The sequence below is a fragment of the Maylandia zebra genome, unplaced genomic scaffold (assembly GCF_041146795.1).
Source record: "Maylandia zebra isolate NMK-2024a unplaced genomic scaffold, Mzebra_GT3a scaffold01, whole genome shotgun sequence".
NCBI lineage: Eukaryota > Metazoa > Chordata > Actinopteri > Cichliformes > Cichlidae > Maylandia > Maylandia zebra.
In genome coordinates, this window is record NW_027490031.1 from 469,737 (window position 1) to 535,000 (window position 65,264).

Sequence of the window (65,264 nt, forward strand, 5' to 3'; positions counted from 1 at the left end):
TAGAGTCAGAGTTTCTGTTTAGATTACATCAACTTAGAACAAGAAGCTTTGGTATTTATTCTATTGATTAATAAAGTATAATAAAGTGTATAATGTGTCAGATGGAAGGAAGGAAATATGAACTTTAATGATAACTGTATTTTTATAGCATCCTTATTTCACTTTACCCCTGAATAGCTGCAAGTTTCTACTCCTGTTCTATACACTGTGTGCATAAAAACATTCTTGTGCACACTATATTTTAACATATTTGAACCATTTCAGCATTTAACATTGACAGATATGTATCAAATATTGAAATCTTTAGTTATTACAAAGTATTTATAAATAAATAATCCATCTCTCCATTCTCTTCCTCTTATTCTCTTCAGGGTTGCGGTTGGAGCCCATCCCAGCTGTCTTAGGGCGAGAGGCAGGGTACATCCTGGACAGGTCGCAGGGATAACACATAGACACAAACAACCATTCGCACTCACATTCATACCTATGGGCAATTTAGAGTGCCACCCTAAATAAATAATATTTCATTTAACTGTTTGTGATATTTTTCATTTTCACCTCATGTCAGCTCAAACTCTCTGTAGTGAATGTTTACCCCGGTTTATCCCAGCTGTCATTATTCAGTAAGCTCCTGTTGGCTATTGTTAACCTGTGAAAATTTTTGTTAGCTGTGGTTACACATCATTAACCTCTGTCAGCTTTTATGAATAACCATGAGGTCTGTTAGCTCCTGCTACCTGCTACTAGCCACCAATATCCACTGTTCACCTCTGTTAGCTGCTGTTAGCCAGCGTTAGCTGCATTAGCCAGTGTTACTGAAGATTTCTTTGAAGTGGAGGTGGCGTTGTCAGACTCAGTTAGCGAATAAACTCTTATATGATATAATAATTTAATTCAACTGTTAAACAGAGAACGTGTGAGTGAACCAGTTGGTTTGTCTCTTTTATATGGTCTGTGGATTTGAGTGTGGATGCACTTTAAAGGGATCTGAGGTTGTTATGGGCTGTAAAAGTGTTCACTAAAGACTCCAAATCAAATGTGAAAGGCAGAGGAAGCCAGTGCAGAAACCAATAAGGAGACCGAGTGAAGTTTGATTTATGATAATGACACAGAAAGAGTGTTTAATTTAAGAGATTTTCAGATTTTGTGTGTTTAGTTGAAAAGTGCATGCCATGTGACACCAGTGAGAGCGACAATGAGGCCTTTTTAGGGTCCTGAGGTCATGTTTGAAGCAAAGGACACTGAAGGACACTTGTGAGGTTCGGGAATGAGAACGACCCGGATGGCCTGTGAGATAAACGAGGATCCAGTTTGAAAGTGTGAGTCACGGACAGCTCCTCGAGTGGACTCCCAGAATGAAAATGTTTCCCTGAACAAACACACACAGCGATTCGGTTTCTTCTACTGACAACACGCAGAATGGTCTCAGGGCTGATTTCTATCAGTGTGTTATTGTGAGGTCTATTTGAAGTGGTGGTTTCACTTCGGCTCTCTATAACAGAGACAGGAATGCGACAGGGAGACGAAACTGAAGGACGGATCAGAACAACAGAGCCTCCGGCTGCCACAAAACCTCAGCGACCACCTTTATTTAGACAGGAAACAAAGACTCTGTGAGTGTCGGTGTGTTTGTGCGCGGTTTCCTGACTCGCTCTTCCTCCGAGCCACAGACAGACAGACAGACAGACAGGACCGACTCTCTCAGGAAACAAACCGCCATACGTCAGGCAGGGTAAACACTCTGGCTCCACTCGGCTGAGCCTAAAAACAGAAACATGTGTCATCAGAATCACGCTAAAGATGCTCGAAACCCTCCAACAGTGGGAGTGGACGTGTTTCAGCCGTGAACACAAAGTAACACCGATCAGACTAAACTCAGTGCTCAGCTCTGTCGATGTTTCTCACCACATCCTCTCAGCTGTTGTTCTATGAAACCACACATTTCTTTGTCCTGCACCTTTGTTTGTCTCCGCTGGGCTCTCTGTGAAGTCCCCAGTAGACGCCAGCCAGCGTCAGGCTTGAAAACCACAACTATTTAGAGGCAGACGCTCAGGCTGAAGCTGCAGGAATTCACCTTCACTGATGTGAGAGTGAAAAAGCATAAAGATATCACGTTTACTGTGTGAGAGCTCATGAACAGACGCCAGCGCCGGCTGTTGAACCATCAACCCTTCAGTTAGTGGGAAACCCACAATGCCACCTGAGCCACAGCTGCAGGTACAGTGTGGATCGTGATGTCAGTGTTTGTCCTTTTAAAGCATTGTTGCCATGTTAAAGCACCATGTTTGCAGAGCAGGGTGGAGCGCTCACTGCATCCACAGACTCCATCGCACAGCTACATGCACGTCAGGGATATTTAAATATCCACATAAAATCCTGCAGGTTTTCCCATCAAGCAGAGCCTTCAGCAGCCAGTCATCTGCTTTTTCTGCTCCACAAGGACTCAGTGAAACTCCCGACCTTCTCTAAACTTCTCCATCATCTCATCAAACATCCCTGAGTAGAGCTGTTTGTCAGCATGAAGGCACACTGTTTCTCTCTGATCTTCTCCTCTTCTTCACTGAGCTTCAACAGCTCTTTCTCAGATCTTCATCATCAGCTTTCCCCTTTGTTGTTCCCACAGCTCTCACTGTTCTTTAACATCAGTCCTCCCGCTCTCTATGATGTGTTTAATAGAGTGGTTAGAAAGTGCACCGTCCTCTCTCCTGCACCGCTCTGAACCTGCACAGGTTCGTTATGTGGACCACCATTCCCCTCTTCATCCTCCGCACAGCTGCCCTCACCTCCCCCTTACTCTCCTCCATCCTCCTCTCATTAACATCATTGATCAGCTCCTCACAGTCACTCTTCAACATTAGTAAGGTATTAACACTTAATTCATCCTTTATAAACCATTACGTAACATGTCATTTATAAACGTAGACATAAATAGTTATTTTGTTTAATAAGCTCACATGTAACATGTTTACTGACACAATGTTTTATACTTTATGACTGATTAACTATTTGTAAATAAAGTTTTACACCAAGTACAAACAGGTTGTTTAGGAGCTGTTTGTGGTTCTGAATTATTAACAGAGTTGAATCTGTTTCTTTAACACAGCTCATAATGTGTTGTCAGTGAGTGTGTTAATAAAGGTTTTATAAGTACTTGCTTCATGGTGTAGTTCATGGTTAATTCAGGCAGTTTTTAGTGTTTTGTGTGAGCTCGTCTAAACTGAGGACTGTCTATACGTGACAGTAGCGTCATAGCTAACCTGCTTCAGACTAAGTCTTGGAGGCTAGTACTGCTAGTGGATCAGTATTATTAGTAAACATACATTTAAAAAGTGAACATTTTAAATGATTTTATTTCTAAAATTTAATAAGAGAAAAAAACTTGGATGAAACCGAATTTCCTGGAATAATAATAATGTTCTGTCTAAAACTGCAGTCGTGCGCTTCAGATTAAGTTTTACTACTAAAAGTATAAATAATTTTAAACCTGTGAGTAATCCGATTACTGCTGTAAGGTCGTATTATTTTCAGACTGTTTCTTGTATGTTGAGCTGATGTTAGACGTTCTCCGGTTTTCTGAGTTATTACTGTCATTTGTAACTGTTCATCAGTGAGTGTAAAACAAACACTCTCAGTGCGTCGACACATGGAGCACCGACTGCTGTCCGGTGTGTCGGCCAGCAGCAGCTTGGATTTAGAGTCGCACACAATTAAACTTTAAACAACAGAAGAAAAATTCAGTTGTTCAGGTCAAACTTCAGATGATCCTGTTGCAGGAGTCGTACTGAGCACGTGCAGAGGAAGTTCAGCTCTTGTTTCTGATTGGAGGAGTGGAAACTACATGTAGGTGGATTTAACTGTAAATAATGAAATAAGTGAAATGCTGTGGAGTCTGAAGGAGCTGCGATGGCGTGATGGAGTTTCCAGAGCTCGGGCTCGGACCCTCAGTGGGCTGGAAATGAGCTCCCCCGCGTCCGCTCGGTAATTGGGGCGTTATTGAGCCTCCGTATGTTTCTTCCATCCAGCAGATCGTCTAATTGATCGTCTCTGCACAGTGTCTGTGACGTTTGCCTCTCCTGGTGGTCTCAGCGAGGAGGGGCGGGAGGCCCCAGAGGACTTTGTGTGTGTGTGTGGGAGGGGGTGTTTACAGCGTTGACTTATTTCCACGTCCAGATGAACTCAAACTCACAGCATTGGCAGAAAGACAAACTCGCTCTCGCAGCTGGAAGCACTTTGGGCTCCGTGTGGTCTCCATGGTAACGCCTGAAAGGTGAGCCCCTGATACCAGCGTGCGACCTCTGACCCCTCCCTGCCGCTGCGGGAGGAGGCTCCTCTTCCTGTTCCTGTGCTCCTCCCTGCTGCCACATTCCTGCCGTTGTTCAAAGAGGAAGTGATGTCGCTGTGCTGTCTGCTGACCTGCTCCGGGTCCAGGTTGGGGCTTCCTACGTCTCCCATCATGCCTTTCAGCACGCCGACACAGAGTCCAGTGTTTGCTGATTCGTCGCTCTTAGTTATGAATCAGTGTTTACACTCTGACCTGAGATCAGCCGAGGTGTCGACTGAAGCCCGAGTTTCACCTCAGAGGCCACAGCAAGCTGATGGCATCGAAACGAGCTTCCTGAAGGTTTACTGAATATTTTAATGGCAAATCTGGGATTCATCCAGAGCTTCTTACCCAAGTTTGTTCAAACGCTGGAAATGTGAAACACTAAAATAAAACATTAGTGTTTCACTAATGTTCGCTATTTTTATTTTTATATGAACTTTAATGTTTAACTGTGCAGTTTGTGCTTGTAACACATGATTCAGCACAGAGATGCAAACCTGAAACTCAAACTTGGGATCAAACTTGACTCTGGACCTTTAAATATGCTTATTTTTACAACAAAGTAAAAAGTATAAAAAACATTCACCAGCTAAAACATGCAGAGTCGTCACGGCGACGAGCAGAATTACATCCCTGCAGCTGGATCTGAAGCCCGGCCGAGCTACAAACTCCTGGGATCCAACAAATAATGACCAGCAGAGACTTCAGCGCTCACAGGGTCTCCGCTCATGCACCAGCTCACACAAGGGAAAACATTTTCACAGTAAAAGAGGTTGTGAGGTCACTTCCTGTGTGTTGTTTGGACCAGATTTTAATGAGCATGCCTCTTCCTCCTCCCTAGCTGCTGTGTGTGCTGTCATGTGACACATCTGTCTGCATCAAACCTTTGCAGGAGTTTGTATTTTCTGGTCTATAATCCTGCTAACATACATGACACACACTGATGTTGGATATCAGTGTGTGTAGCGTCAGGCTCAACACCTGTGCAGGTGTGCCCCGCCCCTCTGTGACAGCAGGGTGAGGGGCGGGGCACAATGTTAAATGTCATGACATCAGAGGTGATGTGTGGATCTGAACCGAGAAGGTTTACAGTGTTGTTGACCTGATGATGGTTGCCATAGCTGATGATGGTTGCCATAGCAATCATCACATGATTTAAAAGCAGTGAGTGTCCACATGAAATATTGATTTGATCACATGATCAATCACTGATAGGGCTCAGGTTTCAGACACACACACACACACACACACACTGCAGGACTTCACATGCATTTACACGTGTCACCTCCATCTCATGTTCCTTCTCTGCTCCGCCCACATCTGGGACGAGTTACAAAAGGAATGAAGGGAGAGAGAGAGGGGGGGGGGGTTAAAGTTGGAGGTCTGATGGTGACAGACAGCTCCTTGTTTTTCTGTTGTTACAGAAACCAGACTGGCAGCAGGCTGAGGACACACACACACACACACACGCACACACACACACACACACACACACACACACACACACACACACACACACACACACACACACACACACACACACATGTCAGTCGATTAGACCAAGCTGAGTTTCCACACTCAGTGAAGAATCCAGGAATTAACCTGATCCGTCCTGTAGTGTCGCTATTGTTTTGTGTACTTTGGTTTAAATCTCGTTGTTTGTTTGTTTGATGACATTGGAAAGTGATGTCATCAAACAATGACCTCATTCTGAGCTTGTGTATGTTTCAGTCATCAGGCCACTTTGACAACATTTGTTGTGTTCGACTGTGGGCAAACCTGTTTCTGTTTCTGTCATCGTATTTTATATTTTGTGGGTTTTTCTTTTGTTTATTTGTGTTTCTCGTGTATTTGTCATGTATTTGTCTCTTTGTGGTGTTTTTGTCAGCTTGTGGTCATCCTGTGTGTAACTGTGATTGAGTGCATGTCTGACTCTGCAGGTTTTTATCTTTGTTCTTGTTGTTATATCTTTTTAGATCTCCCTGCTCATTTATGGTCATGCTCTGTGTCTGTGTTTGTTTGTCTTTGTGTTCTTTTTCTCCCTTTTCTTCACTGCCTGTGTCAATTTTGTGTGTCTTCAGTTTATCTATTTTAGCATTATTTGCCTGTTTCAGATCATTTCATGCTCTTTGTGTTACTGTGTGTTGATGCTCCCGTGTGATGAGCAGCAGCTCGGTGTGTGTCTGTGTCGACAGACTAACAAATGCTGACTTTAAATAATGAAACCTGACGTGTCAGCTTTGTGTCCATGGAGAACATCATCTATTATTCTATTATTCTATTCTATTCTATTCTATTCTATTCTATTCTATTCTATCGCGTGCAGCTGGTCTTGCTCTCTCAGCATTATTTTTAATCATCCATGAAACAACTCGAGTGTGTGTTTGTCGTTAGCTGCACTAATATTATTTTAAACTGTTCACCGACTGCTGAGAGCTCACACACACACACACACACACACACACACACACACACACACACACACACACACACACACACACACACAGATGTTTGGTGCGTCTCATGAGGTGGGGTGGAGGACTCTGCAGCCAGTTTGAGTCTGGGTGAGTAAAACAAACGCTCCTCTGTAGTTTAAACTTTGATCAAATCTCATCCTAAAGCCTCGGCTTCAGGTGGAATCTGATTGGCTGCAGGTCAGAGGTAAAACACAGTGTGAGGATCAGACAGAGCTCACACCAAGCATGTGCAGTTCATGGGTCCTGAGGAGGAGACATGAACTTTATGAGTTAGGACCTCCATGACTTACGCTCACACGGACGTTTCAACGAGGAACCCTGAATGTTTGACTTCCTGGTTCACCTGTGTGAGACCATGCCCCGCCCCACAGTCACGTGACTGAATCAGACCACCTGTGAGAGGGCTTTGAAGCACCTGTAACTGGATGTCAGGACTGCACTATAGCGGCTGACCACTGGTGTGGGAAACCATGACCTCTGTCCACTGATGGCCTCTTTTACTCTCTACGTCCAAAATGTAAACATTTACATCCTCAGCGAGTGACCTTTGACCTTTAACCACAGGTGTACAGGTGAGCGTGGTGCTGTTGAGGGGACACACCCACTGTTACCACCAGGATCTCTGCAGTTTTCACAGTGAGAACTTCAACTGGGCAAGACGCGAAGAAATCCAGTCGCCTTTGTTTTCAAGCTCTGGAGACCGCTGTGACCTGGATGACTGATGGGAACATGATCTCACCTGTTGCCAGGTGTGTTTTGTGCAGGGAAGCAGCAGAGCAGCAAACTGGAGGATGTTCCTGTCTGGTGTAATCAGACCCCAGCTTAGTGACAGAGGACGGATGTGTGGGAGCTCTGCTGATGCTGAGAGGCAAACAAACTGTGCTACAGGCCCAGAATAGGAGCTCTTTATTTAAAACAGCATTGTTGTTCCACATGGAGACGAGCAGATTTTCAGTGTGGCGGTGTCACTCTGGGAATTTCATTTGTTTTTTACATGGAAAACCAAAAAAGGATAGAGCTTTGACATTAAGTCAGAGCATGAAATGGAGATGATAGGCTGGAGGTGGGTTGCAAAGCAGCTTGCAGGTCAGTGTTTAGTCAGGTCCCCATGGATACAGAATAAATTAATCGCAGGTGCTTTGAATGAACTTGGGTTTGATTTGATGTGTGCAAATCAAAATGAATCAAGAGCCAAGAGCAATAACATGGTCACACTCACGTTTGTCACACCATGATTCAGGTTTTGATCCATAACACCTGAGCAGGAAGTCGGAGCTCTCGTGTGGTCTGAAGTTTGTTTGTTTGTTTTTAGTGTGTGAGGTTTTCAGACCAAAGTAACAAACTGCAGGCATGAAAACATCCTGTGAGCAACAAACTAGGAAAACAAAAGAGGAGCTTTTTGCAGACGAGCAGGTAATCTGAGTTTAACCTCAGCAGCATTTATTAACGCTCACACCAACGTGACTTTAAAAAGAATGACAGGAAATCATCCTTTACTCTCTGACCTGCTGCTCTCAGGAAGTCCAACAGCAGCACGCTCTCACGTTTAAACTTTTATTCTGACAAGGGCTTCCTGTGCAGCACACACACACACACACACACACACACACACACACACACACACACACACTGCTGTGTTTGCGAGGTCGCTCACTGCTGGGACTCTAACCCTGAAACCAGGTCAGCAAACCCGTGAAGGTCTCTGCTGCACAGTGTCCTCACAAACACACACATATGAGGGGCTGTAGTTGATGGGTGATTATCTGAAGCCTGAACCAGACGACCCTGAAAAATGTGTGCATGTGCTTGTCTTCCTATTAGTGTGGGGACATATATCTGTTCAGACACTCATATGTCCTCATAAGAGTTTAAAATGTCAGCTTTGATTTTTGTTTGAGTTTTCTGGAAGTGAGTGTGAAGTCCTCTGAAGTGGTGAAACAGCTGTGTGTGTGTGGTGTAGACACAATGAGCATCCTTCATGGACACGCTCTCTGATATATGAAGTGTGTCGAACCACTTCCTGCTTTCTCTGAATCAAACGCACACACATGAATACCTGTGTGTGTGTGTGTGTGTGTGTGTGTGTGGGGCAGAGAGGAAGTGTTTGTGCTTCACGGTTGAACGAACTAAAGGACTTTAGATGAGGACTGAGTGTGTGTGTGTTCACTTCTGAAACAGATTCAGATGTTTCAGTGAGACGCTTCATGGCCCGGCTGCGATCAGGGTCCCTGTAAACCAACTCTCAGATTTAAATCACATCTCATTACCTTGTTTAACGTTTGTCACCTGTTAAATTATCACAGAGTACCGTGACCCATGACTGACTCACAGGTAGGAGATGCTCCTGGTGTCACATGCTGAACCTGTCCCACGAGCTAATACGAGCTTCAAAGTTTACCCACAATGCACTCTGTCAGGTTTTCTACAGTGAACGATCAGAACCAGGTCAAACATAAACGGACTGACGCTCACATGAAGCTGCTGCTGGTTTGTCTTCAGACGGTGACTCATGGCCGTAAATCTGATCTGAGTTCAGTTTCTAATAAGATTAAATCTGTTCTTCAGCCCAGAAAGTTTCATGTGGAGATCTGCTGAACTGATGATGTCATCAGGATCAAATGAAAAAGGACCTCAGGTCTGATCCCTCACATTACATATGAAAGAATAACGAAGGACTAGAGTGAACGTCCACAGCAGGACAGCCGTTCAGGGAGGACTTCTGTCATAATAATAATAATAATAATGTATACTTAGCTTATTATGAGACAAACAGCACGCTGGCTCGCAACATGTGTAAACACTGAAGGTGACACAGGAAGTATTTTCCTGCTGACGCTGTCTAATCAGGCAGACGTCAGCTTGTTAGAAAAGCCAAAGAAGAAGAAGTCTTCATGTTCACAGGGTTCAAAGATCTGTGGAACGCAGACCAAATGGATTCATGTTTCATAACTTATTCATACATGTTTGTGTGCTGTGGTGCTGGAAGCGGCTGCAGGCATCCAGTTGCTGCCAAGCACAGTTAGAAATCATCCTACTTTTAATCCTGTGAGTTCTCCGGGAGACAAAAAAATACTGATACAATTTAAGTGAGTCAGATTGTACTGTAACAGACCGAAACTTGATGTGACCCACTGTACACAGTGAGGACACTAACAGAGCAGTGTGCGCATCTTTAACATAACCTACAGGACGTCTGTGACAGGAAGTGAGAAGCAGAGCCCGTCCTCTTAAACCTGACGGACCTGAGCGATGGTCCTGCAGAACACATGGGTCCTGATGAAACACAGACCTGACCCGCAGACATAGATTAGGACAAATTACTGTTCACACACACACACACACACACACACACACACACACACACACACACACACACACACACACGCACACACACACACACATCTGCTCACATCTGTTGGAAAAGATCTCGTCAGGCTGGATAAACGAGTGTGTGTCTAATTCAATTAGGCTGCTGTGAATTTTACACTTCATCAACACACACACATTTGCACCAGATGTGTGTGAAGAATCAGTTTGTGTTGAACATGTTTCACCTTCATGCAACCTCACAGACAAGGGAGGAGGAAACGTGGAGGCAGGAATCAAGGAGACACATGGAGGAGACAGAAAAGAAGAGATTAAAGAAGAGTGAAATTATTGAGGAGACAAGGAGAGAGGAGGTAATGAGGCAGGAGTCAAGGGTGAAGGAAGAAAAGGGTAAAAAGAGTAAAGAAGGAAGGAACAACCAGCTCTGTCAGGTGGCCCTGTACATCTTTAACCTGAGCCTGAGCCTGGAGAAGGTTCCTGAACTGTGGAAGACTTCCTGTGTGGTTCCGGTGCCAAAAATGCACAACTTCAGGCCTGTGGCCTTGACTTCTCATCTGATTAAAACCACATACTGTGTATGCTACAATTGTTTATAGTGTATTATCTTTTTTTAATTGATTGTACTTATTTGTATTTTTGTATTTCCTTCTGATATCTGTACCTGAGCTGTCGTGGGATCAATAAAGTCTTATCTTATCTTATCTTATCTTAACAAGGAGACTGGAGACAAGAAGTGAGGATGTGTGAGTGGGGAAGACATGGTGGAAGGAGGAAGGAGAGAATGAGGCATAAAGAGGGAACAGAAATAAGGAACCTAATTTATTAAAAATTAAGGGCGCGAGGAGAGAACAAAAGAGAGGAGGCAAGAAGAGACAACAGGGATGGAGATGAGGAGTCTGTAAGTGTGAATAAAGTGATAGAAGAAGAGTCACGTGATGATGTACGTCCTTCCTTTAGAGGTTTGTGTTAAACATGCTCGGTTTGAGCTCAGCTTTTTAATTCTTTAGACAAACATAGAAAATCACAGCATGACAAAAAACATCACAGCCTTTATTTTCAATCATGTGACTCTGACGCCCTCTGCTGGTCAGTGCTGACATCACATGGCTCAGAGACGAACAGTTTGTTTGGATTCAGGTTTATTTCTGCTGATAATGTCATCGCTCACCTCTGTGTCTGATAGATGGGACAGGTTACTGTTAATGTTTGTCTGACTGAAAGCCTAAACATTTATTCTTTACTGATGTTATAGAATATTCACAACATACTTCATACCGTGTACATTATAACATACCATAATAGACCCATTTCTGTAATATACTTACATATCTATACTATTGCTAATATATATTGTAATATATCTATATCACTAAAGCACTTCTGGATGGATGCAAACTGCATTTCGTTGCCCTGTACCTGTGCAATGACAATAAAGTTGAATTCTAATTCTAATTCTAATTCTAATTCTTTAGTTACTTGATGTCGGTGAAATCTGTAGCTGGAGTGTCTGAGAGTCCATAAATGATTAGAGTATTGATCTGATGATGATCAGCACTCTCAGAGCGATGCCTCTTCATGAAGGAGGAAACAGGAAGTCTTCCTCATGCTCTGCCTCCACGACCCGACTCTGGATACGAGGAAGAGAAGGAAGGAGGAAGCTGCTGTGTGGAGATGTTCCGATGGTGAGGTGTCAGAGTGACACGGGATCCACAGCAGCTCTGACTGCAGTTTCCTGTTTACACATAAAGGCCTCCCACCTGTGGCTGCACATGCTGCAAATTTTTGTTGCCTAACAAAAAGCTTGAGAACCACTGTTGTAGTGTACTTTGCACACCTCTGTTGCTTGTGAAGCTTGCACACAAGAATTTCACTCACATGTGCTGTGCCGGTGTACCTGCACATGTGACGTGACAATAAAAGTGATTTGATTTGAAACAAATGTGGTTGAATTACAACACTGCACGGTGCTTTAAAAACCTACAGCCACTTATGGCAAATCCTTGGTTGCAGTTGTTGCTGCTCAGTTAGCTCAACCAGTTATTATGTTTAGGGATTAATCACTTTTTCACACATGGCCATGAAGGTTTGTATTTTTCCTCTTAATAACAAACACCTTCATTTAGAAACAGAATTTTGTGTTTGCTTGTGTTATCTTTGTCTAATATTAACATTTATGTGATGATCTGAAACATTAAAGTGTGACAAGCACAAAAAAATAGAAAAACAATTTTTACTATTCTCTGTAGTACATCGAGTTCTGCCATGGACACATGACTTCTTGTAAATCAGCTGTGTTTACATATCTAACTGAGGCCCTCATGAAGACTCGCTGATTGGTCGATTCATTGTTATGTTAGATGCAAGGATTTCCTGTGACTAACCACAAAAGCTTAAAGCCAAACTGCAACTTCTCACTTTGTCACTGACTGCAGTGTGCTGCTCTCTTCACTTTCAGCCTCAGCAGAAATTCAGTGTAAGTTATTTTAATTTATCTCATGAATTAAGCTAAAGTCACTTTCTTCCTCTGGTCACCATTTTTATTCTTTAAGATAAGACACAGAAAATGTAGTTATTTTAAATAGATGTGGTAATATAATAAGTATTATTTAATAATTATACAGGTGAGGTTGCTGAATGACTTCCTGTCCCATCTGCTTGATGTGACCTTAGCTTTGGGTGTTACTTCATCATTACACAGTCTGCTGATTATTGAGCCAGTTTCAGTGCATCCGATCATATTATATTTAGATGAATAGAGAATAACTTATATCATTTATATGTATCATGTCTAACATAATTGTTTCAGATAATCTGATCTGCTGAATGCAGGGTTTTAGTTTAAATACATTCAAGTCTGATAATAGGCATTAATAACCAAAAAAAAGTCTGACAGGAGTCACTTTTGGATTTTCACAAAATAAAAACAAATTAGCTTTTTTCAGACTGTTAAGGGACAAGATTTCTACTTTGATTGTAAATCATAATTTTACGTTTTTTTCCTTTTAAATTCATATTCAAATAATATTATTCTTCATGTCTCGGTTAGAATATTATTTAAAGACACATTTGAAACTGCAGTGTGTAAATCAACTTTTATATAAATAAACCCTTTTTACCTTTTCCACTTACAGAGAGGTTGTAACAGCAGGTAACTCCTCATGTTTCCTGTGGCAGAGTTTTACACAAGATGCTCTTCTGAATGTTGCATCCAAATCATAATCCAGTTGTTCACTTTATCATATTGCTACAGGAACAAACGTGATCTTTTACACAGTTTATATCTGAATAATAAACTTTACTGAAACATCATGACAGTGGGTTTTTTTTTGTGTAATCATGAATTTTAGCGCTGCCTGCAGATCAGCTGCTGTGACAGCTAACCTTCAAACATCTTTATCTGAACTTTAAACTTTTTTGTTGATAATTATCTTTTGCATCTTAAGTTTAATTAAGAACAAGCATAAATGCCGTGTGATCACAAGTATGTGTATAAAACATCCTGGGTCTGCACAGAGGCGTCGTGGTGGGACATGTCTGTAACAGCTCACCAAGGAGGTGCCTCCTGATCAGAAATGACCTAAACAGACTGCTGAAACCATAAACATGTTTATGTAACTGCAGCTAAAATTAAATTTATGCTTTGAACAATATTAAAACTGCTGCCTCGTCATTAGTGCCCAGACCTACTGTAGTTTTACAATTATCACTGAGGGGAACTCTGCTGCTTAGTTAAGTTGTTGGGTAACAGTACATCTAACAATGCCCCCTGAGCTCAATCACATGGTTCAATTTGTGAGAATATATTTTATGTAAGTTATGCTGTTGTAATAATCATTTTCTATGATCATGTGACAGTCCTCATCTGTTATTACTCGTAACTTCATTATGTGGGTATATATTGTGGTTCTTCTCTGTCATTTGAGAACTACTCAGTCTATTGTTATTTCATTCTGTTATTTTCGGTCAGTATGTTAACAGAGTTTACACTGATTAAAAAACATCTCTTGGTTTGTGGTTAGGCTGTGAATGTGCACACATCTTACAAATAAAGATGAGAATTTAGCAATTTAAATGGAGGCTAAAAGAGGTGCAGTGCTGTTTCTGTAGAAGAAGATGAATAGGAGAGTCTCACTACAGGTACATCAGCAGGTTTAATGTTTGTGTGATGCTGACTGTAGAGTGCGACGAGTGTTCACTGCCCTCCAGTGGCCACAGTGAGGAACTACAGCACACAATTATCGGCAAATCTCCGTTAACGAGCTACCGCCGATCGCCCCGTGCATGGGGCTAGACGGCCAACACATTAACGAGCTAACTGCGCTAACACACTAGCTCCCACCCATGTAATTGAGCATTGCATGGCACATCCAACATACTGTTTTACTTTAGTCCATGACTCGCTTACCTTCAGGGTCATATGTCACATGAAAACCAAAATAATTCCAAACGCCAGATCTGAATGAGGGTGGGGGAGGTCCACTTCTGTCTCGCTAGCTTGCCCTGCGCTCTTCCTTCTGACGATGCTGTCTGTGTGGAGCGCTCAGTGAATCTGCGTTCGACTACTCCGCCTAGGCTGCACTCTCGAGCCTAGGCGGAGTAGTCGAACGCAGATTCACTGAGCGCTCAACACAGACAGCATCGTCAGAAGGAAAGTTGATAAAATAAATTACAAATTTTGTATTGTTCGATACATATGCGTACCGAACCGAAAGCACTGTATCGAACGGTTCAATATCGATACGAATATCGTTGCACCCCTAATAAACATATATAAATAAAACCCCTTTTTTACGTTAGTAATTCCTTTTGTGCATAATTTTATATTATTGTTAATAATAAATTAATTAAAGCAACAAAACAACCTGAAGATCCGGTTCGGAGCCGAAAGATCCGGATCGTTTTGGTGAGCCGAACCGAAAGAGCCGGAGCTCTAAAAAGAGCCGGAAATCCCATCACTACCTTGTAGTACCATATCACCCTATTAGAACACTTCGCTCTCGCTCTGCAGGCCTACTTGTTGTTCCTAGAGTATTTAAAAGTAGAATGGGAGGCAGAGCCTTCAGTTTTCAGGCCCCTCTTCTGTGGAGCCAGCTTCCAGTTTGGATTCAGGAGACAGACACTATCTCTACTTTCAAGATTAGGCTCTCTATTCGGCACAGTGCTTTTGGAATGGCCAGCTGGTAAACCAGCTGACAGTGCAAGCAGGACACGTGCCCTTGGTGCACAGTCACTCAGATGCCCAGCAAATAAAATCCGGTCATTATTCTCTCCAGAGTTTTATCACATATTAATCATCCTATATGCTTGGAAAATAATTTCCTGGTGGCATTTTGGCACCAACAACCGGGGTGTTGTTCTTCTGTGTGAGTATCATGACTCACTCGATACAGCCTATCTCTGATAATTATGAAATGCAGCTAGGTCAGTGCTTTGTCAGGGTGCCCCATGTGACCTTAAATTTTTATCACCTGCTCACAAAGTGAGTGTTTCATCAGTTTCATGAGACTGCTTTAGTGGGAAATCACCTGTGGAGGCGGGGCCACACAGTAAACCCCTTTTGTGTCCTCCTCTCCTGAGTCAGCATTGGATGAGCTCGGGTCACAGATGAGTGCAGCACAGGCGCTATGTGTCACTAACAGTTTATTAAACCCCGCCCAATCTGCCCCCAAAATTAGGGGATGCATCATGTGCAAACTAATTGGCGAGTATACCCATGGCACCTTACTGGCACGTGGTACGTCCATCCTGGACCGGGGGCTGGTGTCAAGAGGGTCAACAAGACAGGACAACTGCTCCACCTCCGTCAACAGGCACTCCTGATGCTGGTGTCCTGGCCCAGCCCAAATCCAGCACTCCTGTTGCAGCATTTGTGCAGTTCCCTGTGAGATAGGAGCAACTCCCTTAGTTACTAAAGACAGGAGAGAGTTGAAGGCCAGTAGTTGCAGCGGTTGCTTTGCAACTGGCGAAACTATAGTGCAGCGGATCAGACCCAGTAGCTCCCCCTTTGTGTGGCCAGGCTGTAGCCACCTGGCCTCTATACATAGCACCTTTTCCTCCGGTGAAAGTCCTGACACCCCTCCCCCACCCATACACTTTCACTCAAGACCAGGTTAAGAGACAAATGGAGTCTTCCATAAACTGTTCATGCTGAGTCTGAATCTGCAGAGGGTCCCAGTGCTGTGGAAGACATCAGTCCTTGTCCCTGTACCAAAGACACCACGTCCCAGTGGTGCCCAGGATTACAGGCCTGTGGTACTGACCTCCCACATTGAAAGTGATGTGCCAAGGTTAGTGATGTTGCCACAACCATACATGCCAACCCTCCCGATTTTTTCCCGGAGAATCCCGAATTTCAGTGCCCCTCCCGCAAATCTCCCGGAGCCACCATTCTCTCGAATTTCTCCAGATTTTCCACCCGGACAACAAAATTGAAAAACCATATCACAGAATTCATCGCGCAGCCCAGCCAATTCCAGTCTCCAACAATGGCGGCAGCGACTTAGTTTTAATATTACTCTTATTTCTCTTTCTGGGTCACAAAAAAACTTTTAACATATTTTCAGGATGTCTGGAGTTTTGATCTCCTCCATACCTGCTGCATGCCCTGGAGGACGGGGCTGTGACCCCCCCACACCCTCTAGCACAGTGGTTCTTAACCTTGTTGGAGGTACCGAACCCCACCAGTTTCATATGCGCATTCACTGAACCCCTCTTTAGTGAAAAATAAAATGTGATTTTTTTCAAATTCAAGACATAGATATGTTTTTTACTGGTGCACAAAATGAGCCGTGCATGTCATGGCGGAGGCTCTGCCGAACCCCTGAGACTGACTCACCGAACCCCTAGGGTTCGATCGAACCCAGGTTAAGAACCACTGCTCTAGCAGATCATTAGATGAAGGAACCTTTTAATACAAGCGCGTCCATGCTCACAGGTGTACACACGGGTGCTCACACACACAAACTACACCCTTTTTGGCTCCTACCTCAAAGCACACTGTGCGCTGTCGATATTACGTGCTGCACAATAATGTTTGATATTTAGTATTTACTGTTATATTCCCATATATCATCGTAATGTTGTTTATTGTATTGCTCTCTTTTTCTTCTGCTTATTTTCTTTTCTTTCTCAAGAGGTGATCCAGGTGATTGATAGATGTATTTTTTTGTCTGCTTATTTAGTTGGTTTTTGTTTTTTTGCCCTTTATCCCCGTCCCTCTTCTCTGCTGTTTTTCCCCCCTCTTCCTTTCTCCCTTTTCTTTTCCTCATTCAAGTCTGTCCCGTATCTAGCAAGTGAAAATAAAAAAATAAATAAAATAAACAATAAAAGGTGGATCAAATAGACCATTACGGCAAGGCTGGGATGGTCAATTTGGTAAAGTAAATCCGTTGGGCATCTTTCCTCGCCTTTAGACAATAACTCCGATGGCAAAAGAGCCAAACGGGACAGGCAAAAAAAACCAAAACAAAACAAAAAATATTTTCAGGTGAGAATCGATTCTAGAACATAAATGATTGGTATCGGAGGAATCGATATTTCAGGACTGCACATCACTAGTATAACTAGTATAGATTTGCACTTCCCAGCCACTGTGAGTTAAGGATGGTAGTAACGGATTAGCTTAAAAACACATTTAACTTACCGAAAAAGTGCAGCGTGGCCTCAGGTCCTTCTGTCGGCTAGTCCAGTTTACTGAAGAACACCTCAGGCTGTCAGGTTTGGGTTTTTTTTGCCTGTCCCGTTTGGCTCTTTTGCCATCAGAATTATTGTCTAAAGGCAAAGAAAGATGCCCAACGGATTTACTTTACCAAATTGACCATCCCAGCCTTGCCGTAATGGTCTATTTGATTCACCTTTTATTGTTTATTTTATTTTCACTTGCTGAATAGGGGGACAGACTTGTTCAGTCTGTCAGGTTAAAACAGTCGGGCGTGTTTTCGTAGCGTAAACGCTGGCCCTTCTCTCACAGCTAAATTTGCTATTCCCGGACAGAGATACGCAAGTTTCCTCGTAACTGCAGCTGTCAGTCAAAGCTGTTATGATGACGTTTCACCCCAATTTAACATCACCGCGGTAGGAATTAGAATCAAACTTATGGGAGAGGAGACCCCTTGGACATAAATCAGCGTGATGAGAACTATTGATAACAAAAGAAAGAATCTTTGGAAAAAAATTATCTGAGAATTAATTTATTTTAGTCTGACCCCAGTCCCATCCACTAACATGGAGGAGGCGGGGTTTATGACCTATACTGCAGCCAGACACCAGGGGGCGATAGAGACGTTTTGGCTTCATTTTTGGGGAGCTGTCGGTCGTCCATGTTTTCTACAGTCATTGGTCTAAACTCATTTACTAATAAACTAGGGCACCACTTTTTTCTTCTCCACCCTGTGCTACCTTCACAGACCCATATCTCCGTAGGAAATTACATTTCTCACAGCAATTCACAATAAAAGAAAGATTTTTTTTTTAAACAATGCAAACATGTTTTCAATCACTGAACTTTGATATTTTTAAACTCTTCTTATCTATCTCAAAACAAATGAATTTATCTAAGGACAGTTTCTGAGCTTAATACTTAAAAAGTCTGACAGTTTTACTCTCCCCCAAAAAATAAAAACAAAAACATGTGATCTATGATTTTAAGCGATAACATTGAATAGAAGTAGATACTCTATATACATATTCTTTAGTTGAAGATAAAAGTGACATTTTCTCAGGTTTTCTTCTTCTGTTTAAGGATCAGCATGGAGGATCTAAATGATTTGAATCCAGAAGAAATTCCTGGAGTTAGAGAAGACCTGGAAAACGACACTGCTGCAGCAGCCGCAAGGATTCAAGAATACTTAGAAACACTAAATAATATTCCACTAAATATCGCCATCACAGGAGAAACTGGATCTGGTAAATCCACCTTTGTTAATGCCCTCAGAGGGCTGTCCAATGATGATGAGAAAGCTGCGCCTACTGGTATTACAGAAGCAACCTTAGAGTGTACGCCATATCCCCATCCAAACTATCTCAATGTTACTTTATGGGATATTCCTGGAATCGGCACCACCAAGTTTCCAGCTGATAAGTACCTGAAGCTTGTTGGATTTGAGAAGTTTGACTTCTTCATCATTATCTCAGGCATTCGCTTTACAGAAAATGACGTGAAACTTGTAAAAGAGATTGAGAGGATGGAGAAAAAGTTCTACTTTGTTCTCTCAAAAATTGACAATGATATACGAGCTGAGAGAAGAGAGACAGACTTCAGTGAAGAGGAGACTCTTAAAGTAATCAGAGAAGACTGCGTTCACAGTGAGTGTCTCATCACTGAAATCTCAGTGATATCTGAGATTCACTTTTAAAAAACATTCAGATCCAAGTTTTTAATGATTTGTTGTTGTTTTTATAGGACTTCATATTATATGCATTTTTTTACATTATCTTTATGTGTGTTTCTTCTGTGACACAGGAGTTGCACAGTTAGGCATCGAGTCTCCAAAGGTCTTCCTGGTGTCTAGCTTTGAGCTCCACCTGTATGACTTCCCTCTCTTGCAGCAGACCTTAGAGAGAGACCTTCCTAAGAACAAGAGGGACACTCTGCTGTTTGTCATGCCCAACATCAACCCAGAGATCATCATCAAGAAGAAGGAAGCTTTTCAGAACAAAGTATATTACTACGCTACTCTGTCTGCAATTGGATCAGCTGTTCCACTTCCTGGGCTTTCCATGGTTGTTGATCTTGCTGTGCTGGTTAGTGCTGTCACAGAATATGTTTTCGCGTTTGGTCTCAATGTGTCATCTCTGAAGAGACTTTCTGCCAGAACAGGTGTGCCATACGCTGATCTGTGTGCTGTCATCAATTCACCACTGGCTGCAGCAGAAATAACTAAAGAGCGCGTCCAGCAGGCACTGACCGAACTTAAACACAGAGCTACAAGAACTGCAGCATCCAGATATATTCCAATTTTTGGAATCCCATTAGCATTGATTTTCTCTTTCAACGAAAACTGCAAAACTCTGGAATTGATCCTTGATGAGCTTGCTGATGATGCTCAGAGGGTGTTCGAAAGAGCTTTAGTCTGAATACATCAGCGTGAATTTGAAAGTAAAAGATGAGTAATGAATCATCAAATATAAATATACTGAAACCCGTAGCCTGTACATAGCTTGTACACTCGCTACAGCTATACCCTGTACATACTTATAGTATACTCATAACATACCATGTATATTGTAACATACCTATAATAGAGCTATATTCTGTATTATATCTATATTATCGCTAAAGAACTTTCTGAATGGATGCAAACTGCATTTCGTTGCCTTGTACTTGTGACATGTGCAATGACAGTAAAGTTGAATTCTATTCCATTCTATTCTAAACCAAATCACGTTGCACTTGTACGTTTGAGCCATAATCATGCTATAGTTAATAAGTGTATAAAAGGCCTCAGCAAGTCTCATTTCTTCTCATTAAATCAATACAGGAACAAATGTGATTTTATTAATCAGATAAAAACTGTTAGGAAGAGCTACTAACTTTTTTTTCTAATCTTTTGGTGATTTGATTTGGTGATGTCATTACTTTTTACAGATCAGGTCATGTGTTAGTTACTCCTGAAACATCATCATCTGAACTTCTTTTATTTGATTTACTTTGTGATGAAACTCTTTTTTGTTATCATATCATAGCTTACAGCATAATAAATACTTTTACTGCAGCGTGTTTGATGATGAACAGAGATGTGTGGAACAGGAACTAAGCTGTGGTGTTTTTGTCCTGTTGTTTTTTTTTCTTTGGGTTTTTTTTATGTTTACTTATAAGATTTTAAATTCAAAATTACACCACACCAAATCACACCAGACGAAAGAAACAAATTTTAAAACAAAACAAAACATCCAAACACAGAGAAAGGAAATCAAAAAAACCCACACTAGTTGGTGAGTCCAAATCAAAAGTAAAGACAAACCCTAGAGTCTGAAGAAGATGATCTTATGTGTGAAGTTAGACAAGGCAACAAAGAGTTCACTGAGTCGAAAAGATGTGGGGAACAAGTCCAGGATGGAATCAGGGTCCGGCAGAAGTGCGGTTTCATATAAACGTAAAGTGCAGTCAAATAGGTTGAAGATTATGTTGAATCCCCGTTAATATGATTGAAGAAAGGGCCCCAGTTTTTGACAAATTTAATGTGAGTGTCATCCAGACAATAAAGCACCTCTTCAACATACAAACATGCAATCATCTCAACCAAACCCAAAAAAGGGACATTTCCAGGAACTAAGAATAAACCTTTTAGCTACAATCATGCCAAACATAAAGGTTTTCTAAAGAGGATGTCTAAGTGCCAGTGAGATTAGGGACCAGCTTAGCACGGCAACTATACCATCTGCCTTTAATCTTAAGCCATAAATCATTTATCGGTTATTTATTTATATAGCACATTTAATTATGACAGCAATGTTGACCAAAGTGCTGTACAATGTCTAGGGCGTGCATGTAACTATTTACACTGACCACAGCAGCCTCAAGTGGTTGATGTCTTGACCAAATCCCCGCAGGCTTGCTCGGTGGTCTCTTTGCCTTCATGACTTTGACTTCAGCATTATCCACAAACCTGGAGAACGTAATCAGGCGCCCAATACCCCTTCACGTAATCCCCTCCCAGATGTGGATGCCCCTATCGATCTTCTCCCTCCCTATGCTGTGATTGGAAGCATGGACCTTCGTGCTCTATCTTCTGTAATTGTTTTGGACCGCCCGCATGTTCGTCAATTGCAGCTTGAGGACCCAGCCACAGGCTCATTGCTCCATCAGCTGGAAAGTGACCAACAAACTGAGGAGGATAATCATCTGAAGAAGTACGTGGCCTCCACCCACTCAAGCAGATTAAACTGTTTGCTCTGTATAGGAATTTCTTTCACTTATGTATTAATCACATTATTGTATGATGCCTTGGTGCCACTGGATTTTAACATGTCTGACACTCATACGTTAATAGGGGGTGCAGTAAGGATGTTGGGGGAAACAGGAACTCCACAGGAAGAGTCTTTTGTGTCTTCGAGGACTCTGGGAGGTAGCAAGGGAGTGTGAACCTTAAGGTGTGAAACAGCTGTGCCTTTTGTTCCTGGAGAAGGTATTTAACTGAGAGCCATGCTAGGCTCGAGAGACTCTGCTGACCGTCTGTCCCGCGGACATGCAGGGACTTCATCAAGCTTGGTTGTCTGTTCTTTGTGTGTTTAATTAAAGAATGTTAGCTACCGCTCATCGCTCGTGTGCAGGCTTTATTTAAGTGGAAAACTTCCACAACAGCTCCTACTGCACTCCTTGGTTATCTGCTCAAGTATTACCACGATCATCCTACAGCCGGACATCTGGGCATTGCAATAACGCTGGCATGCTTGCTTCTCACATTCTTCTGGCAAAAACATGAACTATGATGTGAAAAAGTATGTGGTCTCATGCTTTTTGTGTCAAGCCACAAAGCCAACTCAAAGAAAAACAGCAGACCTTATAGTCCCTATCCAACCACAAAGACCATGGGAGTACACGTGTGTAGACTATGTTGGCCCACTGCCCTGCACACAAAGAGGGAATGCTTATATCCTTGTTTTTGTGGACTATTTCTCCAAATGGATCAAAGTGAGTGCTGTAAGAGAAGCTACTGCTCAGGTTGCTGCTAACAAGTTCATTACTGACATTTTTGCTCGATCTTACCTTGTTTCTGATAGGGGAACACCTTTCATCAACTATTTGAGCATGTTGTGCTAACATTTGGAACTGAACACAGACTAACAACTGCGTACCATCCTCAAACTTATGCAACTGATCGTGTAACTCACACTTTGAAGACAGCCATTCGAGCATATGTTGGGGATAAGCATGCTTCATGGGACAAATATCTTCCCCAGATCTGTTTTGCACTGTGTACTGTGCCTCACAAGAGCACAGGCCTGAGACCATCTATGATGCTCTATGAGCGAGAGTTGGACACGCCCTAGGACCTCATTACTCAGCCCTCCTGGGAAGGACTGAATGACCCTGAAACGTCTTACTCAGATAACCTGAGAGCTTCACTTCAGGATGGTCATGATCAGGGTTAGGGTTAGGGCTAGAGTTAACTAGTACAAGCATGGTGTTTGTAGAGAGTCATAAACGACAAAAGCATTTCTATGATCTGAGATGTCGCCTGGTCTCTTATGAAGTTGGAGACCTAGTCAGAGTAAAGTTGCACCCCAAATCAGATGCATCATCCAACTTTTCTGCGAAGTTGCCCCCCCCCCCTTTACACTGGTCCCTACTCTATCTCCAAGAGGATGTGTGGTGCAAATTACTGTCTCACCACAGTGGACACTGGAGAGAATGTTGCAAACCTGCAACTATTCTACACCTGGGCCATAGCTTTATCTGGCAAATATACAAATCTAAAGGCTTCGTAAGCTTTGGATCTCAGTCTTCCAGATAGCAGCTTGTCTCTTGCTCTTTCAGACCCAGACCGTAGTGACCCTTAAGGAAAAGATATATATAAATCTTATAAAGTTTGTATCTGTCTTGTGTGAAACTTGTATGAAAAGCATATAAGAGTTTTTCAAGATCCCTTGAAAAATTATAGAATGAAACTTGTATGTTTTGGACACTTACTAAAACAATGTATGAAAGTAATGAGAAAGTGGCCACTTTCATGAGTAATCACATATAACTTTTTACTATTTCTTTTCCATATGGGGACTGTGATGCTGTTGATAAAAACACTATTGTCTCTCCTGCTGATACTGTCCCACTTTTCTTGGACTGGAACTCTTCGCAAGAGTCTGCTGACATTGCTCTGCAGACAGCGGTTAACAGCTTACCTCCTGATGACAGTGGGAGTGCTTTTGGAGGTTCTTATAACCTCAGACCGAGATGTGTGCCTAGAGTCACCACTGACTGGTCAGGCAATAGCTGGACCAACCCTTTTCAGAGTGACAGATTTGACCTGAAGTGACCTTATTTGCATTTTTATGTATTTTGTGTAGTTTACTGTTGTAACATGTCTATTGTTTAAGTTTTCAACAGTTCATGTTGGTAATGCTTTCATGTTATGGTAATGTGTTCATGCTGACTGTTACAGTTTTGGGGGGACAAAAGGGAAAAAAAAGAAAAAAGGGAATTTTATTCTCTAATTGTCTTGGCTGTCCTAAGTTTATTTTCTTGCTTGCACGTGAGTGTATGGACAGAGCTTATATCTTTTACCTCTCTAACAATTTGCAACGTTACAGGTCGTGGGAACACTGTGCTTCATGTATGATAAGCAGCAGCCATTCAAGCGGGCCTTGTAAGATTGATGAAGAGAGTATGCATTAAAGGACAACATCTGTGGAATTCCCTGTAACAGGTTTCATTTTTGATTATACCCTCAAGCTGGACTAACAAATACATTCAGTTGTTCGTAGCAGTTTTTTCCAACTGAGAAGCATTGCTAAACTGAAAAATATCTTGTCATCTAAAGATCTGGAAACCGCTATCCATGCCTTCATATCATCACGTCTTGACTACTGTAACTCTCTCTATTTAGGCGTCTGTCACAAAAGCCTGTCCCTCGTGCAACTTGTTCAAAATGCACCCACAATATAATATTTATTGGCTTTTGGTCCCACTAGTAGTCAAGCACATTATGGGGCGCTGCTATAAATATTAGATGCCATCTGAGCGTCCCTGAATTGCTCACCTGTTGTCATTTTGTTGTCATCCGGCTTTTCGGTCACTTAACTTCCCCCGATGTTACAGGTAGGAGTTGCATACATTTTGCTCCTGCCTTAGCCTGAATTGGTAGTACTCATGTTGCTTGTGTTGTTCGTGTTACAGAGATCATCCATGGATTACCTTCCTGAAGCCTAAATCGTGTCTGGTATGTGTTTATTTGGTGCCATGCGTACATTATTTCACTCTGTGGTAAATCAATGTTGTTCATAGGTCATAGCTGTAAAAGCCTCCTGTGAGCAACTCAGTTAGATTAGAGCAGTAGCAGCAGTTCATTTACACAAACAACCAGCCGCTTACATCTATAAATGATGATCAGTCACTGTCACCACTCATGGTTGAAGCATTTCAAATTCAAATTCAAATTCAAATTTTATTTGTCACGTACACAGTCATACACAGTACGATATGTAGTGAAATGCTTGGACAACTGCTCGTGACCTAAAGAAAACAAAAAAGGAAAAGGCTATGAATAAGATAGGAAATAAATATGAAAAATTAAAAAGTGTAAATTTAACTAGGAAGGAATAAAATATAAATTAAGGTTAAAAATGAAATAACTGTACAACACAAATTAGAATGAAGGGTAAATTTAACTGGGAAGAATAAGATAAAATATATAAATTAAAGTTGAAAATAAAATAACTGTACAACAAAATACACAATACACAATATAGAACTATATAAGAATGTATGAAGAAATCTAAATATAAATAAATATATACACAATAACAGTAGCTGTACAAGTATTAACCGGAAATGAAGAATATAGTGACCAGTGTTGTGCAAAACCAAAGTCCAGAAAGTCCAGAGTGTGTGTAAGAACCATATGTGTGGGTCAGTACTGTGTGGTGGTGTGATTGAGAGACCGTATCGCCTGCGGGAAGAAGCTCCTCCTCAGTCTCTCTGTGTTGGTCTTCAGGGAGCGGAATCGCTTTCCTGACCTCAACAGAGAGAACAGTCTGTTGTTGGGATGGCTGAGGTCCTTCACGATCTTCCTGGCCTTGGTCCAGCACCGCCTGCTGTAGATTGAGTGCAGGTCAGGGAGCTCGGAGCGGATGGTGCGCTCAGCTGACCGCACAACCCTCTGTAGAGCTCGTCTGTCCTGCATGGTGCTGTTCCCGAACCAGGTTGAGATGTTTCCCGTCAGGATGCTCTCTATGGTGCACGAGTAAAAGTTCCTGAGCACCTTGGAGGGCAGTTGGAAGTCTCTCAAGCGTCTGAGGTGGTAGACGCTGTCGGGCCTTTTTCACCACGGTGTTGATGTGACAGGACCATGACAGGTCCTGCGTGATGTGAACTCCGAGGTATTTGAAGCTGTCCACTCTCTCCACTGGGCACTCGTTGATGACGGGGGTCTGGTAGTTCCTCTCCTGCTTAGTGCTGAAGTCCACTATCAGCTCCTTTGTCTTACTGACGTTTAGAAGGAGGTTGTTCCTCTGGCACCAGTTCTCCAGATTCCTAATCTCCTTCAGGTAGGCCGTCTCGTTGTTATCAGAGATCAGGCCCACCACGACGGTGTCGTCAGCAAACTTGATGATGGTGGTGGAGCTGGTAGTGGCCACACAGTCATATGTGTACAAAGAGTACAGCAGGGGGCTCAGAACACACCCCTGGGGGGCTCCAGTGCTGAGAGTGGTGGAGGCTGAGACATGTCCGCCCATCCTTACTGCCTGTGGTCTGCCAGTTAGGAAGTTGGAGATCCACTGACACATAGATGAGCTGAGTCCCAGATGCTCCAGCTTGGTGGTGAGTGTGGAGGGAATTATGGTGTTAAATGCAGAGCTGTAGTCTATGAAGAGCATTTTAACATAATTCCCCCTTCTAGTGTCCAAGTGAGTGAGTGATGTGTGGAGGAGATGAGAGATGGCATCTTCTGTGGAACGATTTGGACGGTAAGCGAACTGTAGTGGGTCCAGTGTGTCTGGTAGTGAAGAAATGATGAAGTCTCTGACCAGGCGTTCAAAGCACTTCATCACTACTGAGGTGAGGGCTACAGGGCGATAGTCATTGAGAGAAGCAGGGTGGGGTTTCTTCGGGACAGGAACAATGATGGACTCTTTGAAGCATGTGGGGATCACCGACTGAGATAAAGAGATGTTGAATATCTCAGTGAACACAGGAGCTAGCTGGTATGCGCAGTCTCTTAGGATACGACCTGGGATGCCGTCTGGTCATGCTGCTTTCCTGGTGTTCACTCTCTTGAAGGCTCTCCTTACTTCATGCTCGGAGATGACGAGCACGTTTCCGGTGCTGGCAGTATCTTCCTGTCTGCAGCCGTTAGCGCCGCTAACACTAGCATTGTTGGAGACCTTAGCTGCAGCCTCGAAGCGAGCATAGAAAGTGTTCAGCTCGTCTGCCAGAGTCACGGCCGCGTTCGTCATACCGGTTGTTGGTGCTTTATAGTCCGTTATTGTCCTTAGTCCCCGCCACAGGCTCCTAGAGTCACTCTGTTGGAGTTGTGACTCTAGTTTCCTCCCGTAGCGCTGCTTCGCCTCTTTCACCGCCCTCCGCACGTTATATGACGCGGCTTTGTACGGGTCCATGTCCCCCGTCGTGAGTCCCGTGTTGTAGGCAGCGGTGCGGGATCTCAGAGCGTCGCGGATGGTTTTATCCACCCACGGCTTCTGGTTGGGAAACGTTGTGATAGTCTTTGTCTCCACGGTATCATCCGCTAGTTTCCCGATGAATCCCACAACCGCTTCCGTAAACACGTTGACGTCATCGTCGGAGCTGTTTCTGAACATGCCCCAGTCTGCGTCATCGAGTGCGTCCTGTAACGCGGCCACCGATTGATCCGTCCAGCGCGCGACCTTCCTCTGAACCGGAACTTCCTGTTTCAGCCTTTGTTTGTATTTTGGCATGAGGAAGATGGCGGCGTGATCAGATTTGCCAAACGGAGGGCGGGATTGTGCCTTGTAGCCGTCCTTGACCGTAGTGTAGCAGTGGTCCAGTGTCCTTTCACCCCTGGTGGGGCAGGTGATGTGTTGATAAAAGTTCGGCGCTGCGCGTTTGAGGTTGGCGCTATTAAAGTCCCCCGTCACAATAAGCGCAGCGTCCCGGTGTTGTGTCTGGTGCTGTGTGAGTGCCTCATGCAGCTCGCATAAGGCGGTGACCGTGTCCGCTTGTGGTGGAATATAAACGGCACTTACAATGACCGATGTAAATTCCCGAGGTAGATAAAAAGGACGACACATGATGGACAGTAGTTCCAGATTTGGTGTGCAGGAGCGTGTGAGAGGAACAACGTTCGCACTGTTGCACCAGTTGTTGTTCACCATTAAACACACGCCGCCTCCCCTTGACTTCCCCGAGTCCCGTGTCCTGTCCATGCGGTGAACCGAGAAGAACTCGGCCGGCTGGATGGCGTGGTCCGGCACCGCTGGGTTCAGCCATGTCTCGGTGAAGCAGAGGAGATTGCAGTCCCAAATGTCTCTCTGGAACTTTATCCTGGCCCTGAGGTCGTCAAGCTTGTTCTCCAGTGACTGGACGTTGGCGAGCAGGATGCTAGGCAGAGGTGTGCGGTGTGCACGAGCTCTCAGCCTGTTCCTGACGCCGGCTCGCTTCCCTCTAGGCCGCCGCCGCTTCCCTTTGTTCTCCCTCGAGATCTCACTCGGCCAGCTCGGATTTCTTATGTAGAGCCGGAAAATAAACCACAAGCTTGAACACTATTTTTACTGACCTTTATCTGTGTAGCCTTCCTGTATTGAGCTTGGCAAGGACTAAAATAATTTCACAGCATTATTTTTCTAACTAAATTACTTTTTGCTTTAGTTACACTCCAAATAACAGCTGATATGGCATTTCAGAATTTTGCTGTAATCAAGTTTGCACACCTTTATTTATTTACTTAATTTATTCTGGATTCACTGAGATATTTGAATGCTAATCAATAATCAATAAAAGTTGGTACATAAGCTACATGTGTGCAGAAAGCACTGAAATAGATTCCTTTGTGATAGTAAAGTATTAATATTTACTGATGTTCAATCTTGGTCCCTTTGTGCAAAAGAAAAAAATGTATGTGCATTTTTCCACATGCATTTTGTTAATGTTGTGTCAAAGAGTTACACATTTATAATATTTGATAGAAAGCTGTGTATTTTTGTAGTTCTGTGCACAAGTTTGGATTGAACCCTCTGATTTAATCCAAAATAATACTCTGTGTTATTTTGTTAGGCCAACATGAAAGACAAATAATTATCTTCAAAAAACTTGTTGGAGAACTAAAATTGTTAGAAATGGAAAAAAGACCAATGACGTCTTTCATATCAGATTTCTTAGCTACATCTGTATGAGGTACATGTGTGGCTGTCGACAACAAGATTTTTTGCTGGATGAAACCTAAACAACACACAATAACTTTACAGATGTGATGTGGGCTTGTTAGGATTTGAACCCAAGACCACTCACACTCTAAGTACGAATCATACCCCTAGCCAAAGAGCCACACCAACTTCTTTTCTGAAAGTCACACATTAGAGCAAATAGCTGAAGCTGAATATATGAAACATTGTCTTGAAAGCTGCCAGCCAAATGTTTGGACACACACTGGCTGTATCCCAATTCAGGGTCTGCAGCCTTAAAGTAAGCAGCCTTAACGGTCCCTCAAGTGCCGGGTACTCAAAGACCGCTAAGGCCGGAAGTGCGAGGCTTGTGAAATGGGATGGTCTAGCCTCCGTGGCGCTGCCCAGGTTGCCTAGAAACCATGATACTAACAGCTGGAAACGTTTCATACAGATTACATTTGTTTCTACATGAGCTTTGTGTGGTTTAATAAGTATCTGAGGGCTGAGACCACAGGACTGTAACACATGATTGTTGGACTTCATTTCTGTACTGAACAGTTATTTTAAGATTAGCTAGTAAATAACAATTAGCTCATGTTGTTCATGAGACTGAAGTCCTATAACCCAAATCTTCAGTCAAAGACAAGTATCTTTGACAGTGTATATATAGATGTATTATACATAATAGACAAATATTTTTTGTTTCAGTATGTTGGCAACACTATAGATCAACTTAGCTCAGAATATATAAAGCATATAAACAATTACAGCAATATGATGCAACACACACAGCAGTGCTACTGATCCAAAATCCTCAAAGCTTCATAGAACTGAAACCAACATTTATTTTTAGCTCCATTCTGCTGCTGATACAGACTTTAGGTTTCTGAACATTAAACTTGTTGCTGCCTTTCATAGTGTGTAACTTGAAGGCCCTGAGTACTTTCTCCCACACTGGAAACACTGGGATGATCACATTATTTGAACATTACCTAATAAGACTGATTCAGGACAGACAGTTATGTTAAACTTTCCTAGCAGTGCTTCACAAACAGGGAACAGTCTGTCTATTCTCTCCATCTGTCAGCTGCTGCTGGCTCTTCCTCCTCCTCTTCCTCACACACTGCTGAGTTTGTCCTGGTGGATCATCAGGGCTGCAAAGCCTCATAGATGATATGCAGCAGTGTGTCCCTCAGTCTGTCCTCACTCTGGACACTTGCAGTCGTCACACATGGAAATCAAATGTGTGATAAGCTGCAGGATTCAAACACAAGTGTAACTTATAAACACATGTTCATACTTTTATTCCACAATCAGAGAGAAAGAAACAGAGAGAGAGTGCAGGACAGACAGACAGGTGACAGTCTCAGGTGTACACACTGCTACAAACAGGAGGATTTAGTGTTTGTGTTATTACGAGTGCTAAACAAGAAGAGTTCCAGATGGTGCAGTGGACACATGTGTGACTGCTGTGATTAAAGCATCTTTCTTTCAGCTTAACGAGTGAACCGTCAGCTCGTTCAAACACACGTTAAAGTCCGTTTGGCTCGACACCACCGAACAGAGGCAGCAATATAACATAGCTAACATTAACAGTGCAGTGAATCCTGCTGGTGCCGTGATATTCAGGACTGCAAACAGAGCAGCATCACTGACTTTCAGCTTGTTGTGTTTGTGGATATATGACTGACTTTAATTATACATGAAATCATCACATTCTCTGTAAGATTAAGGTCGACTATCGAACGGCGTATGAAGTAAAGGCTTTAAAACCAAGTTAGTACAAACATCACTGTCACATAACTTTCCCGACATGTGGCCAACAGCAATGTTTTAATGTTCTTCATTATAAAAACATTTGCGCATAAATAAGTGACATAATATTCAGTACTTACTTCTGAAAGTTTACTCTTCGGCTGCTCTGAGTTCCAACTCTGCTCATGGTTTATAGGTGTTCATTCCACCTCAGCTGTGGGATGAACTGCCTGCAGAAGCTGTTTTTATTGCTGTTATTTGCAGGTTTACGTCCTGTGTGAGTCTCTGTCTGCTCATGTTTGAATCATCAAAATAACAAAGCATACGAACTCTCAGAGAAATTAAATTAGATTAAGTGAAGATAACGGACAATTTGTTTACAACAGAGGAAGTGAAGACTGCGTAACAAAGGCTGGTCAGAGAAACATTTAGTACATGCAGCTAGCAGCTGTGGTTTCCTGAGTGAAAGCTGATATCTGATGAAAAGAGGTCGTCTGATATCTATGCAAGTCATCATGTTAAACTGGGCATAAAGCTCCAACTCTCTGAGTCCGTCCAGATTACATGATGGGAGATAAGAATGATGTGTGAGCAGAAAAACAAACAAACTATTAGTGAGGCAATGATAGAAAATCACTTTCATCGTCCTGCTTTACACCTGTGAGTATTCACTTTCTATTCATTCCACAGGTATTCGTACAGTTCAGTTAAAAGTGTGAGCTGACATATAGACTGAAAACATTTCTACTAATTTCCTCTTCACAACTTGAAAAACAAACATCAAATAAAACAAAAACAAACTAAGAGAAGAAGAGTGAACTCTGCCTCTCGCGTAAATGACACATGAAGAGATTTCATTTTAGAAGAATCATCAGCTCAGTCAGTGAGAGCATCCAGCTGCTGAGCAGCTCACACTCTGTTACTGGGTTATAAATCTGTGATAGATGAGTGAAGGACTTCAGTGTTTGACTCACCGAGGAGCAGAGACACAGATGTAATCTTCATGTTGCCAGGACGACGACTGACAGAACACTGACATCCTCAGCTTCACCACTTCCCTGTTACCTTCATCAGCTCGTCACGCTGCTGCTTCTGGACCATGAGGACACTAAATGAACTGCATAAGATGTATTCACAGCAACTCTAAGGTAACAGTTCAGTTCATAAGTGTAAAGTTTCAGAGTTTGTGAGTAATGTGCAGAAAGCTCATTTTGATTTTTGCTCTTTCCCACACTGTAAAAAAAAAATAACGTTGCGAAAACTCAAGGCAACCCACTGCATTTATGTTTTTAGGTTCTGATGGATAACTTATAATTTCAAGTTTAGGAGCAAAGTTGCTTCAGCTAATGTTTTTGTGTTTACAAAATTAATAATTGTGCTTTTTCTTAACTCATATTTTATTGTTTTGGCAACGTATTTCCTAAAGTTTACACAACACATTTTTTGTTTTGTTTTGCCAATTGATTTCCTAAAGTTTAGAAAAAGTATCTTTTATAGTTTCCATGAGGTGCTCCCTGTTTTACCAATGAATGTTTACAGAGTTGATTTTCAAATAACTTTGTGTTCAAACACAACTGCACCACTGACAATGTTGACTTTTGAGATCAGCCATTTTTAACATACTGACAACATTCAGCCACAAATAAAGTCCTTCCAAAAACACAAAAAAGGCAAATTTTTTGTAACAAATGTTACTCATTCAATTTTAAAAGTGTGGTATTGTCAGGCAGAATATCAAACCTATCTTGATATGCTCACCAGACATGTTAAGAAGAGTTTGGTCTCGTCGTCGCGAACAAATATCGGTAACCCTTCCAAACTGATTGTTCGTCGATGCTGGACTATGTTTGAGACCTAAAACAAGGAAATCAAATAAGACTCAGTCTCATTTATAAACCTACCATTTTGTTTTTAAAACACATTAAGTTTTGTTGCTAAAAATACAGCCTTAAGAAATAAGATGTTGAAATTAGTTATTCCAGATAATTGCTCATGGTTTTGTCAGTTTTTTTTAAAAAGTAATTTTGATGTGCAAGAAATGTAGCACACTTATTAGAACATGTGTAACAAAAAGTGCCATGAGTGGGATGAGAGTTCAACTGTCTGTCATGACCTGCCATCTGCCAAACACACAGCCCTGCTTGTTATCTTATAATCCCATTCAGGACACACTTTCTGAAAACTATTAAATATTTACTAAATTGATGTAAAAAATTGTTAAAATATCTTTCGTTACAGTGGGAATTTCAGGTTCCTCATAAACCAGACACCAATACATTTTTATATATATTACCTGTTCATCAAACTCCTGCAACAGGGAATCCATGTCATTGCGGAAAGCAGCTTTTCTAATTCGATACAGCTTAATCAGTAAGTATCGAGGGCAGTCATAAAGGTCCCCTGAGATCCTTGGTGGTTGTTGGATTATGTGTCCACAGGTGTTTGTACTTTGTGTCTCAATAAAATGACGGTAAAAGGCCCCGCCCACATCCAATCTATGTCTTACCATGCAATGACTCTGTGAATGGACTGGAGAGGGGTTGTGGTAGAGTCCTCCGTCAGGTATGAGATGTATGTGTCGACTTTTTATTCTCCCTTAAAAGTATTATGCCATAAATGCTGCACAGGGCAGCTCTGCTAACAGTGGTAATGCGTGAGAATTCCGCACAAATCTACAAAGCAAAAAAAAATATATATATATAGAAGAAAACTTTTAAAAGGTACATTATATAAAAATGACATTGTTTTCAAATTTGGTTAAAACAGCTTAATTTCAAAACATTTAGTTAGTCTCGGTTGATCTATTTGTCAGGTCTTGATTGGATTTAAAAAAAAAAATCCAATTTAAAAAAAAGAAGAAAAATCTGATCGGCAGATTTTACATTAAGTATATAGAATACCTAATCAAATGCTGATTAGACAAAATAATGGTTTCAACTGTTACAGGATGCATTGCAGAAAAGAAATAAATCAGTAAATTGTATTTTAAATTCATTGCAAAAATTTCATTAATTTTATAGTTATGTAAGAATGAAGTAAGAATAACATGCTGTGGTCAAATTTGGATACTTCCATAACACGCAAGTGACTTTCTCAATCCTGTTCTGTGAGTTTCATGGCTGTTGCCTGCTAAGGGTCAGCACCAAAAGATTCTAGATGCCCAGTCAAGACAAGTCATTGCGGCGACCGTGGTTCAGGGGGTTGGGAAGCTCATCTATAAACAGAAGGGTGCTGGTTCTGTCCCCCAGCTCTCTCTGTCCTGGTCGTTGTGTCCTTGGGCAAGACCCTTTACCCTACCACCTATTGGTGTTGGCCAGAGGGGCCAATGGTGCGATATGGCAGCGTCGCTTCTGTCAGTCTACCCCAGGGCAGCTGTGGCTATAACCGTGGTTTCCTGCACTGATGTGTGAATGTGAGAGTGAATGAGTAGTGGAATTGTAAAGTGCTTTGGGTGCCCAGCAAAGAGCAAAATAAATGCAATCCATTATTATACACGGTAAGTTGACAAGTAAATAGATTTCACTTCAATAGAGTTGTTGGTAATACCAAAATTAGCTTCATATTTTTAGAGCCAACTATTTTTTTATATTTTACCATTAGCATTGTTAGTTCAACGGTAGCCTTCAACCTTTTCTACAAGATATTGGAGTGATACAAACAGATGTTTCTCAAGGGCACAAGAAATGGCGCTCACGTTCATTTACTCACCCAGACAAGTTTCGAGACATTTGGAGTTGTTCAAAAGAAATTTTATATCATATAAAATCAACTTTTTGGAGCTTTTAAACACATTTTGGGGTGAGCAGGTCAGCCACTAATCAGAAGATCAGTGGTTCGATCCCAGGCTGCCTCCTGGCTGCATGCCAAATATCCTTGGGCAAGATACTAACCCCGTGTTTGCCTACTGGTGGTGGTCACAGGGCCCGGTGGCGCCAGTGTCCGGCAGCCTCACCTCTGTCAGTGCGCCCCAGGGAAGCTGTGGCTACAATGTAGCTTGCCATTGCCAGTGTGTGAATGTGTGTGAATGTGTGAATGACTGAATGTAGTGTAAGGCGCTTTGGGGTCCTTAGGGACTGAGTAAAAGTGCTATACAAATGCAGGCCATTTACATTTTAATGTTATTTCCTTATATTAAACCCCCCCCCCCCCCCCCCCCCCCCCCCCCCCCCCGAGTGGTTTTTGGCTTAATTCAGGCATTTCTTAGTTGTCTCAGTGAATCCTTTCCCCATAACCGTGGCTCAGCTCTCTCCTGCAAAACGACTGACTCGTAACATTGGGATTAAAATTTCTTTCTAACAACTCCAAATGCCTTGAAATTTGTTTAGAAATAAGACCACACTGAAAAAAAAAATGGAAGTTTTCCTTTAAATATTTAAGAGATTATCTAACCTGTTCTTTCAAGAAGAGTGCTGGCCATCTGAGCTGCATTTCCTTGACCAAGGGCTGCATCTCCACAACTTCTTTCCTCCTGAGAGAGAATGTGATGTCCATCTTTTGGGTGATGAGTGCCATGTTCTTATCCCTCTTCTTCATTTCATCTTCCAAAATGCATCTTTCATTTTCAGGAGACTCATCATTGTAGTTTTCTGGGGCATCAGGGATAAAGTTGACTTCACCTCGCTTTGGTTTCTTTAAGGAAAATCTATTTGTGCCACTGTCATCTTCTTCCCGTCTTCTTTTTCAATTGACTGCAACTTCACTACATCCAGCTTGACTTAGCTTGGAACGGTAGTTGGCAAGCTTGAACTTAATGCTTGTTGCCCAACCATCATATCCTGTGCCATTGCCGGGCTCTTTGAGGCAGGGATGTTTGGAAACTAGCTCCTGGGCAACAAATGTTATTTCATTCTTGTCAGGGTAGGCTTTGATTGCAAACATTTCTTGTGCCAGCTTGTCTAGAACTTCCATCTTGAGTGATTGCCCCTGCTTTCTCATATACCTCGTTGCCCTTGCAAAGTTTTAACTCTACATCATAGGAAAAGGTTGGGATAGGAAATGGATTTGGCCACTGTGAGGTGCTACGCATGTAGGTCTGGGTGGATGAGGATGGGCTGAAAGAAGATGCTGAACTCACACTGGCTGTATCAATAGATGAGATGGCGCTATGATCAGATGGAGTCTGTGGTGGCGAGGCTGATGCATTTTCCTCCCAAATGAGGTGCAACACTGCCCGTCCAGCAGGTAGCTCATTAATATCCATCAGGTTGCAAAGTGCGTTCCCAAAATCTGGGTCTTCATATTGTATTGCAAAGTCACCTTCAAGTCCAAGCTTTGCTTGTAGTTCATCTTGAAGCTGCTTCACAGATTCTGGAACAGTGGACAGTTGGATCTTTCTGATAAGATTTGGACTGACGTGGACTCGCAGTAACAGGGCCTGTGAAGACAAACCAAAAAAGGGCGCAATTCTAAATAATTGACAAATTCAAAGTAATCAACTAAAAACTATTTAAGAATAATACATACCATCACTTTCAATGCAGGAGGCACATAACAGGTGTCACCATCAAAACTGGATTATAGATGGCAGACAGTTGGTGTCGTAAACCACCGCCTCTGTTCAAAGATGGTCGCTCACAGTGGACATAGATGGCTTCTTTCACTCCTCTTTCAAACCATCTGTCCTCTCTGTCCAAAATGTGAACATCGAAAGAGTGTCCTTTATCCTTAAGATGCAGATGGACTGCTGAGTCTTGTCCTGTGGAGGTGGCTCTTCTGTGTTGTGCCATGCGCTTGTGAAGTGGCTGTTTGGTCTCTCCAATGTAGAGGTCTGGGCATTCCTCGCTGCACTGTACAGCATACACCACATTGTTAAGTCTGTGTTTTGGACACCAACTGTCTGCCATCTATAATCCAGTTTTGAGTTCCCTCCCCAGACGCCTTAATGCCCACTCACATCCTGGGCCATCTGACCTCAGGAATTCGTATGATAAGGTGGGGCCAGGTTTCACAAAGAGCTCACCCGAAACTCTGGCTGATTGGGACCCACACCCATCTTCACACCTTGGCTCAGGCGATTAGAGGATCATCAGGGGGTCCTTTTGTCCCTCTTTGGGGGGATACTCCCACTAGGTTTAAATCTGGGACTCCCCACCATTTGACCTTAGAACTGAAGAAGCTTCTCGGATGAGAAGTGAAACGTCTTCAAGTAACTTAAAGAAGTCCAGACGCTTTTCTTTGCAAGCTCCTTTGACTTCATTTTCAATCACTCATCTTAGCAGTAGGATTTACATGAAAATAGAAACAAATTAAGTTTGAGTGAAAATGTACATTTTTTGCACTCTCTGGTCAACTGACTCAGTGACTCAAAAAACCCGATTTATTTTGGTGAGTGACTCATTCAAACTCGATTCAATAAAAAGAATCAAATTTATCATCACTAGAGGATATTGCACAGTTCATATACATCGGGATCACATGGTTTGGTTAGTCGAAAAGCTCTTCCTGAGCTCTTCGTTAAGGCGACCCATTGCTAAAACCTAAATTATAGTATTTACTGCACTGTAAAAAAGGGCAGTGAAATTGACATAAAAACCATGTAAAACCCCTACAGAAATGTATAGTAAACCCCAAAACACAACTTTCCTGTTTCGATCACAGTGAATTATTGTAAACCTTTAAACAGAATGTTCCTGTTATATTTACAACATGAATGTGTGATTATAATCAAATTTATTGGTTAAAACTACAAATACTGTGAATAAAAACAGTGAAACACCGTAATACTCATAACCAAACAATCATGTTAATTTGACATGCAAATACTGTAAAAATCACAGTTTTAGTCAGTTTTTCTTAAAAACACATGACGTATATGTAAGTCACTTTACAACTGCATGGATGTACTGGGCCTACACTGTAAAAAAAAACGTGCTGTTTTTACAGGAAAACCCTGGCAGCTGGGGTTACCAGGGACTTCCTGTAAAAACGCTTTACAGATGCAACTTGTAAATTGATTTACAGTGAATGAATCTCAGATTAAAACTGTTAAATCTACAGGAAAAAGAAGTTAATTTCACACATAGATGTGATATATAAATACACTATTTCCTGTATCTTTTACAAGTAATAAATGCTTTTTGTGGATCCATAAACTGCAAAATTAACAGGGAAATACCGTACAAAGAACTAATTTAAAATGGTAGAACTACGGTGAAACTGTGCATATTAAATGGAGCTGCTCTGTAAATTATACATAAAATCTATGCTGAATATTATATGTTTTAATGTAAAATTTTAACCATAACCCAGCAAATTTCTTACTGCTACGCCTACACCCAAACATGCAAAAATACACATGAGAAAACACAAGAGAGGAAAATATCACTTTTGGGAAATTTATTTTGCAGCCACATTAGCAAAATGACAGCAAATGGATCCATTTTTCCAACTAACACAATATGCAAGGCACACAGCAACTACACAATTCAATCAAAATATAGGCTATAAAAGCTGTGGAACATTCCTGCAAAGCAAGAACCATGTTCATGAAACAAGCATTTGTTAGACCCTCCACCAGAAAAAGTTAACTAACCTGTTAAGACTTTAAAACAAAAAACACATATTGTGCCAAAAATGATCATAATCACCGTGCAACGCAACACGCACCCTGCTGTCACCACAACCATGGCCCTGGTCAGAAAACATCAGCAAAACCACGTGGTGAAACAAACCTACACATGTGGTCTAGAAACACTGCAGTAGCAGCATGTTGTTTTTTTTCTTTTCTTATGTAAATAAAGAACATTCCTACAAAGAAAGAACATCTTCATGAATTGGCTTCATGCATTCGACCAGTAAAAGGTTCCAGTACACATTGTGGAACAAAATTAACAAAGTAAAACTAACAGTCCACAGAGAGTCAAGATTTAGGCTTAGCGCCACTCGTGGTCGGCGAGATCCTAAATCAGGGTGAGGACTCGAGGGTTCACACTGAGACGACGCTTTGAGTTTTTGTTCTCTACTTTGGTTCCTTTTTCTGGGTTTATGGAGAAGAAACACCTGCAGAATAACAATCATATAAAAGTTTATTAAGCATTTTTATAATTGATCAGTTAAAATACACATACAAAGTAAGTAAAAATTAAGTATATACATATATATACAGTCATGGCCATGACCACGTTCAAGACAAAGTATAACCAAAATGCTGTGGGGAAGTGAACAATGCATGGTCAAAAGTATTGGCACCCTTCACGAGTGTCTTCTGCAGTGATATGTCACACTTTAGCATTGTTAAAATCCAAAGCAAAGGTTATAGGTAGTCAGACGTCAGTTGACGCTTGGTCTAGCCCTGAGTCTCGGCCAGGCTTGGACCCGGATTCAGACTGTTAATGTATTTAAAAAAAACAAACAAACAAAAAAAACAACAACAAAAAACAGAAAAAACAACTGAAACCGGCTCCAAAGCCGACCGAGACTCAGAGCCAGACCTGGGGCCCGTTCTTCGTACGTCGCTTACTACATCCAAGATCAAATGACACATCCAAGATCAAATCATCGCGCTAACCGTGAGCTCGCTAATCCGGTTCCCCGAACACACCTGCTGTTGACGATTACTACAGCTGGACGCAGGAATGTGACATCACTGGGTGTCGTAAAAGGGGCTACGCATCGATAGTAGAAACATTGATCGGCAACCCGCTGATTGGTCGGCGAAAATGTCGAAGGGGCGTGCTCGGTATTTTCCGGCAGCAGAGCAAGAACTCTTGATTGAGGGATTTCAGGAGTTTCAGAGTTTAATTAAAACGCAAGAGAACACTGCAAAGGCTGCAAAAGCAAGGAGAGAGGGCTGGCAGAAAGTTGCTGACAAATCAAACTCGTAGGTAATTTAATAATAATAATAATAATGGATTGGATTTATATAGCGCTTTCCAAGGCACCCAAAGCGCTTTACGATACCACTATTCATTCACTCCCACATTCACACACTGGTGGAGGCAGCTACGGTTGTAGCCAGGCTGCCATATCGCGCCATCGGCCCCTCTGGCCAACACCAGTAGGCGGTAGGGTAGATCTATCATATGACACTATATTGTCCAATATCATATGGCATTATATTATATTATAATATGTTATATTATATCCCCTTTCACATTAGAGCCACAACAGGACCCACAAGAACATGGGAACAAGTAAAAGTGGAATACAGGAGTATTCTACAGAATGGTAATATTTATCTCTTATATTGCTTTGCGTCTCTTGGCAAGGTAATACTGGCCTGTAATAATCTGTTTGTTTGTTCATAACAGCAACCAAGAAAAGGGCAGAGGAAAAAAAGACAGGTGGTGGTCCTGCACCCCCTCGTCAACAAGTTGGTTAAGTAAATAATACCCTCACGGGAATATCGATATCTCTCTATGAGCACACTGTCGCGCTGAGCTAAAGGATCCTGTCTGTCCCGCAATATACGCTGAATTCTGAGGACTCTCCTTATCAATCTTGCACCTTCCGCAATGGGCTGCTCGCGTATACGGACAGGACATGGCTGCGACAGGCTTCCCAAATCCACCTTCGCTTTTATAGCCGTGGTCTCTCATCTTGATTACACGAAGTAATTTACAATTACTACTCTGAAATATGAATTACATCTGTAATAATCACATACATGTAATAGAATGTTAATAGTACATTTCCCTTTTTTAGGAAATGACCTGTATGTATCTGTGTGACATCAATAAAAGGATCAAGTGCTGCATTATCTTTAGTTACATTGATAATATTTATTTATGGTGAAACAGTGGAAAAATATCGCTGTTGCTTTCGTATAAATGAAGCGGACATACCTGCGTGGCCGCGATCTAATCCTGTTTACATAAAGTAAACCTGCTCCCGAGCAGGTTTACGCTTACGGCTCTGTTGCTATGACAGCAAGTCCCGGATGAGCTTCGGGGAACCGAACGATCCAGGATCACGCGAAATCGTCAACAATCTAATCCGGCTAACTTACTTAGCGAGGTACGAAGAACGGGCCCCTGGACTCGAACCACATCAAAGCCAGACTCCAGATCCCAGAGTCTCAGTTATAAGAAATAACAAAGCCATATTTGTTCACCTCTGAAGAAACTCTAAAGTGGAAGCCAGCTCAGATGGATAATGGATGTTGAAATTGTAGTAGCTCCCGAACATGAGGCACAGTGCAGAAATGAAGGAGGATATGTTTGTGCTGACGAGGTGCCGATCAACACTCAGCATGTATCTTCTTGAGGAATAGCAGGACTGTCCTGTGAAGAAATTATTTAACAGGTTATATCAATAAACACGGCAGTCACATGACATTCTATAAAAAATGCACTTAAAAAAAAAAAAGAGAGAGAGATATGAAACAGACTTACCACACATGATAATAGTGGGTGTCAGAGGCACTTGCTCCAGTTGTACCTCATCTGCCAGACATGTATCTTCAACACAGAGAAGCATGGACTCCTCCTTCTCTTCAAAGTAGCTGAGTAGCTGTTTAAGGTAAAAGAGACACATGTTTCTGAGATAAGAATGACTATCCTTCTCTGGCATATCACTGGCTGAACTAGCAGATGCCATGGTTTCATGTGTGTTTTCTGAATATTCTGTACTGTCATTTGGGGGCTGAGGACGAGATTCCTTGTACATGTCATCAATACCATCTGGGGAACAAGCTTTATGCTTCCTACACATGTGAGAAGTAAATGATGACTTTTTTGTAAACATATGCTTACAACCACTTACTGGACATGACACAGACCTGCCCCCTGCAATATGATCATTTAAGTGAGACACTAGCTCTTTCACTGTTTGAAAATGGCGGGCACATAATGAAACTGCACATTTTAAATCTGCAACAAGAGCTTTAGGAGTAGCTTGAAGTGCAGGTGCATTGTGCACACGATAAAAATGCCCCTTGAAAGCAGAGTACGTGGTGAATGTTTGGCTGCAATTGGCGCCAACACATTTAAAAATACAACAAGGCTCATTCTTATGCACTCTGCAATGTAGTACATAGCCTCTTAATGTGACCAATACCTTTTTACAAAAGACGCAGATGATCATTTTTAGTATTTCTAAAGTTTGCCTGTGCTTTTCAGCTGAACTAGCATGCTAGCGCTAGGTTATGAGCCTTGGTCTAAATATCAACTGGTGCTTTTATCTCGAAAAAACGTCGCCAAGATATTGAACTTACCGTGCAGACTTTCTGACGAACAAACACAGATCCTCAAAAAACACTTGAAATCGTATGTTTGTAATTTGTCCTAACAACGTAGTTGCTGAAAGTTCGATGTTTTCTTCTCCCGTCTTCTCTCTCGTGCTGGCTCGTTAGCTATAGTCATGAACTAGGCGCTCTTCTCCTCCCGCCCTCACGTCATTATCCAATCAGAGACGAGCTTCAGATGCACATTCAAAATTAGGCGCGCTCAGTGCAACTGTGAGTGGCCTGAAGTAGCTTACAGCTCTGTGGAGATGAGGCACCATAGAGATCCTATGGGAGGCACTGTAAGTTTGTTTAGCCTTTAATAATGAGACATTGCTGACCTAACCCAAAAAAGTATTCTAGTCTAAGTATCACATTGCAATTAAAAGAAACATAAAGAATACAAGCATTATGACAGAAGCATTACTTAGTCATTAAATAATAATTTCTTATTGGTTACCCTACAATAGGCTGCAAATGATTTAAGAAAAAAACATGATGTAAACAATTTTAATTGTATATTTTTATATAGCCTATAAATGGAGAGGCAACCTCTCAGGTTCACAATGACATCTTCTGTGAAAACATTTTTATTAGTCCAATCCATGACTTTGCATCATTTCATGAATCATGTTAAAAGTCACGATCCTGGGTCTTATGACCCAGTGTTTTGAGTTTTAGTTTATTTCGATGTTTATAGTATATGGTTAAGCTCATTAGTTTTTCTATTTCATTTGTTATTAGATTCCCCTTGTGTCTTCCAACCCCTGTTAAGTCTCCCTTGCCCTTCATGTGTTTCATGTCTGTGTCAAGTTCAGGTTGTCATGTTTGCATCTCGTTATGTTTCCTGTTTTATTTTGAAGGGGTCCTGTGTTCCTATGTTCAATGTTTTTAGTTTTACTCTCCCCTTGTGTCATGTGTGTCAGCTGTTTCCCCATGTGTTTCCGTTTCCCTCATTATCCTCCTGTGTGTATTTAGTCCGCGTGTCTTCAGTCATTCCTTGTCGGGTCGTCTGCTCATCCACGTCACAACTTCAGGTATCCATGTCAGTTCACCATGTTTAAGGTTTTTTCATGTTTAGTTTTAATTCACCCAGTTTAGGTTATTGTTTAGTTTCACTAGTGATGGCCAAATGAAGCTTTCTGAAGCTTGTATTGAAAAACGGTTCATTACTCAAAGCTTTTCAACACAGTCCTCTCTGGTGACATCTGGTGGCCAAAAATATGAAGAGCAGCTTGAATCCACAAAATAAAACCAACCGCTTCATTATGATTGCCCACTCTACAGAGTGGAATCCTGTCTGATATTGGGCCTCCATTGTGTTGCTTTGAACGTGTATTTTTTGGTGGTTAAAAATGTGTTTTATTTGTTTAATACATAATTTTGACCAGTAAACTCTCCTTGTTTAAACATGCACCATGGTGTGGTCTTTCTTTGCTTGTGACTTCTTGATGTTGGTAAATACAATAATTGAAAAATACCACGTTACATATAATATACATATAATAATGTACAACACATTATGGAGTATGCTTCTGCTGTTAGGTCCCACCTCCTTGTACTTATGCAATTAATCGCCGGACGGGTGTATTTATAAATAATATTATATTAGGGACATTTTCCTATACATATTTTTGACCTGGGGGTAGAATTGATTGTGAAATGGAAAGGGAAAATGCTTATGAACTTGCAAATGAAAAACATGATGCATTTAAGGTAACCCTTTTTCATTTTATTTTAAAAAGAGAATTTGTAGTGTGCGATGGCTGAACCTGTTCCTTTTCGTGGAGATAATTTCTCCTGCCTTAAGGAAAATCCCTTCACATGGCACAGAGGAGGCTGGAGTGCAGAGAAACTGGTAGAGATGCAGTTATGCAGTCTACCTGGGCCCCACCAACTATCAGCTAAAGAGAATAAAGAAATTCAATTGCTGCACATTTGGCAGACTAACATTTTCAGATTAATTAAACAATAAAATATATATTTTTACAACATTACATGTAAAGAGTCAAGTGGAAGTTTTTCTAAAGTTATTTAATGATATTTATATTATGGAAGCAGATTTTTGACATTTTACCTTTTTCCCGTTTTCAGATATAATAAACACGCACAAAACAAAAGCAAACGGCCAGAACACAAAGCTGGAAAACCCACCCGATTGACCAAAATCAGCTCAAAATACTCCCACACAACAGAAGCTCCTCTATTCCTCGCTGGCTCCAAATCTTTCAGTAGAAATATCAGTGGTTCGCTATCTGTCACCATCAAAACACTCCACAAATCCCGCGAATGATTCACCTGCTTATAAACCATTGAATCAGACACCAAAGCAGTTAGGTTCTAAATGAAGCTTCGGACGTCACTGATCACGTGACTCTGGCCAAACCAATCAAGCTTCGACACAGTGCTTCTGAAGCAGTGTGTTGATTTTTTTGACACACGCACTGGAGCTTCAGCTTCAAGCGAGCCATCACTAAGTTTCACCTTTGCCCTTTGCTTGCACCTTTTTCCTAGCCTCAATAAACGGCTTGTTTTTTGTTAAATCCACCTCACGTTCAGTTTTTGGTCTGCGTTTGAGTCCTCTCTTGCAAACACATACAGTCTGCCTCAGCCGGACTGTGACATTTACACAATTTTCATTTCAATTACTCCCTGCTCCTCTTAACCTCTTCTCCCTGTCTTGTGTCTTTCTTCCTGCAAGTAGTGATGAGTAGCTGAGGCCTCGTGAAGCGTTTCAGCTCATTCCCCAAACTGTATCGATACTGTGTCGACACAGTGTTGCTGTTTTGCTCCATACTGACACCTGCTGGACCTTAAATATCATTACAGACAACTTACTTGAGACTCACAACAGACACTGATTCAATGACCTAGTCATACTTGTACACTGTAAGGTATTGTACTTTTCATGGAATCATTTTATCTTTTACATTTCAAATATTGTAGAAATCTTTAAAATATATTGTGAATGACATTAAGTGAAAATTAAAATGAAAGTATTGTGAATATAATATTACCCATTTAAATGTAATTGACTCAGAGTTTATTATAAATTTCTATTCAGAAAAATAAGTTTATCCACTGTTTTTGCATTCAGTCTATTGCGTTTTTTTTTTTGTTTTGTTTTTTTGACACCATTTCCCCAGCTTTGGAAAATTCACAGGCACAGATGAAGCTGGGGTACACAAAAACTGTAAAGCCAGGTGGAAAAGGTTCTGATAAGATGTCTTCCTTTCCACCCAGTACGCTAAAGGATCCTCTGATCTTGGAATGTTTCTCTCCGTTTCTCTCTCTCTCTCCACAATACTAAGGGGTTGGCAGTCCTTTATAATAAGATTCAGGACTGCCTGGTCCAGAATAGTCTTCCTAGATGCTTGATTTCAAAACAATAAAACGCATATTAATAAAAAAAAAATATGATAAAGATGTTCAGTGTCTATATAGGTCTACCTGTGTTCATTCTTGGTGTGTTTGTCCCCTCATTTTCATGTTTGTCTCTGTAATGCCGAAACACTGAGGTGGTGCTTGTGCTTGTGTTTGTGTAAGAAAGCTCCACAGAACAGATGCGACATTTAACCTGCATAAAATGAAATAAATAATTTACACTGCAAGTCACATTGCTGTTTTTCCTGTTCTGACAGATTACACTGAAACAAAGACAGACAAACTATTTGCAGTTAAAAGATAAAAATGATCCCACACAGCAGAAACATTTCTGTTTTTCTTTCAAGCTCCATTTTGTTATGGAGAGATGTGTATTTTTTTTTTTTTATCTTTGCGAGAGTAATTTTGTGAGGTTTCTTTGGAGACCTCATTCCGTTGGCAGATGCGGATGCGGTACCTTTTAAACACAGTTTGGCGCGTCGGCAATGAGCGATGCAGCAGCTGTATCGATCACGTGACTTTTTCTTAAAGCGACGCACGCACCGATACAGGCTTCGCTCTGTGAGCTTGATACAAGCATCGGTGCGTCCGTGTTGCTGGACCCATCGCTACCTGCAAGTCTCTCCATCCCCTAAACCTGGCACAGATCTCATCTCTCACAATACTTTGTGTACTACCTCTGTCATGGTCTCCGTGCCTGCCCAGCCGGCCTCACATGGCTACATGTGTTGTTTGGTTTTCTCTCTCTCTCCCTCTCTGCCTGGGCGGAGCTAACTGTCATCAAACCTGACAACAATCAGCTGTCATCACCTAGGAGCACTATTTGAGGCTGGAACACAGATCGCTAGATGATTGTACTACAGACATTAGTGATTCTCCCAGCTCCTGTGCTTGAGTATACCTGTGATTCGTGAGTGACTTCCCTTTCTTTTGCTACAGACTTTCCTCCCCGGACCTGTGACCTCCCTGCCATATGAACGTGTGTGAGTGTGAGAGAGATTCCCCGTGATTCCCTGGAGTTTGGATTTTCCCTTCACTGTATATATCGTGCACTGATGCTGTAAATAAACTGTTTTTGGAGACGTCACACCGCTCTGCTCTTGAGTTCCTACTACCAGATTGTGACAACCTCTCTGTCACTTCCTCAGTTTGCTTTATCTCTCACTCACACACGCATGCATCCATACACACAACCAAATATAATTTATTAACTCACCTGGATGAGTCCCATGCAACAAAACTGAAGGAGGTTTTTGTCCAGAAACCCACCATCAAAGTACCTGTTGTCTCTGATGTCTGAAAAGCATATCCAGAACTCCAGACACTGGCTGCGACGAAAACGCCACCAGTATTCAATCCTTTGATTGGCGGTACTTGCTCCCTCCAAGTAACTCTCAAGGGTGTCATTCGGAGCCACTGGCACAAGGAAACGCTGAAAGCCTCTAACATGGCCATTTTCAGTTCCAAGATCGCCCTTCACAACTCTAGGGCAGCCCTTTTGTACTGGAAATTTCTTTATTTTTATGTATTGATCACATATTTTAATTACATCACTTTAGTATAGCAAAATCACTCCTGACACCTCTTTGTATACATATATGTGGAATGTTCTCACAAGTGGGCCTCAGGTTTTATTACACCTCACAGAGGGTGCACTGTAGACTTGAAGATCTCCAGAACATCCTGTTTTTAGGGAGGTAACGGGTGGTAGTAACTTTTCTTAGAGTGGGAGAGGGGCAAGGATGAGCTGGATTGAAGGTATAGAGATATATGATGTGCTGTGGAATGTTCTTTGTTTTAGAGTGTTCTGGGAAGGTATAAGATGGTTCAGGGCAGTGTCTTTCCTCAGAAAATTGTTTGGTGTTTTCTTTTTTTTCTTAATAAACCTCACTTCAAAGATCCGCTCACCTGGTTGTTGCAGTTTATTCAAGATTTTCCATAACACTTTAAACGCTGCACAGCTTCTATGTAATACCCCCCGATCACTTTCGGATTAATATTTGTTGTGTACGCATTAAGCCAGATTATTTTTCTCGAGAAACCATCAATACTACCATTGAAACAGATGCCATATGGCTTCAGTTTGTCATAGGAGTCCATGTGCCAGATGAAGTTCAGCCCTTTTGAAAAATAGTTCCTTCCGTTCCATTGCCCAACTACTCGTGTAATTGGCGATCACGGGGAGTCTACGCGACCAGCTTTATTAAAGGTAAATGGAAAAAATATGTTGGCCACTCTCTGTGCGGCTCAAAATATAGCTCTCACCCCTTTCTGTTTATCTGCCTGGTCGACTAAAAGATGCGCAGCCACAGTTACGCAGTGCGACAAGTGTAGAATCTAATGGTGGTGGTGCGTGTATGCGCTCAGGTCAGCTGTCTGCGGCCCGTCAGTCACTACATGGTAAAACTTAAAAGAGACATAAATACTAATTGCACTTTCTGTGGGGCTCATCCAGAAACTGTGACACATCTTTTTTGGTACTGTTCTTCTACACAGAGATTCTGGAAGGAATTTAGCAGGTTTGTTATTGTCCATATTTTAAGGAAGTTTTCTTTACGAAAGGAAAATCTTTTATTGTTTCTTTAAGTTTCCCAAGAAGAATGATAAATGCTTTTTTATAATAAATTTGTTAGTACTTTCAGCTACATTTTTTATCTATCAATGTAAGTTTACTAATAAAACACCATATTTCTGTCCTTTTCTTAAGGATGTGGAATTGTACATACAATTAATATCAGACTCCACCAACAACAAGGCTATCAAAACAATACATATATGTGAATTTTTGTGTGTATTCATATATTTTTTTTTACCCCTGGTTTTGTGTGTTCATGTTCTGTTCTTTGTATCATCCATCTGTCTGTATGTTGTATACACATTGTGTGTTGAATAAAGTTAATTGAAAAGAAAAAAACAGGCGCTGCCATAAAAGCTTTAGAAGCGCAAGAAAATTTGACCATGGCTCACAAATGACGGCTCACGGCGGTTTTGCTTGCACCGTTGATACGATGCTTCTAATGTGTTGTTGTAAATTCTGTCTGGGAATGAATGGGAAATTATTGTTTATGTATTTCTTTTGGGTATTTTATTCTATAGTTTAGTACTTGGTTACAGTAAACTCAGAGAACACAAAGTATTGATCCTGTCACACTAGTATCAGTCTAATACCAATACTACTTTTGGTAGCGTTAGCCTCCCTCTACTAAACCCAGAATCACGTATATCTGCGACACACGGAGACTTCCTGTTAAAAAAGTAACCTTTGTGTGTGGGCGTGTTTGGAGCTGCAGGTGTGTCCAGGTGTGGGTTCGTTGGGTCAGCAGAGGATTTAACGGGACTTTGTGTCGGTTTGAGTTGTTTTTAAAGGAGGATGAAGACGCTGGTGGTGTTCCTGCTCCTCGTGAACGGTAAGAAAGTCTCTGTTTAACCTGCAGCAGCTCCGCAGACAGTCCTCTGTGAGCGGAAGTGCTACACTCAGGTGCAGCTCGCGCCTCTGATGTCATGGAAATTCACACAGTGTTGGAAATACAGATTTAATGATGAGGATTTAATAGTAAAAGTATGAGGGAAGGTTAGAAACAGACCAGACTAACAGACTGTGGACTTTGTAGTCACAGATTGGACTCTTCCGGTATGGCAGAGCTAGCTAACCATGCTAAAGTAGCCTCGTGTCTGCGCTGTTTCCGGTCTGAGCCGAGCTCATTCAGCCCTCTGAGCTCCGTTTCTCCGCACTAAACACAGCGCAGGTGTAGCTATTTCTCCATTGAAAAATTAGTCTTTGCTTTCACATTGTCCTCCTTATATTTTTCTGTAGATTATTTATTTTCCAAGATGTACAATATCACCCGATGTATCGAGGACTTGCTTAAAGAAAGCTTAGATTTGAAGCTTAGACCGGATTCAGTGTTTATGAAAATGCCTTTAAGTGTCCAGAGACAGACGGTCTCACTGTTAACGCCTATCTGTTCTTTTGGAAGGAACTAAGGACTTTTTATTTGGTGCATTGAACGAATCCATAGAAAATAAAACGTTAATGTCAAGTATGATCTAAGTGTCAATCATCCTGATCCCAAAATCTGGTAAAGATAAAATACTTTTTGACAAGTTAAAAGCGCTTACTTTTTAAAACACTGATTATAAAACCCTGTTGGGGGCTGAAAAAAGGCATCTTGAACATAATCCATCACACAGTCGGGATTTTTGAAGGGGAGATAAATTCATAATAATATCAGGCTGGTATTGACTCTCCTTGATTATTGTTAATTAATTTTACAAAGATGCTATATTATATTTTCATAAAGCCTTTGATTCTTTTTGACAAAAAGTGAAAATCTTGCAGTTCTTTGGATTTAGAGAGGAATTTATTAGTGTTATAGAGATGTTATATAATAGAATTCATAGTTTTATTTTGCTTGTACTTGGTACTGGTTCAAGATTTGAAGTTAAAAGAATTCATTGTAGTAGCTCACCACTGTTCATTACTGATGCAGAATTGCTATTTTGATCAAAAATAGTCAAATTGTAGGGCTAAATGTGATGCGTAAACAGATAATAATAGGTCAGCTGGCAGATCACATAACCTTCTTTTTGGTATGTGAAGATAAGATCCCGTTAGGCTTAAAAACTATTTGTCATGATTATTGGCAGATGAGAGGAGTGTGGGCTTAAATGCAGACTGAGTAACTGTGAATGGGTTTATTTACAGTGGAAGACAAAACACAAGCAAAGCATGGCAGGGAGCTAAACTGGGAGCAGCTACAAAATAATAAAACAAAGGAACAAAAAACCTGTGACTAGAAACCAGAGGCATTAAACATGAAAATCTCCATCGTGGGAAAATGTCTTTGAATTATGTATGTGATTTGTTTATCCTGTGGTATAATGGTGAACAAATCATAATTGTGGCACAAATTTAAGGACAGAATTATATTGAATAAATTTTGCTTGATATATAAAATAAAATGTTCTTGAAACCAAAAGAAATAGAAAAAACTTATAAAAGACTTGCATAAGATTTGGCTTACTTCATATAGTGAATCATATAGGGCTTACATGATTTACTCATGAAAGTGGCCACTTTCTCATTGCTTTCATATATTGTTTTAGTAAGTATCCAAAACATACAAGTTACAAGTAAAGGTTTTCCATATGAGAAGTCCCGAAAAACTGAATTTTGGAACACAAATTGAATTGTAGAACTGAAATTATCCGAGAGCTACATTTTTAAAGGATAAAATACAGTTTAAAGCAAATGAATTAATTTTCAAAATATAAAATTCAATTTCAATTTAGTGATGATCATTTTGAGACCAAAACTTTGAATTTCAAACTAGGCTAATTCAGATTTTAAAAAGCATTTATTCAAATTACAATTCAGATTCAATTTGAGCAATTCAAATTCAAATTTAACTTATTCAAATTCAGTTTCTGATGGCACAAAGTTCTGCCCATACTGTGCTACGTGATTGCTAGCAACATAGCTATGTTAGCATAATATTAGCACAGTGAAGCTGGAGGATGAACGCCAACCTTTTTCCACTCGATAAAAGATAAAGTGAGGGTTCATGATGGTTAGGAACAAATGTAATCGCATGGCAAGATGCTGTAAATGGACCAAACTTCAGTCAGGAGAACAACTGAGATAATCCATCCAGAATATGAGGTTAGTCATTCATATACTGCAACAACATGGGAATAGAGCAGCTGTGAGAGAATTCAACCGGTCAGGCCGGAGTCCTCAAGCACGTCAGACTGTTTCCAAACAACATTGTGATCTGCAGGGAGGCAGCTGCAAGACAGCAGAATACAAATGAAATAGTATCTGTTGTGACACAAAGATAGCAAAAGTTAAAGGGAAGATTTACAAAAAGTGATACTTACTATGATGGTTTGGAGACAATATCCGTGCACCCACCCCGGCCACCTCCTCCACTTTGTCTGGATTAACATCAAGGCATTCCCAGGCCAGTCACAAGATATAACCTCTCCAGCGTGTCCTGAGTCTGCCCCAGGGCCTCGCCCCAGTGGGTCATGCCCAACACACCTCACCCAGGAGGCACCCATTAGGCATCCTACACTGCAAAAACTCAAAATCTTACAAAGTATGTTTGTCTTATTTCTAGTCAAAATATCTCATTACACTTAAAATAAGACAAAAACAGCTACAAAGCAACATTTCAGTAAGCTATATGAACTTGTTTCAAGACAGTGAATCTTGAAACTATAGAAAAACTAGATAATTTTCACTTGTTTCATTGCAGATTTTTTTTCACTTAATACAAGATATTTTGACTTGAAATAAGTGAAAAATCTGCTGTTGTTTGTATTGACCTATATCGGCATACGAAATTATAAATTATATATTGGAAAATATAAATATCACATTACTTTGCACCTCTACCTCAAGGTCAAATTTTAAAAAATGTATTATCTTTAAAACTGCTTAGAATTCTACTGCCTTTGTTTTGTATTGGCAACATTAAGGGGATTAGACTAATGTATCTGAATTCTTAATTATACAAAATATTCAGCCCAGATGTGACAATCACTTCATGTACATGACTGATATTTTATTAGTAACGGCTAACTGCAAGTTTCAAATATGTTCTCTTTCGATTGGTTCATGTTAGCTGCCATGCTCATTTTAGTTCCAGGTCTGGTACAATTCTGGCTTTACAGTGTCTGGCAGAACATGTAAACTGAACATGTAGAGGTACAAAAAAAAAGTAAAACACAGGAGCTCAGTCACTCCTGCCAGATTAATTATCACTGTCTTTTGCATCACCAAACCTACTGTAAAGATGTTTGATCTCAAATAAGACTTCAAAATCGCCTCGGAATTTTAAGTTTATTTAAATAAAATTTAAAAATTAAATTGTACCCACCATAGTAGGGCTGGGACCATATTATACCGTTCACAGTAATACTGGTATAATGTTAGGCAATGATAAGAAATATATCTTTTATTCGAAGCAAGTATCACAGTTGTTACAAATTAGTAGAACTTATGCCTCCTTTTTCTCTAAACAAAAACAAAAACAAACAAACAAACAAAAAACCCCTCTATCCCCCGACTGCCAAAAATTTATATTTTCCCAAGATACGCAAGTAAAGGGTGCCAAATTAGTTCAAAGTCTTTCACATTTCCAATTCATGGTATATCTTATTTTTTCAAGGTGAAGAGTATTTGTAAGTTCTGCAAGCCACATCTTTAACACAGGAACCTCTTTGCCTTTCCAAAGCTGCAGGATCAATTTCTTTGCGATAATCAATGCATATGATATAAACCTTTTTTGAGAATGTTGTAAACTTTGTGTTCCTTGGAGATCCCAAAGATAATTACTGTTGGATTTGGCTCAATCTTGTTTTTAAGAATATTAGACAGGTAAGTAAAAATGTCACACCAAAAACCGTGAAGCCTTGGACAGAGTGCAAAACTATGTAACAGATTTCCATAATGTATCATACATTTTTCACAGAGGAGAGTAATCTGGGTACATTTTGTGAAGTCTTTCCCTTGAATAATGTAACCTATGTACAATTTTATACTGAATTAAACAGTGACGGAATTAATAAAAAGTGTATTTATATTACGTAACACCTCCTGCCAAAAGTCTTCTGATAGGGGGATCCCAAATTCCTTTTCCCACTCCTCTTTAATTGAGAAAGTTGAAGGTATACTAATCTCCTGTACTGAGTTATAGAATAATGAAATTCTCTGTTCGGACCCCCAGCTATCACTAAGGCATCTATCCAAGGTGTCAGACGACATGCTTTCAAACTGCGGCAGATGTGTGCGGATATAATTTCGTAGTTGAAGATATCTAAAAAAATGGCTGCGCGGTAGTCCAAATCTATCTATCTATTAATTGTTGAAATTACATTTGAATATGTCTTTTAATTTACGAATTCCCAATTCCTGCCACACGTTGAAGGCTCCGTCTGCACATGATGGAAGGAAAGAGGGGTTAGCTGTAACAGGCATACTCATTGATAATGGTTTCAGTTTAAAGTGCTTAACTATTTGTTTCCAAATTCGCAAAGTGGTATGGATCACTGGATTATAATTATAGTATGCATTTGTCAAGGGAGTAGGAGAAAGTAATATTCCACCAACACAGTAAAGAAGGCAGTCCTCCTGCTCCATCTGCAGACCATGGGGGAGTAACGCTGTATCATCCAGTAGAAGGGAAATTACAGGGAGTGCAGAATTATTAGGCAAATGAGTATTTTGTCCACATCATCCTCTTCATGCATGTTGTCTTACTCCAAGCTGTATAGACTCGAAAGCCTACTAACAATTAAGCATATTAGGTGATGTGCATCTCTGTAATGAGAAGGGGTGTGGTCTAATGACATTAACACCCTATATCAGGTGTGCATAATTATTAGGCAACTTCCTTTTCCTTTGGCAAAATGGGTCAAAAGAAGGACTTGACAGGCTCAGAAAAGTCAAAAATAGTGAGATATCTTGCAGAGGGATGCAGCAGTCTCAAAATTGCAAAGCTTCTGAAGCGTGATCATCGAACAATCAAGCGTTTCATTCAAAATAGTCAACAGGGTCGCAAGAAGCGTGTGGAAAAACCAAGGCGCAAAATAACTGCCCATGAACTGAGAAAAGTCAAGCGTGCAGCTGCCAAGATGCCACTTGCCACCAGTTTGGCCATATTTCAGAGCTGCAACATCACTGGAGTGCCCAAAAGCACAAGGTGTGCAATACTCAGAGACATGGCCAAGGTAAGAAAGGCTGAAAGACGACCACCACTGAACAAGACACACAAGCTGAAACGTCAAGACTGGGCCAAGAAATATCTCAAGACTGGTTTTTCTAAGGTTTTATGGACTGATGAAATGAGAGTGAGTCTTGATGGGCCAGATGGATGGGCCCGTGGCTGGATTGGTAAAGGGCAGAGAGCTCCAGTCCGACTCAGACGCCAGCAAGGTGGAGTACTGGTTTGGGCTGGTATCATCAAAGATGAGCTTGTGGGGCCTTTTCGGGTTGAGGATGGAGTCAAGCTCAACTTCCAGTCCTACTGCCAGTTTCTGGAAGACACCTTCAAGCAGTGGTACATCACACGCGTCCAAGTACTCCACAGCGTGGCTGGCAAGAAAGGGTATAAAAGAAGAAAAACTAATGACATGGCCTCCTTGTTCACCTGATCTGAACCCCATTGAGAACCTGTGGTCCATCATCAAATGTGAGATTTACAAGGAGGGAAAACAGTACACCTCTCTGAACAGTGTCTGGGAGGCTGTGGTTGCTGCTGCACGCAATGTTGATGGTGAACAGAACAAAACACTGACAGGATCCATGGATGGCAGGCTTTTGAGTGTCCTTGCAAAGAAAGGTGGCTATATTGGTCGCTGATTTGTTTTTGTTTTGTTTTTGAATGTCAGAAATGTATATTTGTGAATGTGGAGATGTTATATTGGTTTCACTGGTAAAAATAAATAATTGAAATGGGTATATATTTGTTTTTTGTTAAGTTGCCTAATAATTGTGCACAGTAATAGTCACCTGCACACACAGATATCCCCCTAAAATAGCTAAAACTAAAAGCAAACTAAAAACTACTTCCAAAAACATTCAGCTTTGATATTAATGAGTTTTTGGGTTCATTGAGAACATGGTTGTTGTTCAATAATAACATTATTCCTCAAAAATACAACTTGCCTAATAATTCTGCACTCCCTGTATTCTTAAATTTGATGCCCAGTAGTAATGCATAAAATTAGGTAGTGCAAGTCCACCAAGGGATCCGTGTTTACATAAATGTTCTTTTTTTTTTTATTCTATGTGTTTTGTAGTTCCATATAAACGGCATAATAATGGTATCCAGCTTTTTGAAGAAAGATTTGGACAGGAAAATTGGGATATTTTGGACCAAATACAGATATTGCGGGAGAAATACCATTCTTATTGAATTCACTCTTCCTATCAATGTCCTCCAAAACTGGATGTTGTTTTTTAACTTCTCCAGTGGAGGGAGAAAGTTTTCTTTCACTAAGGAACTATATTTTCTTGTTATTATGATGCCCAGATATGTAATTTTTTTCACAAGTTATTTTAAATGGAAGAGATGCAAGCCACACATTGCTTTCCACTTTTTCCCCAGTTGATCTTGTAACCAGCAAAGGTGCCAAATTTGTCAATAACGGAGAGGATTGCTGGGATGGAAGTTTGGGGTTTTGCTATGTATAGTAAAATGTCATCAGCATAGAGTGATATAGTATTAGAGGTATATACTGTGTCGTAGCCATGTCTATCAGGGTGTGTACGAATTGTCTGTGCCAGGGGTTCCAGAGCCAGAGCGAACAGGACTAAGAACACATGCCTGACGTGTCCCTCTGCTGAGCTTAAACTGAGTGGATAATGTTTGGTTTGTGAGGATTCTGGCTGTGGGATTCTTGTAGAGTAATTTAATCCAGGAAATAAAATCTTGTCTCAGTTGAAATTTCTCTATAACAGCAAAGAGATAGGGCCACTGCACATGATCAAATGCCTTTTCGGCATCTAAGCTAAGTACAAGGAGATCCTGTTGCACTTTGGAGAAGTAGATTATATTAAATAGACGCCTAAAATTATTAAAGGAGCTCCTATCTGGTATGAAGCCTGTTTGATCTGAGTGTACCAGTTTATCTATTACCATATTGAGTCTACTCGCTAGTATTTTAGCCAGGATTTTTTGATCCGAATTTAATAAAGAAATAGGTCTATATGATCCCACTTTCTCCAAGTCTTTACCTTTTTTTGGGAGTACTGTAATAATTGCTTCATTCAATGTTGGTGGTAGGGTGCCCACTTTGTATACATGATAGTACAATTTAAATAGATATGGAACAAGTTTAATCTTGAGCTGTTTATAAAATTCAATCCCTAACCCATCTGACCCATCTCTTACCATTTTTTTTTTTTTTTTTTTTTTTTTTTTTTTTTTAAATAAACCAATAGATTTGATAATTTCTTCAGTTGTAATCTTGGCATTCAAAATCTTGCGATCCACCTGATCTAACACAGGGAGGTCACACTTATCTAAAAAGTCCTGAATATCTTTAGGCCCTGCAGTGGAATGAGAAGTATAGAGAGATTCATAAAACTGTCTAAAGTTATCATTAATGTCTTTATGTGATGTAACCAGGTTTCCATTGTGTGATCTAATTTTGTGAATCATTCTGTCATTTTCTAACTTCTTTAGTTGTCTAGGTAACAACTTATGTGGCTTGTCCCCAAATTCGAAGTACTTCTGTCTTACAAAGGTGAACGCTGTATTAATGTTGCTGGTTAGTATTTGATTTAGTTTATATTTTAATGCACAGATAGTGTTGTACTTATCTAAGGAGGGAGCCCTTGCATTATTGGTGTCCAAATTGTGGATCATTTTTTCTAATTTTAACTGTTCTAATTTATTATTTTTATACCGTGAGGCCTGATATGATATTATGCACCATCTAATATAGGCTTTAAACGTTTCCCATAATATAACAGATGAGGTTTCGGCATTATCGTTTATATCGAAAAATAAAGAGGTCTGAGAGTTTATATACTGTTCAAATTTTAAATCGCTCAGTAGTTGTGGGTTAAATCTCCAATTCCTATATGCTTTGGTGAAGTTGTTAAGTGCGAAGGAGCAGGTGACAGGGCAATGATCAGAGATAATAATATTGTGATAGGTTACGTTACGAACAAGGGAGAGCATTTTTCCATCTACCAAAAAATAGTCAATCCTTGAATAAACGTTGTGTGCAGAAGAGTGGAAAGAATACTCTCTACCTGATGGATTTAAAATTCTCCAAACATCACAAATATTCATATTGTTCATATATGTTTTAATAAAGTTGCTACCTTTACACAATGTGTTTTATTTTTTTGGAGAGGGATTTATCTAAGTATGGGTCTAACACTAAATTAAAATCGCCACCAATTATTAAATTACCATTCGGTATGTCCGGAATTACACTGAAAACCTTTCTATAAAACTCTGGGTCATCATGGTTAGGTCCATAAATGTTCAGTAGAATAATCGGAATGGCGTGCAGCTTCCCGGTCACTAATACATATCTACCATTCTTATCAGCTAGTGGAGGTATGCCTGAACGGAGTACCTTTCTTAATTAATATAGCTACCCCTCTAGTTTTAGCAGAAAATGTTGAGTAATACACCTGATTAATCTACACTAGGGATGCAACGATACCAATTTTTTCAAACCGATATGATACCGATACTTGGATCTGAGTACTTGCCGATACAGAGTACAAAAACCGATACTTCTACCACACACACACACACACACACACACACACACACACACACACACACACACACACACACACACACACACACACACACATGCAATGAATTGGAAGACAGGTTTTATTATATTCCCTGCCGATAAAAAAATAAAATCTTAATAAAAATGACCACAAAAAAATTTCAAGTGAAAAATAAGCACTTCTGTTAAATTATTGCAGAGTCTCCACATTTAACAAAATATCACTGAACTATTGGCACTGTCTCGAGCTTTCAGAATAATAAATTAACACTTCTGTTTGGAATAAAATAAATACAAATTAGGTTTGAGAATAAAATAAACGTTTAAATTATTGCAGAGTGTCCATATTGTAAACAAACAAACAAAATAACAAAAGTATTTGGCATTGACGGACAAACTCCTCATCTGCCCGTGGATCATCAGTCCACTGTGCTGTTAAACCAAGGACTGACATCGCGCACACAGTGTTTGTCTTTACCTCTTCAGACAGTTTTGGCACCATTATCTCCCTGATGTATGGGCGGTTGGGAATTTCGTATCGCAGCTCGAGTATGCTGAGAAGACGGTGCTATCCTATGTTTTCCACGGCCAGCATTGGCTGGTCATCCAGAGCGATAAAATGAGTCGGACCCTCTGTTATTTAAACTGCCCGTGGATTTTCTCTTGACATTTTTCATCGCTTTTCCAAAACCTGAGTTAAAGTTGGCTGTTCCGGTCCACACTGCTGACATTTTGTTTAGCCTAGCTACAGCAGCCTCCAGTTTCTCTTTTTTATCTGGAGCCGGCAGTCTCTCTCGTCTAACCCTGTGCCTGTTTAGCGTGGGATGTTCCCCTAGTGGCCAATCTAAAGAACTACAACAGAAATGACAAGCCACCATCTGATTAATGAAATAAGTTGGTATCGGTTCATGGTATCGGTTAACTTTTATGAGTATGAGTACACACACATTTTACAGTATCGGCCCCGATACCAGTATCGGTATCGGTGCATCCCTAATCTACACCTAAGTTTATTATGAGCAGCATTTTTCAGATGAGTTTCTTGTAAAAAGATAATATCTGCTTTAAGAGATTTCAAGTGTGATAACACTTTGCCTCTCTTAACAGGTTCATTTACACCTTTAACATTCCATGTACAAAAGGTCAGGTCCACATTATTTTCATTTCCATTTCCATTGTCTTGCATTTGAATAAATTAAGGCGGCTTAATTCTGGTACTCTCCATACTTATGCGGTCAAGATGTGGGCCCCAACCCTCACCCCCCACCACCCTCCCCATGTGTAACCAAAACAAAACAAACTCGTAAGCAATGCATCCCCGCCCATACAGTCCCAACTGAAAATAAAAAAACAATAAAAACAAATCTGAAGGGATGCGGTAACAAAAACTAAGCTTACCAAAATACTTTATCTCAAAACTTCCTCTATCCATTGTAGCTCCATAACAAGTTATAGTCTCTTTACATCAAAGTAAATAGATGTCACTGGGCCAGAGGCTGAGCTTTAGTTTTTCTACTTTATGTCGTCCCTTTTAAGATCCAAATTTTTCTTGTGCGTAGCGGTGGGCTTCATTGGGACCCGTAAATACCAACTCCATACCGTTGTATGTCACCCTGAGTTTGGCAGGGTATAGAAGTCCATATTTAACTCCAGATTGGTCTCGAAGCAGATTCCTTACTGGAGTAAACGCTGCACGTCGTTTTACCACTGCCTGAGGTAGGTCGCGGAAAATCTGAACACGAATGTCACCAAGCTTCAATTTCTTTCTGATAGAAACTTTTTGTAGTATTTCTTCCATGGTGTGGTAGTAATGTATCCTCGCGAAGTGTCGTGGCGGGGCGTCATCTTCTGGAGTTGCTCGCAGGGCTCTGTGTGCTCGGTCCAGCAACGGAATTTCATCCAGGTCCAATAGATCTCATAACAGCTTTGCCACAAAATCACTGACACGCTGACCATTCTCTCTGCCTTCAGGTACCCCGGCTATCCTTACATTGTTCCTCTTTGAATGCCCTTCCAGATCATTTCCACTGGAAATGCCTTTTGGTTAAACTGTCAGCAAGGAATTTGCATTTGCACTGTTAAATTTTTATAAAGCTTTTAATGCACATAAAAAAATGCTGCTCGTTTAAGTGAAAATATATTGATTGGTTTTTGGTTTTTTGCACTAATAAAGTTGTTGAGTTGTAAAGTATTTTGACTCGTGTCAACTCGCAAATTTTCAATTATATATCGCAATAAATATTTTTTGGCCATATTGCCCTGCCCTACCTACACCATAGGTACCTATTTCTCTCTGTTAAACAAGCCAATTAAAGATTTTTTTTTTTTTTTTTTTTTTTTTTTTTTTTAAATCCTCAGTCTCATTGATTAAATTTAGATTTCATCGACAGATTAGATGTAAAAAGTTCTCTCACTGGTCCCTAAAGATGGCCTGCAGTTCACCATGTGGACACTGACACAAACTCAAAGCATGCAGTTAATCTGTTCTTTTTTGTGTGTGTGCTCAGTTTCCCAGCATGCCCTGGCTGAGGTGGTGGAAGTCTATAAGGAGGCAACGTCAGTCCTGGTGCCCTGTCAGTATTTGGGTATTATTCCTGAGAAAACCCCCACAGTGATGTGGACTCGTAATGATCTCGATCCTAAATGTGTTCACTTACGAGTAGAAGGAGGAGATGATCTCAGAAAGCAAAACCTGCATTTCAGCGGGCGCACATCGATGACATCTGATGCACTGGACACTGGAGACTTCAGTCTGATTCTGAGAAAACCAGAACTGAGCGACAGCGGCCACTACACCTGCTCCATGACTGATGGAAGAGAAGAACTGGTACAGAGAAATGTACAGCTAAAGGTCAAAGGTCAGAAAGTAACTGTAATTAGTACAAAAAAAAAGGAAAAATGTTCATAATATCTAAAAAGGGATGTTGTCAGGGCTCTGTGTGCGGGCAGGCGGAGATGTGGATCCGAATGCAGGACTCTGAGACGAAATGTAACTGAAAACCACAGTTTTTATTGCTGGCAAGAAACAAAAACAGAAACCAAACCATGAAACGAAACGAGAACACACAGGCAGGATCTGAGGGTACGATGCGACACTGAGACAGAGAAACACAGGGCTAATAGACACAGGGAGGTAATCAGGGAATGGGCAACAGGAAGGAGACACAGCTGGGAGAAATTGGACTAATGAGACAGGAGGAGCAAAGCGGACTGGACAGGGAGAGATGGACTAGACACTGAACTAAACCTGCAATAAACATGAGAACACAAAACCTAAGAACTAATCCCTAAACAAGAATAACTAAAACATAGATTCATAATCATCATCACCACCAACAAAAGCACCACAAGAGAATAAGAAAACAATCCATAATGCAAAAACACACCAAAACATAACAACTAAAAACACTGGGTCAAACTGACCCAGAACCGTGACAGATGTATTATGAGCTTCAAAATGATTATTTTTTTTTTTTTTCCAAATTCTGGTTGTGCTTACTCACCTCAAATCAATATTATGTAGTACACGGCGCACAGAAATCTGTCCAAAAATGTTTTAGTACGACTTTGGTAAGCTATAAAGGTGCACTGCTTGATGGATTGTCGGAGCATTACGGCTGCCGTAGTCAGGAGCCTTGCGGAGTAATCTGTGTCCAAAACTCCATCTTCTTCATGTCCCAAAGTCAAACGAACACTGCGACATCACTGAGAGATAAAAACTGTTGAAATTCTTTCATTTTTAATAAAATGATCAGCGTTGCTGCTTTACCAGGTGTAACAACTAAGTTTAACATCCAGGCATCCGTGAAAACAGAATTTATTAAATTCAATGGAGTTAGAAGTTAGCAGGAAGTTAGCTCACTAGTTTCCACCTAAACATGATATGCCATGTTCTGACTGAGAGATTTCTGAAGAAATTTAAAGCGTACAGCTCTGCTATCACTTCTAACGTAAATGAAGACAGAAAACTAAACAGCAGTGACGTTTGCAGGGTTACTGAAGTCGGACTAGCTGGTATATAATGATGTGCTATGTGATTGCTAGCAAAACAGCTATATTAGCATAACATTAGCACAGTGAAGTTGAAGGATGAACTCTAACTTTTTTCCACTCGATAAAAGTTAACGTGAGGGTTTCTGATGGTTAGGACAAATGCAAATGTTGTAATTGGACCAAACTTCAGTCAGGAGAACAACTGAGATAATCCATCCACAATATGAGGTTAGTCTTTACTATATTGCAACAACATGGGAATAGTATGTATGTATGTGTGTGTGTGTGTGTGTATATATATATATATATATATATATATATATATATATATATATATATATATATATATATATAATACCGTATTTTCACGACCATAAGGCGCACTGTACTAAAAGGCGCAGTCTCAGTTATGTGTGCCATTACTGTATTTAACACACACATAAGGCGCACTGGATCATAGGGCGCATACAAGTACCGTATGCGTATTTAAAAATAAAGCGGGAGCAAACCTGAGTTCGGTACCTTACTCACATTTTTATTACCAGTAATCGTCATCATCAACAACACACAAACATACAAGTGTGCGTATTTAAAAATAAAGCAGGAGCAAAACAAAGTTTGGTACTCACATTTTTATCATCAATCAAACCCATCGAAGTCCTCATCCTCTGTGTCTGAATTGAACAGCTGCGCTAAATCTCCATCAAACATGCCAGGTTCACTGTCTTCACTGTCAGAGTCACTTTCCGTGCCGTGCGGCTCCTCGGAAATGATGCCGGCTTTTGCGAAAGCTCGAACAACAGTGCCAGCAGACATGTTAGCCCAAGCATCTACAATCCATTCGCAAATTGTGGCGTAACTCGCCCGGCGCTGCCTTCCACTCTTAGTGAAACTGTGGTCTCCACCGGTCATCCATCGCTCCCAGGCCGCTCGCAGCCTTACTTTGAACGGGCGGTTCACACCGATGCCCAGCGGTTGGAGTTCCTTTGTCAGGCCTCCCAGAATGACAGCAAGCTCACAGTTAATTTGTTTCACTAGTTTTTTCACATCGGCTGTGAGATGGGCACGCATAGAGTCACAGATTAAGAGCGATGGTGATGCGTGGAAAAAACCACCTGGTCTCCTTACATACACCTCCCTCAGCCACTCTTTCATCATTTCCTCATCCATCCAGCCCTTTTCATTTGCCTTAATGATGATTTCTGCTGGAAACTTCTCTTTAGGCAAAGTCTTTCTCTTAAAAATCACCATAGGCGGCAGTTTCTGTCCATTAGCATGGCAGCCAAGCACAACAGTAAAAGAAGACTTTTCGTGCCCCATTGTGCGTATCGCTACCGTGCTGGTCCCCTTCTTCTCCACAGTGTGACTCACCGGGATGTCAAAAGTGAGCGGGACCTCGTCCATGTTTGTGATGTGGCTGGGCTGGATGTTTTTGTCGCCGATGTGTTTGCTGCAGTAGGAGCAGAAGATGGCCAGCTTTTCCTTATAATCCGCTGGAAGTTGCTGCGCTACCGTAGTCCTGGTCCGGATGGAGAAATGGCACAGTTTCATAAAAAGTGAAAGTGAAACTGCTTTTAGCCGAATGGTGACCGTCGAAACGCTTCTCCCGCTCGTTCTTTGCTCGATGATCCACCGCTCGAGTCTTTCCTCCAACTCGGGCCACCTCGCCTTATGTCCGCGGAAACTCAGCTGCATTTTCTTGACCTGCCGGAGCTTGTTTTCTAGCTTCCTCCATTTGCGAACCATCGATTCATTAATCTTAAATTCTCTCGCCGCTGCTCGATTTCCATGTTCCTCCGCGTAGCTGATGGCCTTCAGTTTAAACTGTGCTTCATAAGCGTGTCTCTTTGCCATTTTCAGGGTTGCGCCCACACTTCACCCTTTAGCGTTCTCATGGTGTTCTCTACTACGTCCTCCTTACAACACACAGGGCGCACTGCGCTATAGGGCGCGCCGTACTGTTTGAAGAAAATCTAAGACTTTTAAGTGCGCCTTATGGTCGTGAAAATACGGTACACACACACACACACACACACACACACACACACACACACACACAAACACCCAGCACGCCCCTGCGGGCGGTTTATCCTTCAAGCTCGGGTCCTCTACCAGAGGCCTGGGAGCTTGAGGGTCCTGCGCAGTATCTTAGCTGTTCCCAGGACTGCGCTCTTCTGGACAGAGATCTCCGATGTTATTCCCGGGATCTGCTGGAGCCACTCGCCTAGCTAGGGAGTCACCGCACCTAGTGCTCCGATTACAATGGGGACCACCATTACCTTCACCCTCCACATCCTCTCGAGCTCTTCTCTGAGCCCTTGGTATTTCTCCAGCTTCTCGTGTTCCTTCTTCCTGATATTGCTGTCATTCGGAACCGCTACATCGATCACTACGGCCGTCTTCTTCTGTTTGTCTGCCACCACTATGTCCGGTTGGTTAACCACCACCATTTTGTCCGTCTGTATCTGGAAGTCCCACAGGATCTTAGCTCGGTCATTCTCCACCACCCTTGGGGGCATCTCCCATTTTGACCTCGGGACTTCCAGGTTATACTCGGCACAGATGTTCCTGTACACTATGCCGGCCACTTGGTTATGGCGTTCCATGTATGCCTTGCCTGCTAGCATCTTGCACCCTGCTGTTATGTGCTGGATTGTCTCAGGAACATCTTTACACAGCCTGCACCTGGGGTCTTGCCTGGTGTGATAGACCCCAGCCTCTATGGCTCTTGTACTCAGAGCTTGTTCTTGTGCTGCCATGATTAGTGCCTCTGTGCTGTCTTTCGGTCCAGCTTTGTCCAGCCACTGGTAGGATTTCTGGATATCAGCCACCTCCTCTATCTGCCGGTGGTACATACCGTGCAGGGGCCTGTCCTTCCATGATGGTTCCTCGTCTCCCTCCTCTTTCTTGGGTTTCTGCTGCCTGAGGTATTCACTGAGCACTTGGTAAGTTGGGGCCATCTTCCCAATGTATTCTTGGATGTTCGTTGTCTCATCCTGGACTGTGGTGCTGACACTCACCAGTCCCCGGCCCCCTTCCTTCCGCTTAGCGTACAGCCTCAGGGTGCTGGACTTGGGGTGAAACCCTCCATGCATGGTAAGCAGCTTTCTTGTCTTTATGTCAGTGGCTTCTATCTCCTCCTTTGGCCAGCCTATTACCCCAACAGGGGTAAAGTCCGAATAGGATGACGGACCTATGGGGATATATATATATATATATATATATATATATATATATATATATTTTTTAAATTTATTTTAGGGGTGCAACGATATTCGTATCGATATTGAACCGTTCGATACAGTGCTTTCGGTACGCATATGTATCGAACAATACAAAATTTGTAATTTATTTTATCAACTTTCCTTCTGACGATGCTGTCTGTGTTGAGCGCTCAGTGAATCTGCGTTCGACTACTCCGCCTAGGCTGCACTGTCGAGCGCAGATCCACTGAGCGCTCAACACAGACAGCATAGTCAGAAGGAAGAGCGCAGGGCAAGCTAGCGAGACAGAAGTTAAGCTCTCCTTGCAACATGGACCTCCCCCACCCTCATTC

At 41.3% G+C, this 65,264-nt stretch overlaps 2 protein-coding genes and 1 long non-coding RNA gene across 3 annotated transcripts in view; 2 read left to right on the forward strand and 1 right to left on the reverse strand.

The window, feature by feature from the left end:
- The first annotated feature begins 12,024 nt into the window (after nucleotides 1-12,024).
- Nucleotides 12,025-21,969, forward strand: LOC101470811 (interferon-inducible GTPase 5). Its single transcript, XM_076880920.1, has 3 exons — nucleotides 12,025-12,601; nucleotides 18,869-19,431; nucleotides 19,589-21,969. Exons 2-3 carry the CDS (start codon nucleotides 18,876-18,878, stop codon nucleotides 20,200-20,202), a joined length of 1,170 nt encoding a protein of 389 aa, XP_076737035.1. The 5' UTR covers nucleotides 12,025-12,601; nucleotides 18,869-18,875; the 3' UTR covers nucleotides 20,203-21,969.
- An 18,985-nt stretch (nucleotides 21,970-40,954) lies between these two features.
- LOC143415618 (uncharacterized) lies at nucleotides 40,955-42,193 on the reverse strand. Its single transcript, XR_013096041.1, has 3 exons — nucleotides 42,053-42,193; nucleotides 41,232-41,349; nucleotides 40,955-41,120 (listed from the first exon to the last, which is right to left on the reverse strand). It is a non-coding gene; the product is annotated as an uncharacterized LOC143415618 (long non-coding RNA).
- A 6,512-nt stretch (nucleotides 42,194-48,705) lies between these two features.
- Nucleotides 48,706-65,264, forward strand: part of LOC112431256 (uncharacterized) — a 35,418-nt gene continuing 18,859 nt past the window's right edge. The window contains exons 1-2 of the mRNA XM_076880912.1: nucleotides 48,706-48,852; nucleotides 60,223-60,573. Of these exons, the coding sequence (XP_076737027.1) occupies nucleotides 48,816-48,852; nucleotides 60,223-60,573 (388 nt within the window). The 5' untranslated portion in view covers nucleotides 48,706-48,815. The remainder of the gene's footprint in view (nucleotides 48,853-60,222; nucleotides 60,574-65,264) is intronic.

What these genes read in the sequence shown, in the direction of transcription:
- LOC101470811 (XM_076880920.1), top strand. Translation starts at nt 18,876, where the DNA reads ATGGAGGATCTAAATGATTTGAATCCAGAAGAAATTCCTGGAGTTAGA. An exon ending in CAGAGAAGACTGCGTTCACA is followed by an intron (nt 19,432 to 19,588) that starts GTGAGTGTCTCA and finishes TCTGTGACACAG; the next exon opens with GAGTTGCACAGTTAGGCATC.